Here is a 72,089-nt window from a genome sequence, read left to right as displayed (position 1 = left end):
GAGGCACCTTCTTCTGCACTATAGACAAGACATTCATTGTGGAGGTTATTGTATGACTACTAGTGAGGCAGTGCTTCACTAGTAATAGACAGACACACAAAAAATAAAAAAATCTTATTTTCTTTTTTCTTTTTCTTTTTTCTTTAATTTTATTAGAAATGTTTCCTCTGTGGAAAAGAAATGCCAGTGAATTTTTTTTTCTCCAAAATGTCCAAGTGACAGACAGCTCTCTGACCTGAGCCCATTGTCATGGACTATTGTCCATCTGTCAATCATCGATGAGTTTCAGCTTCACTGGGCGAGGACCAGGATTATAATAATCCAATCAAAATAGCTATTTGAGCTTCAAATACGTCATCTAAGCGCACGCCACTCATGAACGGGGGTTGAATGATTGACAGCCCTCTGACACTCAATCAGAGAAGACCTGCGTGACTGTGATCAGGCGGCAATAGCTAATGTTCTAGATTGTTCTCAATGTGATGTGATGTCATCATCACCACTCGCACTGACTGACGTGAAACTTGACTTGAAAGAGAGAGAGACATCGAGAAAAGAAGAGATTAATTTGCCTAATATAATAATTCATATTTTAAGATCTTTATTCAATTGTTCAACTTATTGTGCATCGTTTGATGATATATATATTTTTTTATATCAGTTGAAGTAGTGTAGTTGACGTGAACATAACCTTGTGTTGCCGTCTTGGACTGTGTAAGCTAATGTTGTTGTAGCTAGCTAATAGCTATTCTAGCTACTAGCTTAGCAAGCTCCTGTCCTGCCATTTTTGTTCCCAAAGTCATTGAAACGTTCACCCAGAGGAAGATGGGATAGGTGAGCCCACAGCTTTGGTGAGTGTTTCACTGCTTTGGCAATGTTGTTGTTCAATCTCTTGGGTGACTGTTTGAGTGACCACCTGTCGGAGTCGGACAATCCCGAAAATGGAACGTTTGTCCCGCGTCAACAGAACAATGTTTAGTGGATTTCGACAGCATCCTCACACAAATCAAGGATCGATTAGATCACAAAAGACTGCTGTTTGTTGCATTGATGGATTTGCAACTGTTTGCAACTGCAGAGGAGGTCATTGAACGTTTCATCAGAAAAGATCGAAGGATGGATTTAATTTACAAGTGATGGGAGGGACGCTATTTCCTCATAAGAAGTAACGTCAATGGTGAGTGAAATGTTTTTTCGTTTTTTTTAGTATCATGCAAGGGATAAACACGCAAGCTACGGATTAGATCTGCTGTTATCTCCGCTGCTCTGCATGAGAATACGACTTGGTCCAAATTTGAAAAGGGGAAAACAATCTGTTAGTTATGTGATGTATACGATTGCATGTAACTGTCTAACTGTTTCCACAAGAGGGCGCTATAGGCGGAGCTATTAATGCTGGCGCCAGGTAAGGGGTATAAAAGGAGATGTTAACTCCCCCTCTGTCTCTTCCCATCTACCTCTCACTGAGAGAAGGTCTCATGTACTGTTGGGTGCAATGTGATAATAAACTACGCCAATTAATGGCTAAGTGAGAAGACCTTGTCGTCATGACCAACTTATTGTCGCCCCATAAGTGACTCTGTCAACACGTTATGGGCCCAGATCACGCAGGGGCGAAATAATAAGGGTAGCAAGTTTAGCTGAAGTATAGGCTAGGTTAGCACCGGGAGCACCGCGTGGCTAAAGGCTAGGCCAACAGGAGCTAAAACTACGCCTACCATCAAAAGGAGGATGGCGACCAAAGGAAAGAGCAAATGGCCCTCGTTCAACGGAAGAGCAGAGGACTATGAGCTCTGGGAAGAGCGCATGTTGTGCTGCATGCACGGTGTGGGACTGAAGACAACGATCTTGACGGACCCCACGGGAGAAGTAAAGGCGGCCGTGCAAGCCCTGGACAACAAGCATAAAGCCAACGCATACTGTGAGTTAGCACCACTGCTAGACGACACAAGCTTGGGGCTGATATTCCGCGACACTAAGGACACTGCACATCCACTGCACATCCACAACACAAGAAACAAGCATCTTATATCTGGCAAGAGGAGAAGGCTAAATTGTGCTAGCCTAAGCATAGCATGCAGGGGTCCACAGATCTGGAACAAGCTTGATGAAAATCTAAAAATGACTAATACCTTTAAAACCGTTAAAAAATCACTGAAAGAGGAACTGCTAAAATCATATCACTAATTAAAATTATAACGTAGGAATAAAATTGTCTGTATTATGTATCTCTGTTATATGTCAGTTAGTAGGTAGGTGTGTAAACCTACCCACGTTGTATTTTTTTTGTTTTGTTTTGTTTGTTTGTTTTTGTTTATTTGTTATTGTTTTGTTTGTTCATATTCTGTTTGTATCTGTGTTCAGGCTCCCTCCAAAAGCTTTAAATAGCTTCTTGGGAGACCTGGCACATGCACACAATTTGCGACATGTTATCACATGAGGATACTCGCATGTAAAATGTATCGTGTGTGTGTGTGAATAAAAATTCATTCATTCATTCATTCATTCATTCATTCATTCATTCATTCATTCATTCATTCATTCATTCATTCATTCATAAAGGCCGAGAGAGCCTGAAAGTGTTGAGAGAACATATATCGGACAGGGAAGACCCCGAATCGTATCCCTCTACATAACACTAACAGCGCTGAAGAAAGGGCACACCGAGACTGTGACCGAATACGTCATCAGAGCTGAGCAGATCATTACGGCACTTAAGAGTGCAGGAGAAGCACCAAGCGATGGACTAATGATGGCGATCGTTATGAGAGGACTACCGGAGATGTACAAACCGTTCACGCTACTGGTAACACACGGTTCAGCGGACATGTCGCTGGGAGAGTTCAAGGCCAAGTTGCGAAATTTTGAGGCCTAAGAAGCGGAGGCGGGAGAGAGGGTGCTGAAGGCCTGGGCGACGCCGAAAGAGAAGACCAGGCCCACGACGGAGCTGGCGTGTTGGCGATGTGGAGAAAAAGGGCATCGGAAAGATAACTGCACAAAGACTGTTTGGTGTAGCTTCTGGCGGAGCTATTAATGCTGGCGCCAGGTAAGAGGTATAAAAGGAGATGTTAACTCCCCCTCTGTCTCTTCCCATCTACCTCTCACTGAGAGAAGGTCTCATGTACTGTTGGGTGCAATGTGATAATAAACCACGCCGATTAATGGCTAAGTGAGAAGACCTTGTCGTCATGACCAACTTATTGTCGCCCCATAAGTGACTCTGTCAACACAATCCCAAACGGTTTAGATTTCAAACGAATAATAACAATAAATAAGATGCAACCATCACTGCAGTGCCAGTGTGAATCCCTGGACTTGTGAGTTGCTTTGTTGAGTTACTTTAGTTAGTCTGTGTGGTGTGTGTGTGTGTGTGTGTGTGTGTGTGTGTGTGTGTGTGTGTGTGTGTGTGTGTGTGTGTGTGTGTGTGTGTGTGTGTGTGTGTGTGTGTGTGTGTGTGTGTGTGTGTGTGTGTGTGTGTGTGTGTGTGTGTGTGTGTGTGTGTGTGTGTGTGTGTGTGTGTGTGTGTGTGTGTGTGTGTGTGTGTGTGTGTGTGTGTGTGTGTGTGTGTGTGCGTGCGTGCGTGATAAAATGTTCATTCAATCAATCACCGTGCAGATTGATTGATTGAATGCCATCTCACTCGACAAAATCGAGTAAGTAAGTAAGTAAGTAAGTAGGTAAGTAAGTAAGTAAGTAAACTTTATTTGTATAGCACCTTTCACAGATAAAATCACAAAGTGCTTCACAGAAGTAAAACATAGCAACAGTTACAGAGATGAACGCACTACACATAAAACAATTCGGACACAACGTAAGCATAGGCATAACATAAGTAAATTAAATAACTAAATATGAGTGCAACATAAATGTCAGTCCTAAAAACAAAACAACAATTATAAATAAATAAACAAAGTATACAACCAGGAATGAATTCAAATGAATTAAAAGCCTGTCTGAATAAAATCGTTTTCAACTGTTCCGTAAAAGTTAAAGTCAAGTGAACGCATAGAAAGGGGGAGGGGGTTGGAAAGGGTAGGGGCCATAAATGGGAAGGACCAGTCACCTTTGGTTATTATTAACCGGGTCCGTGGGACAACCAGGAGATTTTGGTGGGAGGACCTAAGTGCACGACTGGGGGAGTAGGGGCGCAGTAAATAAAAAATTTACACAGCAGATTTACCTTGGAGGGCTAAACAAACAAGAATTTTAAAATGGACACGATAATTAATGGGGAGCCAATGTAGAGTGGATAAAATGGGGGTGATGTGGGAACGCCTACTTGTCCCAGTTAAAAGTCTTGCCGCTGCATTTTGAATGATTTGCAAGCGGTTTACCACAGATTTATCCAGACAGGTAAAAATTGAATTGCAATAGTCCAGGCGTGAGGAAATAAAAGCATGGATGATCATTTCCATTTCAGCTCTAGAAACAACAAATCTTAATTTGGCAATGTTTCTGAGCTGATAAAAACATGACCGTGTGAGCTGGTTGACATGGCTGTTAAAAGACAGAGAGTCATCAAAAAAAGATAAGATAATAAAGATAAGCTTTGCAAAAAAAGTATGCAGTCCTCAAGTTCAAGTAAAAAAAAAGATTTGCCACTTTTCTGGGTGCATGTTATGTGGTTAAATTTGGGATATTGCAACCACTACAGAAAAATGTGAGTACACAAGTTCAAGTTCAACTCAAGTTCAGACCTATATGCTACTCTATTTCATTCGCACTAAAAGTGATTTTCCTTTTTTGCATTAGTAACTTCAGAATGTTATCTTTCAAAAGAGACCAGGCTTATGCATGTGCTATATAGGGAGTCTCACTTTGGACCGCCCGCACGGTCCACCCGTTTAGGGATTTATCATTGGGAAAATGTATTATCGGCTATTGTAATAATTCTGCCTCATGAACATTGGCAAGCTTTCCATTTTTGCACAAAATGAGTTCTCTTCTATCACTAACATTATTGTTTAAGCTTTTTTGGTTGAAATAAAATTCAACGTAATTATTTTACGATTAATTGCTAATTGTTTCATGTTGAGCTATAGATTGTGGATGAATACACACAGAAAAGTACACCATGCCAACGTTCATGCTTTATTTGTTTTAAACGAGACGATTTACAAATGTGTCCATTGGAAATACATTGCAATTTCAAGCGAGGTGGACCGGCCGGAAACAACAATGACGTAACCACTACACCTCCCTTTGAGCATAAGGTATAAAGATAAGCTTTGCAAAAAAAGTATGCAGTCCTCAAGTTCAAGTAAAAAAAAATTCCACTTTTCTGGGTGCATGTTAAGAAGTTAAAACAACAAGGCATCTTTGAGTAAACGTTGAGTAGAGATTCAAGATTCAAGAGGTTTATTCATCACATACATACACAAGACATATAATGAAATTAAGGTGGCGATGCCCGCTTCGATTGTGCAAAGTATCATTAAGAATCTCGAGGCTGGGGCCAGCATGTCCTCTTTTTTGGAAATCAAAATATGGTCACCCTAGTGGCCTAGTGCAGGGGTTCCCAAACTTTTCAGGCCAGGGCCCAGAAAATAAGGCGTCAGAGAGCCGCGGCCCAATGCACATCGTCGGGCTTTTTTTTTTTTTTTTTTTGCCAGGCGACCGATTTTTTAAGCCAAATATCACTTCAATCCTATTAAGTTAGTTCAAGTTAGTTATTCATTTATATGTGCTATTTATGAGAGGGCTAACTTGTTGCAAAATAATAATGATAATAATAATAGCCTTATTAAAATACTATTGTTGCTTCGGTTGTTTTCATCATTTTATGTGCATAATCTGTTATTTAGTTTGAAATGTTCGTTGAAATAAGTAGATTTTTCGTTTTTGTTTATTTATTAAGTTAATATAAAACCATATAGTCACATTTTAGAATACAATAGAATATAATTTTAGAATACAACTAGAAACACTGTCCTGGCCTGCTTCTAAGTTCAGTGGCCTGACAAAAAAAATAAAAATAAAAAATAAAATAAAATAAAAAAAAATTAAAAATATATATTTTTTTTTTTTTTTTTTTTTTAATCATCTCGCGGCCCACCCGTGGCTGTTCGCGGCCCACCTTTGGGTCGCGACCCCGACTTTGGGAACCACTGGCCTAGTGTATAGTGTTGAAAACGCAGGCAGTTAAAATGCAGTGTGCACAAGGGCAGTAGTCTGTAGCCCACCATCTTGTGCATAGTGCAAACCTGTCTGCGTGCTCTGGTTCAGCTCGATGTGTAACATGCTTTTAGAGGAGTTTTCCATTCAGCACCTGCCTTCATAGCCCACCCTCCTTGAAATATTCCCTCCCCTTCCTGTACCATTTATTGCTGTTAGCTTTTAGGCCTACTTATGTAGTGCGTGCGTGCGTGCGTGCGTGCGTGTGTGCGTGCAATAGTGAATGTTGGTAGACTATTGGAAGGCCAATATTGACACTGGTGTCTTTTTTGCTTGCTTTGGATCAGAGGTTGGGAGAGGCTCTGGCTATACGTCAGGTTAAGGCAATAATGTAGTGATTTTTATTAGCGTGGTCTGTTTAATATGTGAATATAGGCCTTTCTGTTAAATGAGACGTTCAGCCACGGAGCAATGAGCCAGTGTCTGTCAGGTTTACAACATGGAGCATTGAGCCAGTGTCTGGCAGGTTTACAACATGGAGCATTGAGTCAGTGTCTGTCAGGTTCACATCACGGAGCAATGAGCCGGTGTCTGTCAGGTTTACAACATGGAGCATTGAGTCAGTGTCTGTCAGGTTCACATCACGGAGCAATGAGCCGGTGTCTGTCAGGTTTACAACATGGAGCATTGAGCCAGTGTCTGTCAGGTTTACATCACGGAGCATTGAGGCAGTGTCTGTCAGGTTTACAACATGGAGCATTGAGCCAGTGTCTGTCAGGTTTACAACATGGAGCATTGAACCAGTGTCTGTCAGGTTTACAACATGGAGCATTGAGCCAGTGTCTGTCAGGTTTACAACATGGAACATTGAGCCAGTGTCTGTCAGGTTTACAACATGAAACATTGAGCCAGTGTCTGTCAGGTTTACAACATGGAGCATTGAACCAGTGTCTGTCAGGTTCAAGTATCAAGTTATTTTTTTTATTTGTCAGTTTGTCACGTATAAAGTACATGTACATTACAGTAAAATACTTGGTTCTGTATGAGCCCCTGATAATTTGCTTCATACTGTAAAAAAGTAAAAGAGGAATAAAGTCCCAACACTACAGTATACAAATATACAATATACAAACTAAAGTACAACCTAAAGTACAATGAAGTAAAAATGCAGACAATGAGGTACAAGACTGCAAACTTAAAAATAAAATGCTGAATGCAAAAATGAGGTATGTATGCAGGGGCGTAGCTGTAGATTCTGGGCCCCATGAAAGAATGTATTTGTGGGCCCCCAATCCATGTTGGCCATTTATAAATTATTGATAAACGCATAATATGGTTTTTACCTATACATTCGGATCAGCAGTTCAGCACCTGCACTGTTGGTGGGTGAGCCTAGTAAAGGATGTCGCATTGCGTTCATCTTCAATGAATGGACCAATGCAATAGTCTACCAAAGAACCTTGAGTCGCACTAGGCTGGGAACAACCCTGGGTCAAGTGATAGTAAACTGGACTGGACGAACAACATTGAGGCCCTCTACAGGAAGGGACAGAGCAGACTGTTCTTCCTGAGAGGGCTCAGGTCTTTTAATGTCTGCAGCAAACAGATGTTCTACCAGCCTGTGGTTGCTTGTGCCCTCTTCTTCGCTGTGGTATGCTGGGGGGGCAACACCAACACAGACAAAATAAACAAACTGGTCAAAAAAGCAAGCTCTGTGGTGGGAGCGGACCTGGGCCCTGTTCCTCGTACCTGGCTAATGAGTTAGCCGGATAATTTTCAGCATAGCTTGACTTAAGCCAGACCTTTCCGTTCCCCGACGTCGGATTTTCTAAATCGCTATGGCAACATATCAAAAAGTTTTAACCTGGTCGAGGGCAGGGTTTAGTTCAGTTAGCTCGATAACCTGCATGGCCACACCCTCGCAAAGAAATGCAGCTCCCTTCCTGAAATAATTCTCACAGTCTAGATCCCATTCTGAATTATGTTTTTGTGCTTCTCTGATATTTGAGATTCTGATTAGTTTCAGATTCTCGGCTGTGTTTCATTCAAGCATAAATTGAAGCGTCTTTATGAAGATGTGGATTATGAATTACGAGGAATCTGAATCTGTGGATTGTGTAATTGTATCACTGTCACTCACACGTTATTGTGATATTGTAACTGGGATTAAAATGTGATGAGATGTTTGACGGATTTGAGAAATTGAATGAGCCGTTGACATGTTCAAGCACTGTTAGTATCTGATGATGAACATGAGGTGTCACTGGTATAAACCAAATGTTAATCAATTAAATGCATGTATGGATGATGTCCGAAACAGATTAAAACCTGATTAATAGTGAAACTGTATAGCCTCCCTCCAAGCCTCTCTGACACATTATTTCGGGTCGCGCCTTGACAATTTGGGAACCAAGTATTTATATATAAAGTACATGATACCTAAGCCGAGCGCATACAGTACAGTACAAATATCCTCATAAGTATCTTTTAATTCGTATCAATTAGATGCTCTTTGGGCTTGTTTTTATCTACTTATTCTGAAAGAGTTGAACAAATTATTTTAGCTAGCAATAGATCTCATTCGATTATTCATTCCATTAAGCCTACTGCCAGCAGGCACATTTAAAGAAATATAATCTGATTGATTGGGGTAATGAGGGACTTAAAATTAGCCTATAGATTATGCATTTAACTTGTCGGTGAGGCTATTGAGCCGTACTGTATTGTACCCATTCTGCAATCTGTTAATAAAGTTTCAATCAATCAATCAATGCCGTTAGAAAATCAGGATTTCTGCGATCGACATCTGCTGTCTTTTCAACTGAGGCGGCCGCGCGCAATTATCCTGAGTATCAAGTCTGGTTCGAATTAACAAAACTGAATCAGCGTTCGAGGAACAGGGAAAGCGCTGATTCAAACATCGGGTTAATTGAATCTGGATAATGGGACTTTTGATCGACTTAGTTGAACCAGGTACGAGGAATAGGGCCCTGGACAGTCTGGAGGTGGTGGGGGAGGACGAGGAGGAAGCTGTATGCTATCCTTGAGAACCCCTGCCACCCCCTCCATGATGAGCTGACCGCAATGCGGTCCACGTTTAGCCACAGACTTATCCCCCCCGACATACCACAAAGCGCTTCGGGCAGTCCTTTGTGCCGGTGGCAATCAGGCTCCACAACCAGGCAGGGCCAGGACGGGCCAACTGCCGTGGACTGGAGGAGCTGGGTTGTGGACTGTAACCAATTAATTGTATTATTTAACATCATGATTGGACTTGTTTCTTTTTCTTTTCACCACTTTTAGCTCTATTTTAGCCCTATTTTAGCTCTTTTTATCCCTATGTATTTGTCCATCTTGTTTTTAACACATACTAATAAGTGTATGTTATGTATTAACTGTTTCCACTAACTATTTTTACTGTTTTTAAATTTCTGTTATGCTGTAATGGACATCTGAATCTCCCCTTGGGGATAAATACAGGTTTTCAATTCAATTCAATAGCAGATCTTCTATCTCAGACACCACTACAGGTGGCTCAGTATCTGTGGAATCCTGTGTCGGAGCCTCACTTTGTCCCTGACATTGACTGTCCATGCTTCCTCCTCATCTGTGCTGCTTTCATGGTCCTCAACTTCTTCTTGTACTGGTACTTCTGCCTCTTCACCTCTGCTCTCCTCGTTGGCTGCCTTGCTCGAGTATCCATAGTGTACATGATTTATAAAATGTCCTATAATAGTAATAACACAGTACAGCTCGAGCTATCTCTTAATTGTTATAATAATAATAATAATAATAATAATAATAATAATAATAATAATAATAATAATAATAATAATAATAATAATAATAATAATAATAATAATAATAATAGTAATAATAATAATAATAATAATAATAATAATAATAATTTGTATAGATATTTTCCAATTGCTCAAATCTAGCTATAGCTACTGTAACAACCTCAATTTAATGTGCCAGTGGTCAATGGTATTGCAATTACTGGAAGAACTAGAGTAACTAAATGTGAATATTACCTAAAGTTGTATTCAATGCAATGTATTCAATTCAGTGCCCCGTAGATGCTGAGGGGGTTGTAGTCCCTAGCCCCAGACCTCCTAAAATCCACAATCAGTTATTTGGTTTTGCTGACGTTCAGGGAGAGGCTGTTCTCCTGGCACCACACGTAATCAGGTTCACATCATGGATCATTGAGCCAGTGTCTGTCAGGTTCACATCATGGAGATATGCACATTAATGTTATCATAATATTTAGGAGATTCTATGAGTTTGCACATGTAACCTAAATCCCATATCTCGTTTACAAATGCTGGGTATAATATATTGACTATGGGAAACCTGAATATGATGGCTGGAATATAACCATGTCTAGACACTGATGTGTCTGTGTGAGTTCCACAGGTAATGCTCACAAGTTGCCTCATGCTATATGGACATATTGGTCATATGAAGATGCATGTGAACATCTTATCCATTGAAAGTCCACACAGTTGTGAACCCCCAAAAGTGCAAACTGCGCCTACATGTCAACATTATGGGAAATGCGCTTACTGTCTTAGCTAGATACCAATGTCCTCCCTGTGCGTTTAGTAGAAAGCTATCCAGCTGCAAGATGGCCATTAGCATAAATTAATGAATATGGATACGGACCACTATAGCCTAGCTTAAAACTCTGGGAGAGGTGTTTTTGGCCAACAGCTAGGCTAGCTGGTCCGTATCCGCTTCCATTAATAATGTGCTAAGCTAGGCTAGCTTGCAACCAGATAGCTAAACTAGGCTAGCTTGACCCCCTGACACTTAGCCTTCCAGTTAGCATTGGAATAGAAGTTTGATAGAAGTTGTTAGAACATTTGAAAAATCTATTTTTGACTGCAATGTATTGTTGAAATAATACAATGTTTCTTAAAGATGCCCACTTCACACCTATGTGAAGTGGGCTATGAAGATAACTTAGAACTGTAAAAAGATTAAATTGTGCAAGTCTATTGAATGGGAATATAACCATAAACACTAGCAAAATATTCCAGTCTGTATGCTAGAGAAACTACAGCTAGGCATCGTTACAGTAATACTGTGGTTATCGCGTTTCAAGGTCATTAAACTTAGGTCAATAAAGGATCATATAAAGCTTCAACCCAGGGAACATCACTCACAGAGGAATGCCACCCATTTTAAGGATCCACATGCTATTCTTGTGTCCCAAGACAGTTATGTCAATAATTGTGAACATCCACACAAACGTTGTTGTCCATGTTCACAAAGGCTGAACTGTCCCGAGGCACAGGAATAATTGTGGAATCTTAAAATGGATGGCATTCCCCTTTAAAAACTGGAGATAGACAGGGTTTCATCTGACAATGTATTCATAAATAAAGAGGGATAATGATAGAAGCTCATGGGACCTCCAGATGTGAGTCCCACAGTGGAGACGTCCATGGCTGTTCCTGTGTTTATTTTAGAGCCTGCTAACCGTACGGCGCTCCAGCCCCAGCTGGCCTGACTGCCTGTCTTTGTTCGCTCGCACGACTCCCAGTACCCCCGTCCGACTCCCTTGCACCTCCTCCCCTCTCTGTCTCCTTCTCCTCCTCCTCCTCCTCCTCCTCCTCCTCCTCCTCCTCCTCATCTCCCTCGACCCTCCTCTCCCAAACAGCCGGCCTGTGCTTTTATTTTTCCTGGCAGCAGTCACCTCCTGTATCCCCGTCAGCCTGTCAGAAAAAACACACAATACTGTGGGAGAGAGAGAAAGAGAGAGAGAGGGGGGAGAGAGAGAAAGAGAGAGGAGGGAGAGAGATAGAGAGAAAGAGAGAGGAGGGAGAGAGAGAAAGACAAAAGATGCAGAGAGAAAGAGAGAGGAGAAAGAGAAAGAGAGGAGAGAGAGGAGGGAGACACCTCTTCATGCAAATCACAACCAGATGCCCTCTCCCTCATCTCTACATCCCTCTCCTCCTCCGCCTCTCTTCTTCTGTTCAACCCCTTCTCTCATTTCCTCCCATCCACCCCCGGCCTCTCTCCTCCTCTCTTTTCCTCCCCTCTCCCCTCCTCATCTCTCATCCTCTCTCCTCTCCCCTTCAAGTTGAAGCTGTCAGAAGCACTGACCACCACATTTCTCATACAGTAGGCCTATTATGAGAGACTGCAAAATTATTTCCTTCAAGTTCCAATTTATTTCCATTTTAACGTCTCGTTTTTCCCACGTGATCGTTGATTTTGGAAGCGACGACCAGCTGGGACATAAAAGGGGGGAATTTGGCTCCATTTTCCGGTATTCAAAATACAATTTCCAGAGCTGAGAGATCAAACAGGAGTTCAGAAGTGATGTAAAATATAATGATGGACAGAAAATAGACCTAAAAATGACTTGACACAGACCGCAACAACCTGGACACTGATCAGACTCAGCTTGTTTCAACTCACACATATTGTACAGCTTTCTCAGAGCGTGTCTGCTTCTGTCTTTCTCCCTCCGCTCTTCCACACACTCCTCCAAAATATCCATTCCTCAATCCCCCCCCTCTCTCCCTTTTTTCTCTTTCTCTCAAACCTTAAAGGCCTTACTATTTGCCAAAGGAAGTAAAGCGAATAGGAAAAGTATTTCTTGGCTCAGCGCGGCCAGGGCAGCTAGGCTTCCTCTGCGGCCAAATCATATCCAGATGGAGTATAAAAAGGGAAGGAGTGGTGGATTAGCTGGAGGTAGAGCTGCCATGTAAATGGATGTTTCCTGTTTGTGTTACTCAGTTAAAGACAGGTCTGTTCAGACCAGCAGAAGAAGAAACATTTCTTTTTTTTTTAACCAATGACTGACATTAGATGATATTAGATTCAAATGTATTGTCATTATACAGCACAAGTACAGTACAACAAAAATAAGTTTGGCATCCAACCAGAGTGCAAATGTAACAGTAAAGTGCAATAGTAATATACAATGTACATGTGATTAAAATGGGTATAAAATATAGGAATTTGTACTACTGAGTAATAATGCTAATAAGATGTATGTACAGAGTTGTAGTATTAATATGTACAGTGATACAGGTACAAAGACACTATGGTAGTTACTTACTAAGCGTAACTAGTAAGAGTTGGTAAGGGATATGTACAGATATAGATATACCGGTAGTATAATATATAATATAATGTAATTACATACATACCCCAGATAACAACCCTGGGTCTAGTAGGGTCTGGAATGTTACTTTCAAAATGTAATCTGTTACAGGTTATCCATAACATCTTTATAATTCGATAGATTAGATTATAGATTCCTTCATGTTTCAATCCTTGTGTATTGCTTATATACCATAGTGATCAAGGCAAATATCGGACTGTAATCTTACAAGTTGAAGGTCTTCTGAACATTGTGATACCTTTTTCTTACCTGTAGATCCAGCGCAAAACAAGTTTGTTTGAGACTTGTCCTGCAACCTCACAGTGTTAATAATTAGGAGACAGGGACAGAAACTGGTCCATTTTCATCCCATTGCTGCAGTGTTATCATGCATCTCCCATCAGAGGTAACAGAGGCACAGGACGGGAGAGCCGTTGGCACCCTTTTATTTTGTGACAAATTACACAAAAATAGGGTATTTCTGAAGAAGTGAAATACATTAGTACCATTCTGACAATACAGTTGCAGTGGTTAACACTGTTGCCTCACAGTAAGAACATCATGGGTTCGATTCCTGCTTGTGGACCAGGTTGCCGGGTACCCAGGTGGGGTATCTTCCGGGCCTTTCTGTGTGGAGTTTGCATGTTCTCTCCCCCCCCCCCCCCCCCCCCAGAAAAAGAGATAAACCCAATGGAAAAACATGCAGAACAGATCGCTAACGCTGTCACATCCCTGACGAAGACAGACAGGAGCACTTGGATTGGTACCCGGGGCGCGGCCCCAGACCGCAGCCCATGTCTCCTCCCGGCTGCCCTTGGGGGGAAGGATGACGGGATGGGTCAAGTGCAGAGAGGAATTTCATCAGCGACCCAACCCAATGCATGTGTGTGTTTGTTCCTGTGTGTCGCCCATCTTGTGTGTGTTGCTGCATGAAAAATAAAGACTTCTTCTACTTCTTCTTTTATGTTATACTGGAGGTTGTTGGCATTACTGTGATAATGGACTGGAGGTGATAGTTTACCACTGCATCGTTGATTGTGTCATATCATATTGTATGGCGTCATGATATGTCATGTCATATCGTATCATGACAAGCCAAATTACCTCTCTTAAAATGTTCTCTCTTACCCAGAGTGCTATCTATCCATTGAGTGTGATTTGCCAACTTTTGGAAAAATCAGCTGTCTGTCGTCACTCCAATAAAATGGAGCTACATGTCAGTGGGTTTGTGGTACTCAAGGCAATAATTAAATACATTTCCAGAAATCCTGACACGGTTACTCATGGTAATGAAACCTTGTTGTAAACCGTTTCATGTAGAAAATAGCTCTCAATGAAATTGTTCACAATGAGGTCTGTGGAGTAACTGTGTCGTGATTTCTGGAAAAAGACATTGCTGTTGAGTAATTTTTTTGTGTGTGTTTTTATGTGTATGCTAATCTTTTTGTGCTTTGATTGCCACAAACCCAATGCTATTCAGTTCCATTGCATTGGAGTGATGATGGATATACAGTATCTTGGGCAGTGTCGTGGATATCAAATGTCCCCCCTCCCATCACCATTGTCCCCTATCTTGTGTGTCCCCCCCCCCCCCCACTCGTTTGACCTATCATATTTTTTTTTATTTCATTTTGGGTAAACTGCTCCATGTGTTGCTATTAGTGGAACGTTTCCTCTTTTAATAGAATGTTAAGAGAAAGGTCTGAAAGTTGCCTTAACAAAGTTTATACAATGGCATGCAAATTTCTCGATTCTGATTGGCTGAAACAGTCAAGTTACACGTGGTTATTTGTCATAACCCCACGCTCTTGGTCCCAGGACCTGCCCACAACCGAATTACTATCACTCCGCCGTGCGAGTTTTTAGAAATGCAAGCAAGATGGCGGACAGTAAACGTTACGAATGGATATGTTGATAGGGTCATAAAGACTAAATCAAAAACGATTCTGTCACGGCAAATGTGTTAGTTTCTTACACAATGTTGGTTTATGTAATTAGTGGGTCATGAGTCATTGTGGAACAAAATAAAAATTGCGTGAATTGATTGATTGATTGATTAATTGCAATATATTTTTTTTACCTACTTTCTATAGAAGCAGCTGGGAGGTGCGCTGTTTTAAGTGAGCATGGATTATTGAATTGATTGATTGATTGATTGCAAATTGTATTACTGTCCGCCTTGTTTCCAACTGGTTAAGCTTGGCGACTCTTTCGAAGTCGCTCTCTTTCGAAGTTGGTTAAGGTTAGAGTTTGTCTTTAGAGCAGGGCGATAGACCACCAGCCCTGATTCCAAACTCTAACCTTAACCAACTTCGAAAGAGAGCGACTTTGAAAGAGTCGCCAAGCTTAACCAGTTGGAAACCAGGCGGACAGCAGAGCATGTGAGCGGCGCGGCGTGGGAGCGGAGCGGGGAGTGGAGCGGGTGGTTTTGAAGTGAGCGACGGAGTGGGTTTTAAAATGGGTCGGCGCGACTTCCGGAGCGAGAGCTCTCCTCCGCTCCAAGCCGGTCCGGGCCGCTCAGTGCACACGATCACACAGAAACTGATGTAATATACATGTAGTACAATGCCAAAGCAACAGGTGGCGATGTACAAACATGAAGGCCATTTTCAACCAATGAGAAGGGTGAACCGTCACTCACATCCTGCTAAGGCCAAAGTAGAATCCGCGGGATCATCCCTATGTTCCCCGGGTCCTATGTTCCCCGGGTTCTATGTTCCCCGGGTTCTATGTTCCCCGCTTTGATTGATTAATAGATTGAACATTTTATTAATTTGTATTATTTTATTAATTATTAATGTCTGCCTTGTTTCGAACGGTTAAGCTTAGGCCCTCTTTCGAACTGGTTAAGGTTAGAGTTTGGAATCAGGGCTGGTGGTCAAAAATGTTCAATCAATCAATCAATCAATCAAAGCGGGGAACATAGAACCCGGGGAACATAGGACCCAGGGAACATAGACATGCTCCCGAATCCGCCATCTTTAAATCACCTCGGGTGACTGAACGCAACATTTGTTTTCAGTGAGAAACAAACAAAGTCCAATAAAAAAAAAGGATACATTCACTGTGTTCTGCCTCATTTATTGATGAAACAAAACCAACATCAACACAATGTACCACCAAGAGCGGAGAGTTTATGTCTCTCAAAAAGCGAGAGACTGTTGTTGTTGTTAGCTTACATGCTAACGTGAATGGGATTGGCCATAGAATTGCGGCTAGGCTAGCCCATAGCTTAGTACTGTACAGCTAGTTGAATGGATAAACGTTATTTAACATTGCAGAATGGGTACAATACAATACGGCTCAATACAAACAGTTGTTAAGGGGGGGTGCAGAGTCATCAACACAATGTACCACCAAGAGCGGAGTTTAGTCTCACAAAAAGCGAGAGACTAAAGCTACCGCTGTTGTTAGCTTACATGCTAACGTGAATGGGATCGACCATAGCATTGCGGCTAGGCTAGCTACCATATCTTAGTTGAATGGATAAACGTTATTTAACATTGCAGAATGGGTACAATACAATACAAACAATTGTTAAGGGGCCCAGGGGGTGCAGACTGTTTTAGTTTGGTCAAATCAAGCTAATTTACATCATGCTCCAAAAAAAATTCTGCTGAGCGAGCTGTGGAGCGGGGAGCGCTTGATTCGTAAATGAAGGTGAGTGGTGAGCGAGCGGTGAGTGACTTGGGGGGGCGGGCCAACATGAGCGAATGAGAGCGGAACCAGACATCTAGAGCGAAGAGCGGATTTCTCTGGCACTCCGCTCTGCTCACATGCTCTGGCGGACAGTAATAAAATTAGCAATCAATCAATTCGGTAATCCACGCTCACTTAAAACAGCGCACCTCCCAGCTGCTTCTATAGAAATTAGGTTTAATTTTTTTTAAATAAATATCCCTCCTATAGGACAAAGAAAACGTATTTTTTTCCCCTATAGGGCAAAGAAAACTTTTTTTTTAGTTGTACTTACTTTCTATAGAAGCATCTAAGAATGAAGTTATATAGCGTATAGTTTACGCTCTGCGCTCAAGTGGAACATATCCTATATCAGTCTTATACTGAATACATTTCTTCCCATGTACACACCCATCCGCCTGGCCACACCCCCATCCGCTCCTCTACATAAGCGGGGATGTGGCCATACTAACAGCTCCTTCCTTATTTTCACCACCGACAAGTGTCTGTATACACCACTTGAGTTTAGTGCCGAAATAGTTGGAAAGGAGCTACGTTGAAGAGAAGGAGCTACGTTGACATTATATCTTTGTTTTCTCTCTCACTATTTTCGAGGAAATACAGCGATAATGTCTTCGCCACCGGAGTGTCTAGAAGATGATGATCATTCTGACTTCCACCGGCGCTTCGTATTAGGGGCTCGCGTCGCTGAGCAATCCCCGCCGGCATTACCTCCGGCTCTGCAGTTGGTCACTTTGCTTGGGAGGCGCTCGGCCGTGTGAGGGCTGACGGCCTCTCTGGGGCGGGTGATGTTTTTGCAACGCGGGCGCCAGGTGTGTTGGTTGTGGGGGGAACAACTACACAGCTTACGAAAGCCGGCTCCAGGCTGGTATCCTTTTTCGCTGCCACTTAGCGGCGTGGAGGGGGTTCTGGTTTGATGCCCACGTTAACATTAGCTCCTCTTCGAGTAAGAGCTTTGTTTTCCTGGGACCGTGATTCCGAATCTGCCGTTCAATTCCCCGGGTCTCTGGACAAACGGATACCCACTGTAGCCGTGCTGGCCGCGTTTTATCAAAAGATGAAAAGCACCCGGTGCGAGGGAGGTGAGCTTGGTGTTTCATTATGAGAATATCTCCATGCTCAAGTCGGCTATAGTCCGCGAGGGACTTGTTGCCGGCACCGCTGTGTCTGGTAAACACCGTTCTGAAGAGGGACATGTGTTGCCTTCTTTTCCCTTCTTTCTTCGGATGAGAAGAGGAAAAGACAGCAGCTGTCTGAAGTGTTGGCCTGTATTGCTTTTCTCATGTTGTACAGTTTTCAGTGGCAGTGGTAGCCGCTTAGCTTGCTTCTGCGTTAGCTAGTGGTTAGCGATAGCCGGGTTGAGCTAACTGTTAGCCAGTTAGCTGTTTAGCTACGACGTTAGCTACCCGTTTTCGCTCGGCTGGGAACGTTAGCTTGATGCTATCAGTTAGCCTAGAGTTAGCTGTTAGCCGTGAGAATAGCAAGCCCTTGCACTCTGACTACAACATCATCTTTGACAGAAGATGTAGTCGGGCCTGCACCATGACCGGCTGCAGGAGGGGGTCGTCTCGCCGGAGCAAGGCCCCGGCCATAGCTTCTTTTTGCCCCGCCAGCGAGAGGCCTTCGTCAACGTGGAGACCAACCTGTGTTGCGGCCTTTCGCACTGCGTTCCTTGGTGCAGGTAAGATGTCCATTGGACATTACCCCACTCTTCCTTCCTTCCCATCCCGAATGTTTTGTTAATAACGATGTCTTTGTCTGCAAAACATATGTTACTTCACTACATTTGGAGATACGACATGTGCTGTGTGTGAATTGTCTTGGTCGCTTTGTATAGCTTGGGTAGCGTTGGCCAAGGCTTGTGCCTTTCTCTCAACCTAGGAACAGCGTTGTTTTTTACGTGAGTAAAAATGAACTGGGTTTTTGTTGTATGATGAGAAGTTGTGTGTGTTCATGTAACGTTAGACAACGTGGCTGAGCCCACAACTGGCTGGGTTACCCTACAATACTGTGCATAGTGGCATGTGATCGAGGGGTGAGTCCCTCTCTCAGCTTGTTATTTTTACTTAAGGGTAATGATGACAATAACAAGTGGCAAGTTTTTTTCACACATAAGCAGGGCTGTGCCTGTTCAAACAAGGTCTTCGGCTGTGCTGGCGTGCATGATGTTCAAGTTCAAGTTCAAGTTCTTTAATAGTTGTCATACAGAAGTACAGAATACTTTTATACAAAATGCTTCTTACTGTTACGCTCCAGAGACTGTGCTAGACAAGATAGTATCAAATAACATAATATAGCATGTAATTTAGAAGAAGAAAAATGAGGTCACAGTGTTCGGTATAGACATATGTACAATGTTCTGAGTTACCATATAATATACAATACTATGCAGTGTACTAATGTACAGTACTATCTAGTGCAAAGCAGAAATGGGATGAGGTACAATTTTAGGTACAATTTACAGTAAGGTGTACGAGTTGTAGTGCAATCCTTCATCAATAAATATAAAGTGTGGGGAGTGGGTGCTACAGTGTGTTTGTTTAAAGTGGGTGTGTGCTATAAAGTGTGTGGAGTGGGTGCTACAGTGTGTTTGTTTAAAGTGAGTGTGTGCGTGTGGATGTGTGTGCTATGTGCGTTTGGTGGTTGTTGTTGTGTAGTGTTCATTCATTGTTCGTTTAGCAGCCTGATGGCCTGGGGATAGAAGCTTCTTCTGAGTCTTTCTGTGCTCGCCTTGAGACTCCGGTATCGCTTGCCTGACCGCAGCAGTTCAAAGAGGCAGTTGTTCGGGTGACTGGAGTCTTTAATGATTCTCTTAGCCTTGCCCTTGCAACGCTTGTTGTAAATGTTCTGGAGGGTGGGGAGCCCCCCTCCAATTGTGCGTTTGGCTGAACGTGTCACTCTTTGTAGTCTGCTTCGGTCTTGTGCAGTGCTATTCCCAAACCAGGAGGTGATGTTGCCAGTCAAGATGCTCTCTATTGTACATGAGTAGAAGTTCTTAAGGATCTTCTGACTGACTTGGAACTTCCTTAGGCGCCTGAGGAAGTAGAGGCGTTGTCGTGCCTTCTTCACAACACTGTCAATGTGTGTGGTCCATGTCAGGTCCTCGGATATGTAGGCTCCGAGGTACTTAAAGCTGTTGACTCTCTCAACCGGTGCCCCGTCGATGCTGAGGGGGCTGTAGTCCTTGACCCCCGACCTCCTGAAGTCCACAATCATCTCCTTTGTTTTGCTGACGTTCAGGGAGAGGCTGTTTTCCTGGCACCATCCCGCCAGGACCTTGACCTCTTCCAGGTAGGCCCTCTCGTCGTTGGCAGAGATCTGCTGATGTAAAGCTTACTCTACACATTTGGCGTCGTATCAGGGGTAAGGTGGTGAGGGGTGGGTTTTTCCCCGGTTTTCCCCTGGGCCCCCTCCCCTCAAATATGATTTTGTTTACGAAATGTGTGTTGATTCACTATGTTTTGGGGATACGGTGTAATCCCTCAGCTTCTGCTGGGGTTGTGCTCTTGCTTAGAGAGAGGCAATTTTTTCTGAAAATTGTTTGGTCGCTGTCATGTGGACTTAGCAAGGCCTGTGACCTGTACTTAACACTTTCAGAGCGCAAGCTTAATAAAAAAATAAAACGTGTTAATCAAGGACTCATCATGAAAAACGGCTTTCCTCTTACAGTAGTGAGAGTGTACTTTTGCCCTTTTTTGTTGTGATGGAGGGTTGTGTGTATCGTTTTCACGTTTAAGATCCACAACTGGGTTAGGTGTTGGCCTACAGAAGTTACATGTGTAAGCTCTTGTACCAGGGCCCTTGGCCCCTCTCTTGGTCTGTGATTTTTCTTCCTTTAGGGTAAAGGTGTAAAAATTCAGGCAGGTTCGCACATGAGCCTATGTGAAGCTGTTACCTTAAACAGGTATACATGCGCTTCATGTAGCACGCTATGACTGGTGTCATGGCTCTGCTTTGTCATTGCATCGTATCAGGGGTGAGGGGTCATGAGGGGGTGAACTAATAAACCCTCCCTTCCCTTTTTTTCTGATTGGTCAGGGGGTGGACCTCCTGTCCTTCAGGCTTCCTGTCACGCAGTTGGGTCAGCGCGTCACAGGGTAGGGAGAGGGGGGGGGGGGGGGGGGGGAGTTCCCTGGTCCCACGCCATATTTGGGCAAGTGGGTCACGGAATTCCCCCCGCCATAGAGTACGTCACTGGGTGCGTTTCTATTGGTTGTGAGACTTCCGTGAGTTCTTTTCAGGCTCCATGTTGTGGACCTCTGTTATTGTCAAGATGAGTTATGCGGTGCGTGAGAACTTAAAAAGAAGTTCTGCTCTGCGCTCTGTTGCATATGTCTTGAGCTAGGTCACGTAGCTCAATGTTACATATATCTTTTCAATTATTACTCACGTGGGAAGTCTCTCTGGGGGTTCCCTGTCTCCTCTCTTTTATACAGGGCAGGGTTGACAGGGGTGTTTTCCCTCGGATGCGTCATATGGGACCCATATCTGTGTCTTGGCCAGCTTCCTGCCGCTCTCCCAGGTGGCTTGGAGGGAACGTTATCTGGGTTCTTGTTAGGATTACCATTGATATGTTTTGGGTCTCGACGTGTACATAGTGCTGGCCCTGGGTGCTTCTGTGTGGAACCACGCATGGGCTTGCGCGCCTTGGTTGCTCATCATTGAAATGGCGGTTTTATGGGGCAGCTAGGATGGAGTTTGTCTCTTCCGAGTGCCAGTGTACTGGGTTAGTCTTGATGAATTCTCGTTCATCTCTGGGGGGAGATAACGGAATATATCAAAGCATTGGCGGAGGGGTCTCACGCTTTTGGGGTGGGCCACCGGGCGCGGTGCTTTATGTTCTGACCGTCTTGGTGGCACCCTCTGTGATGTTTTGGATCGACACGCGTACCTACCCCCCTCTTAGGACTGGGGATGGTGGCGTGATGGTCGCGCCGGACCAGGTCAGTTAACCCGTTGTCCGCCGGGGCGCAGATCTGCTGTTCTGGTACCCTGAAGGACTTGTGCTTTTTCGGGGGGAAAATGCCGGGTTGGCCCGGGCGTTGCAGGGGTTGATGTTATGGAGGTGTTTGTGGTTATGTCACTGCGTATTATCCATCACTATTGATTGGTCCATATTGTGTTCTACCTTGCACTGTGCTAAAGGAGCCTGGTCCTTCTCCATTCTTTTTTCACCCCTCTCTTCTCCTGCTTGGCGGGGCTGGGAGGGGGCTGTCGAGGTGGTTCTTGTACCCCTCTGGCATCCCTGTGTACGTCCTGGTCCGCCAGGCCCAGGTCCGGACTTGTTCTCGTTGACCTGTTGGCCTGGGTTAACCCCTTCTTGAGAACTGAAACACTTGTACTGCTGTATAGCCGGTGTATACCCGCAGTTGTGTTTTGGATTTTTTTTGGGGGGGGTTATAGGAACAACCGCCTCCTGTTAGGTGGTGGTTGGTTTCCAGGTGTGTTGGTAGCGGAGTCGACTCTCTGGTTAGGCCGGGCTTGACCCCGTCTGCCTGCGAGTGTGCCCCTGCACCCTTCATGATGTCTGCCAATCGTGTCAGCCTTCTCTGCCTCGGCCCCTCTAGAGGGTCAGGTTTTTTTTGTGTTTGTGTATGGTGCACAGCATACCGAACGCCCCTTCCGCCGGGGTGCTGTCTAGTCCGCAGTGCTCCGGGCACAGGTCGAGTCCTTTTGACCTGTTGCCTGGATTGAGGGATCAACCGCTTTGGGGGTTGTCTCCCCGGTGTGCTGCCTGGTCCCGCTGTGGGGGTGTAGCCTCTTTGAGTGCTTCAGGGCGGCGTGCTGTAGGGGGGAAGGGCCTGCTCTTGGATGGGCCCTGTCCGATACACTGGCGATGTGGGGGGTGGTGTCACTAGTGACCGCCTGGTGGGGTCTCGATGCTGCAGCGTCGTTGGCCTCCCCAGGCCCCCTTTTTCCGGGGGGTCCTGACCCTTCTTGGGGCTGGGTCCTCCTTCGCGCTTCGCTGCTACGGCCTTGCCACGGGGTTGGGTTCTTGACCTTGACCCCATGATATTAGGGATTGTAACAGGGTTTTTTTTCTTCCCGTTCGTTCCCTAGTGGCATGTGGGTTGCGCGCCTGTGTAGTTGTGGGTTCTTCTGTGGGAATGTAAGTCCCATGATCTGCTCGCCCTGTGTGTTTGAGTTGCTAAACCCTCTTCGCACAGTCGGATCCGATTCCATCCCGTCCTCCACTAGGGGGGTCCGGGGGCTCGGGCCCTCCCCGGTTCTGATGGTTGTGGGGTGCCTCAGCGGGTACATTTGTCGAGCTTCTGCTCTGCTCAGCTCCTGTATTCCACTTGAGCGCAGAACGTAAGCTATACGCTATATAACATATGGTTATCCTATAACCATAGTTATATGAGTATAGCGAGCGCTCTGCGCTGGACTCACTGAGGACCCCGTGGTCTTCGCCTTCGGTGGTGAAAGACTTGGGAAGGAGCTGTTAGTATGGCCACATCCCCGCTTATGTAGAGGAGTGGTTGGGGGTGTGGCCAGGCGGATGGGTGTGTACATGTGAAGAAATGTATTCAGTATAAGACTGATATAGGAGTATAGCTCGCTATACTCATATAACTATGGTTATAGGATAACCATGTTCTATAGAAAGTATGTTAACCTGTTAAGCCTTAAGGTCTTTGCTTTTCTTCATCATAAATCGATCAATAGAGACTGTATTAGATCCCCAATTATCATATAATGGGGTATCATTGGAAAGCCACACTCATTGGCTACAACCCTGTGCAAATATTTTCGAGATCGCCAAATGATTGACGGAGCTAGAGCCCTGGGAGTCGGGGGTGGTAATGTGTACTTTTGCATACTTTGGGGCACGCCTCACATATCGGCATGTAACTCGAGAACCGCTGAACGGATTTTGTCACCTGAAAGGGCAATCGACAGGCAACAAATAGGGCTTTAATTCTATCTATATATTGTATTAAAAGAAATGCACACCCGAGCCACTAGAGGTCGGCAAAGAATCGTCCACAGGTGGGCCCTTGGATGTTAAGAGGTCAATGTTTTTAAATATTTTTTTTGTAGCCAAGAGTAAAGACCATAACCCTATCAAAAACAGTAGTCAAAGTGTATATTTTCATTTTTACCGATGTTTTATACGATTTATCGGAAATACAAATTTATCGGAAAAAGGTAATTATCGTAAAAACCGCAAGAAATGACTAAATCCAGATTCAACCCTGCCATTGGAAATAATAATAAGGTCAAGTTCAAGGTCAAATATGAATTTATAATTAAGTCGATTATCATTAATTACTGTATCTACAAATCCTTCTGTTTAATCATCTTCCCACGGTTCATTTGCTTAGATTTTTTTGTACACATGATCTCAATAAGGTGGTGAATGAGCTCAGTGAGCATTTCTCCTACCCGTATCATTTTTTGATCATCATCATCAAAATCATAATTAATCATAATGAATTTATTCATTACAATTGAATAATTACTAGTAACAGACACAATATTTCTGACACTGGAAATACATACCCCCAGGTCCCTAGATGTTCCTAGATACCAAGAACATGCAAATTGACCTTGCAGAAGTGGAGCAATCTTCCATTTACTTAGGCATGTACCTTTAGGCGAAAACGGTCTACAGATTAACAGGTTAAAAAGAAAAGTTGGATGTGTTAGTTTGTTGGATGTCTTAGTTGAAAGACAGTTGGATGTGTTAGTTTGTTGGATGTCTTAGTTGAGAGACAGTTGGATGTGTTTGTTTGTTGGATGTCTTACTGAGAACCGTTGGATGCACTTCCGAGCTGCTTCCACATGGAGGCAACTTCTCTATATTTTTTTGGGGAACTACTTTTTCTGCGTTTTTTTCAATAAATCTTCAATTAATGTGTGTTTATTGTATAGCAATAAGGTTGGATGACACCGGCCATTATATAAAAGCCATTACACCACGTGCAGTGGTGGGTTATGAGAATTAGACCATGCCTAGGGGGGTCTAACGACCTAGGCATTGTATAAAAGCCATTACACCACGTGCAGTCGTGGGTTATGAGAATTAGACCACCACTAGGCATTGTCTAATTCTCATAACCCACTCCTGCGCGTGATGTAATGCTTTAGTGCCTCATTCTGAGTAAGGTAAATGAGGTAAATAAGGTTGTTGTGGTAATTGGGAGCTACTGGAACAAGCTCATTATTTTAAATGAACCTATTTCATAGTTGTTTTGATATCTGCCTGTCTGTGCTCTACTTTGAATGGGCAACATTTCTGATTAATGCAAAGTGATGACTAGAAGTTACAGAAAGTGTGTATGACCTTTCGCTGTGTCCCGCGTTCCAACACAGACTGTCCAATACTAGTTTAGCAACGGACCCACATGCAATGTTGGGCTCATTACTGCAAAAAGGTTATATATTTCTTGTTGCTCATTTAAAAAGTAATATTACTTATTACTCTAGATTCAACAAGAAGGAGGGCTGCAGCGTCTTTGTGGTGTGAATCCTGTGTCTTTTTGAAGGTGCTCTTGGATGAGGGAAGTCAGTTGAATAAAAATAAGGAAGTTCCAGGCACTCTTCTTGTATATAAAAAAGGCTTTAATAAATAGCTTAGTTCATATTAGAACCATTAAAAAACACCAACATGTTTTGGCCTCTCTATCTGCCTTCTTCAGGGCATACAGGATACTGTATGCCCTGAAGAAGGCCGATAGAGAGGCCGAAACATGTTGGTGTTTTTTAATCATTGTTTTCAGCACAGTGCACAATGCCTCTGATTAAAGGTGGTATTTTCTTTGTTAGAATATGTGTTAAATAGCTCATTCCGACAGCCATCACTGATATTGTGAGAACTGGAGTCTGGAGCACAGCCCAATTGCTGAATACACGAGAAGAGAAAGGAGCTGTTTCAAGGGTGTTTAATGGAAATTGAGCAACACAGGAATTGGGGGGAAATAGAACGGGGTTAATGTTCTGTCCTGTGGCTGCCACGGCGGCAGTGAGCGAGCAAGCGGTCCTGGTGCTTGTCGGGGGAGCTGCTGGGTGGCAGCGGGTGAATAGGTGTTCCTCTTCGGGAACAGGTGACGTCCAGACAGGGACGCTGGAGCTGCTGGGTGGCAGCGGGAGATTAGGTGTTCCTCTTCGGGAACAGGTGACGTCCAGACAGGGACGCTGGAGCTGCTGGGTGGCAGCGGGAGATTAGGTGTTCCTCTTTGGGAACAGGTGACGTCCAGACAGGGACGGCGGTCCTTTGGGGCACAGGAGAGAAACGGGTTAGAGTAAGCCAATACACGGAGGGTGTCTAGCAGTAGAGCTTTCGGCAGAGACGTCGTACCTGGACAGTGGTAATTAATACCACGACAGCTTCTGGTCAGCGTCGAGGTGTAGATATAGTCCCCTCATCAGGGGAGGATAGGGTGCAGCTGGGGAGAGTGGGGTGCTTGCCCGTGTGTGAATTAGGGGGATGGAATACAGCTGGGTGAATGAGGGTGAAGGAAGGGGTGACTGAAGAAAGAGAGGATGATGAGGAGTGCGCAGTGGATAGAGAGGGGGATGAAGAGGAGTGTGTGGAGGACGTGAGGGGAAAAGGAGGGGGAGTGAAGTAGGCCTGTGCTGTGATTATGACAGGACCCCCCCCCTCGACGGGCGCCTCCCGGCGGCCCAGGCTTGTCAGGGTGACCCCGATGAAAGTCCTGGATGAGAGTTGGGTCCAGGATCATTGGCCGGGAGATCCAGCTCCGCTCCTCCGGGCCGTAGCCCTCCCAGTCGACCAGGTACTGGAAGCCGCGGCCGCATCGCTGCACGTCCAGCAACTCCCGGACCACGTAGGCCGGGTGGTCGTCTATCACCAGCGGAGGAGGGGGCTCTGGAGCAGGGGGAGACAGGGGGCTGGAGACCACCGGTTTGAGCTGGGAGACATGGAAGGAAGGGTGAATGCGCATATGGGGGGGGAGCTGGAGCTTGACAACAGAGGGATTAATGAGGGACAGGATCTTGTAGGGCCCCACGAAACGGGGGGTTAGCTTTCGTGAGACGGATTTGAGTGGCAGGTCCCGAGACGAGAGCCATACCATCTGACCTGGTACATAGGCGGGAGCCGGGGTCCGGTGGCGGTCGGCGAAGCGCCGGTTCTGGTCCGCAGTCCGGAGCAGCGCAGCCCTCGTCTCCTCCCAGATCGTCCTGCAGCGACGGAGATGGTCCTGCACCGACGGCACGGCGATCTCCTCTTCCTGGGCAGGGAACAGCGGGGGTTGGTAGCCCAAAGATGACTCAAAGGGGGACTGACCTGTGGCCACCGAAGAGAGGGAATTGTTGGCGTATTCCACCCACGGCAGGAAGGCGCTCCAGCCGGAGGGGTCCCGGGCTGTCACGCAGCGGAGTGCGGATCCCAGGTCCTGGTTGGCCCGCTCCGACTGGCCGTTGGTCTGAGGGTGGAACCCGGAGGAGAGGCTGACCGTGGCCCCCAGAGCCCGACAGAAAGCCCTCCAGACCTGGGATATGAACTGAGGGCCTCTGTCGGAGACAATGTCAGCTGGGATCCCATGGAGCCGGAAGACGTGGAGTACCATCAGGTCAGCAGTCTCTGCAGCAGAGGGGAGTTTGGGGAGAGCAACGAAGTGCACAGCCTTTGAGAAACGGTCAACAATGGTGAGGATGGCAGTGTTACCGTGTGAGAGGGGAAGGCCGGTGACGAAGTCCAGGGCGACGTGCGACCAGGGCCGACCGGGGACTGGGAGTGGACGAAGGAGTCCGGCGGGTGGTCGGTGGGAGGCCTTCGCACGAGCACACACGGTGCACGCCAGGACGAAAGCGCGGGTGTCCTCTCTCATGGTGACCCACCAGAAGTGCCTCTTCAGCAGAGATAGTGTCCGGTCGATCCCCGGGTGGCACGCGAACCGGGAAGCGTGAACCCACTCGAGCACCTGGGAGCGGACGAGGTCAGGGACAAAAAGCCGGTTAGGTGGACCGTTACCTGGGTCCGGCTGGGCACGCTGTGCCTCCCTGACGACGGACTGGATCTCCCAGGTGGCGGTGGCCACCAGACATGAGGTAGAGAGGATGGTGTCAGGGTGTGTGGACCCCTCCTCAGGGACGAACTGCCGGGAGAGGGCGTCTGGCTTGGTGTTCTTGGAACCAGGCCGGTAGGTCAGGGTGAAGTTAAACCTAGCAAAGAACAGCGCCCAGCGAGCCTGGCGGGAGTTCAGGCGCTTGGCCGTTGAGACGTAGGCGAGGTTCTTGTGGTCCGTCCAAACCAGGAAGGGAACCTCCGATCCCTCCAGCCAGTGCCTCCATTCCTCCAGGGCTAGCTTGACCGCCAGGAGCTCCAGGTTCCCGATGTCGTAGTTGACCTCGGCTGGGGTTAGGCGGCGTGAGAAAAAGGCGCAGGGGTGCAGCTTCTGGTCGGTGGCAGAGCGCTGGGAAAGAACCGCCCCTACACCGGTGCAGGAGGCGTCCACCTCCACCACGAACTGGCGGGACGTGTCCAGCTGGACGAGGATGGGAGCGGTGGTGAAGCGCCGGCGCAGCTCGGCGAAGGCGGAGTCCACTGCGTCGGACCAGACGAAGGGCACCGAAGGCAAGGTGAGTTGGGTGAGAGGCGCCGCGACCAGGCTGTAGTCCGTGATGAAGCGCCGATAAAAGTTGGCGAATCCCAGGAAGCGTTGGAGCTGTTTAACGTTGGTGGGACGGGGCCAGTCGGACACCGCTCTGATCTTCTCGGGGTCCGCCCGGATCTTGCCGCCCTCTATGATGTAGCCAAGGAAGCCGATGGAGGAGACGTCGAACTCACACTTCTCCGCCTTGACAAACAGCTTGTTCTCTAGAAGACGCTGGAGGACCCGGCGGACGTGCTGGACATGCTCCTCCATGGAGCGGGAGAAGATCAGGATGTCATCTAGGTAGATGAATACGGAGCGGTGGAGTACGTCACGGAGAACGTCATTGACGAGGGCCTGGAAGACAGCATGGGCGTTGGTCAGACCGAAAGGCATTACCTTGTACTCGAAGTGGCCGAGTGGTGTCTTGAAGGCCGTCTTCCACTTGTCTCCTTCCCGCATGCGGACAAGGTGGTAGGCGTTCCTGAGGTCCAGTTTTGTGAAGATGGTGGCACCTTGCAGGGGCTCAAAAGCATAGTCAATTAAAGGTAGGGGGTATTTTTTTTTCCCGTGATGTTGTTGAGACCCCGGTAATCGATACAGGGGCGAAGGGAACGATCCTTCTTGGAAACGAAGAAGAATCCTGCGCCGACAGGAGAGGAAGAGGGGGTGATTATGCCCGAGGCCAGGGATTCGTGAACGTACTTCTCCATTGATTCTCTCTCTGGGTGCGAGAGGTTGAACAGGCGACTAGCGGGGAGTGGCGCCCCGGGGAGTAAATCAATGGCGCAGTCGTATTGGCGATGGGGAGGCAGGGAGAGAGCCTGTTGTTTGCTGAAAACTGCCTTCAAATCGTGGTAGGCCGGCGGAATAGCAGACAGATCTATGTTCTCTTTGGGGGGTACGAACCGGCGCCCTCTAGTGGCGGCCGAGCCGACTGTAGACAAGCGACGTGACAGTGGGCGCTCCAGCTAGTCACCAGGCCGGTAGGCCAATTGATAACGGGATTGTGTAACTTGAGCCAAGGCATGCCAAGGACAATGGGATTGTGGGGAGAGTTGGTAACGTGAAACCGAATACTCTCGCTGTGATTCCCGGATAGCAGAAGGCGAAGGGGTACGGTGTGGCGAGTAATCCGTGTAAGTAGTTTCCCGTTTAACCCCCGGGCGCCGCGGGGTATCGGCAGGGCGTCAGTACCGATGTTGTAACGGGAGACTACTCCGGCGTCGATGAGGTTCTCGTCGGCCCCTGAGTCAACCAGGGCAGATAACGGGAGTGTTTGGTTATTCAGACACAGTGTGGCGCGGAATAACATGTTTGGGCCAGAGCTGGGAGCAACATCTAGACTCGAACAGACGCCCAGAGCTACTGTCGAGCCCCGTCGTTTGGGGCGAAGCGGGCATGAGACAATAGAGTGTCCTGTTTGGCCGCAGTACAGGCATGCACCTGTGGCGAGCCTGTGTCGGCGCTCGCTGGGGGGAAGATGTGAGCGGTCGAGATCCATGGGCTCGGAGGAACTATTTTCTTCAGCGCGGGCGGCGCGACGAGGCGGATCGGGTATAGGCGAACGAGCGGTGCTAGCCTTCTCTCGACGACGTTCCCGAAGACGCAGGTCCAGTTCCCTGGCCAAATGGATTAGCTCGCTCAGGGAGGTGGGTCTTTCTTCGGACGCAAGCTCGTCTTTAATAGCGTCGTTCAAGCCCTGGCGGAATGCGCCTCGCAACGGTGTGTCCCCCCAGTCGGAGCCGGCGGCGAGGATGTGGAAATCGATAGCGTATTCGCTTACGCTGCGGCTTCCCTGGCGGATCGAAAACAGGCCGGAGGCCCCCTCTGAGCCATCTGGAGGGTGGTCAAACACTTTACGCATGTCGTCGACGTACTCGGAGTACGAAGTACAGAGGAAGGAATTATTAAAGTGGAGAGCGGTGGCCCATCTCAACGCCGCGCCTGTGAGCAGCGCCGACAGGTAAGCTACTTTAGACCTATCGCTGTGAAACGTGTGGGGTTGTTGTTCGAACACTAACGAGCACTGGAATAAAAACGCACGGCATTTGGAGACGCTTCCATCGTAACGCTCTGGTGCTGGGACAGGGGGTTCTCTATGCGGGGGGCTTGGTGCAGCGGGGGAAGCGGCTGGTAGGGCCTGCTGTGCCAGGTGTGCCTCAATACGGCGATATTGTGTTTCTCGCTCCGCAGAGCCGTGTGCAAGAGCGGTAAGCTGAGCAATGATGTCATCCAACGAGTGAGCGAGTTGGTCTACCCGAGCATTCTTGTCGTCGGTAATACTCACGGGCTCCCCTTGAAACTTCCTCTTACGTGATGGAGGTGTATCCTCCTCCTCGGTCTCGAGTACAGCTGGTGCTGACATCTTGGTCGTGGTATACTGTGAGAACTGGAGTCTGGAGCACAGCCCAATTGATGAATACACGAGAAGAGAAAGGAGCGGTTTCAAGGGTGTTTAATGGAAATTGAGCAACACAGGAATTGGGGGGAAATAGAACAGGGTTAATGTTCTGTCCTGTGGCTGCCACGGCGGCAGTGAGCGAGCAAGCGGTCCTGGTGCTTGTCGGGGGAGCTGCTGGGTGGCAGCGGGTGAATAGGTGTTCCTCTTCGGGAACAGGTGACGTCCAGACAGGGACGCTGGAGCTGCTGGGTGGCAGCGGGAGATTAGGTGTTCCTCTTCGGGAACAGGTGACGTCCAGACAGGGACGCTGGAGCTGCTGGGTGGCAGCGGGAGATTAGGTGTTCCTCTTCGGGAACAGGTGACGTCCAGACAGGGACGGCGGTCCTTTGGGGCACAGGAGAGAAACGGGTTAGAGTAAGCCAATACACGGAGGGTGTCTAGCAGTAGAGCTTTCGGCAGAGACGTCGTACCTGGACAGTGGTAATTAATACCACGACAGCTTCTGGTCAGCGTTGAGGTGTAGATATAGTCCCCTCATCAGGGGAGGATAGGGTGCAGCTGGGGAGAGTGGGGTGCTTGCCCGTGTGTGAATTAGGGGGATGGAATACAGCTGGGTGAATGAGGGTGAAGGAAGGGGTGACTGAAGAAAGAGAGGATGATGAGGAGTGCGCAGTGGATAGAGAGGGGGATGAAGAGGAGCGTGTGGAGGACATTAGGGGAAAAGGAGGGGGAGTGAAGTAGGCCCGTGCTGTGATTATGACAGATATAGAGTGTTTGGTCATTAACATGGGTCTCCCAGTCCCTCCACTCTGCAGTAAACGGGGAAAAAAATTCTGGTATTCCTTCCCACTTTATATTATTTCAAGTCAAATTTGCTTACTGCACTGGTAGATTATTTGACTTGTTTCAAGGACACATTTGCTTAAAACTAGTTTTTATTTCTTGTGTTGTCACATGGGACTGATTACGGACAATATTGTACAGTCAATGAGAGTGCTGCTGTGGCATATATCAACCTGTCTGTGTATAAAAAGATGTGCACTGTCAAAATAAATCCCTTCCCCCTTTTTCTGTTCCAGCTGAGCTGATACAATTCTACTCTGTCAACAGGTTAAAAGTTACCCAGAGGTAGTTATCCAGTGATTTACCACCAAGAGAAAAGTCGCAAATGTATGTGTCGGTGAGTTTTTGGGGCCATCTTCAGGTGCAAGGGCTGAAGGACACCATTTTGGGTGAGCCTGCCAGTGAAGAAGACGAGAGGGCAAATGAAGAAAAAAAATGCAGATGCAAAATGCAGAGGAGGACACTGGAACGATGCGTGCAACGGGGTTCCGACGACACCGGCATGAAGGTGTGAGTGCAGCAGAGCACGGGATTGTGCAGACGTAGTGCGAGTGAGACGTAGTGAGAGTCAGACATAGTGAGAGATGTAGTGAGAGTGAGACATAGTGAGAGTGCAGACATAGTGAGAGTGAGACATAGTGAGAGTGAGACATACATAGTGAGAGTGAGACATAGTGAGAGTGAGACGTAGTGAGAGTACAGATATAGTGAGAGTGCAGACATAATGAGAGTGAGACATAGTGAGAGTGCATACAAAGTGAGAGTGAGGCATGGTGAGATGGATACATAGTGAGAGTGAGACATAGTGAGAGTGAGACATAGTGAGAGTGCAGACGAAGTGAGAGTGATATGTAGTGAGATTGATACATAGTGAGAGTGAGACATAGTGAGACATAGTGAGAGTGCCTATGAAGTGAGAGTGATACATAGTGAGAGTGAGACATAGTGAGAGTGAGACGTAGTGAGAGTACAGATATAGTGAGAGTGCAGACATAGTGAGATTGAGACATAGTGAGAGTGAGACATAGTGAGAGTGCAGACGAAGTGAGAGAGCAGACGAAGTGAGAGAGCAGACGTAGTGAGAGTGCAGACGTAGTGAGAGTGCAGACGTAGTGAGAGTGCAGACATAGTGAGAGAGCAGACATAGTGAGAGTGCAGACATAGTGAGAGAGCAGACATAGTGAGAGAGCAGACGAAGTGAGAGAGCAGACGTAGTGAGAGTGAAACGTAGTGTGCAGACGTAGTAAGTGAGACGTAGTGAGAGTGAGACATAGTGAGAGTGAGACATAGTGAGAGTGCATATGAAGTGAGAGTGATACATAGTGAGAGTGAGACATAGTGAGAGTGAGACGTAGTGAGAGTACATATATAGTGAGAGTGCAGACATAGTGAGAGTGAGACATAGTGAGAGTGCATACAAAGTGAGAGTGAGGCATGGTGAGATGGATATATAGTGAGAGTGAGACATAGTGAGAGTGAGACATAGTGAGAGTGCAGACGAAGTGAGAGTGATATGTAGTGAGAGTGAGACATAGTGAGAGTGCAGACGAAGTGAGAGTGATACATAGTGAGAGTGAGACGTAGTGAGAGTGCAGACGAAGTGAGAGTGATATGTAGTGAGAGTGAGACATAGTGAGAGTGCAGACGAAGTGAGAGTGATACATAGTGAGAGTGAGACAAAGTGAGAGTGCAGACGAAGTGAGAGTGAGACGTAGTGAGAGTGAGACATGGTGAGAGTGAGACGTAGTGAGAGTGCAGACGAAGTGAGAGTGATATGTAGTGAGAGTGAGACATATTGAGAGTGCAGACGAAGTGAGAGTGATACATAGTGAGAGTGAGACGTAGTGAGAGTGAGACGTAGTGATAGTGCAGACGAAGTGAGAGTGAGACATGGTGAGAGTGATACGTAGTGAGAGTGAGACATAGTGAGTGCATACAAAGTGAGAGTGAGGCATGGTGAGATGGATACATAGTGAGAGTGAGACATAGTGAGAGTGAGACATAGTGAGCGTGCCTATGAAGTGAGAGTGATACATAGTGAGAGTGAGACATAGTGAGAGTGAGACATAGTGAGAGTACAGATATAGTGAGAGTGCAGACATAGTGAGAGTGAGACATAGTGAGAGTGCAGACATAGTGAGAGAGCAGACATAGTGAGAGTGCAGACATAGTGAGAGAGCAGACATAGTGAGAGTGCAGACATAGTGAGAGAGCAGATATAGTGAGAGTGCAGACATAGTGAGAGTGAGACATAGTGAGAGTGCAGACATAGTGAGAGAGCAGACATAGTGAGAGTGCAGACATAGTGAGAGAGCAGACATAGTGAGAGAGCAGACGAAGTGAGAGAGCAGACGTAGTGAGAGTGAAACGTAGTGTGCAGACGTAGTAAGTGAGACGTAGTGAGAGTGAGACATAGTGAGAGTGAGACATAGTGAGAGTGCATACGTAGTGAGAGTGAAACGTAGTGAGTGTGCAGATATAGGGGCGAATTCACAAAGGGATTGCACAGCTTTTTCTGACGCTAAGCCGGCACAAATTGCTCTGTGTGGAAATCCAGCCAGGGTGCAGTTTCATGAAAGGTCTGATGGTGGATACAGGGGCAACTTTGCATGTGATCACGGATATAGCAAAGTTCAAGAAGATCAACGACGGGTTCGAGGCTGAGATACACACCGCGCTGAGTTGGCTGGTGGCACGAGGAGCGACGGAATCTCAGAGCGCAGAGGAGACACGGAGGTTTGCTTGATCGACAGCAGAGGATGATGTCCCAACACAACATTTACATTTAGTCATTTAACTGACGCTTTTATCCAAAGCGACTTACAAGTTCTGTACGACAAGTCATCAGGAAGGGCACAACTCTATCAGCTGAGTAACAATGTTCATCAAAGTGTTGAGTGCTACAGTGTAGGTTAGTAAGGTTAGTTAGGGTTTGATTTTTTTATAAAAACTCTTTTTCAGATAATGGTTGAAGAAGTGCGTCTTTAGTCGACAGCGAAAGATTGGACGGGTTTCAGCTGTCTGGGGTGGGGTGGGTAGTCAGTGATGTACCTGAACGCGTTCAATGAACGATCGTTCGTGAACGCGTTCGTATTTTGCGCGAATGTGAACTGAACGGATGTTTTCGTAGTGAGACGTAGTGAGAGTACATATATAGTGAGAGTGCAGACATAGTGAGAGTGAGACATAGTGAGAGTGCATACAAAGTGAGAGTGAGGCATGGTGAGATGGATATATAGTGAGAGTGAGACATAGTGAGAGTGAGACATAGTGAGAGTGCAGACGAAGTGAGAGTGATATGTAGTGAGAGTGAGACATAGTGAGAGTGCAGACGAAGTGAGAGTGATACGTAGTGAGAGTGAGACGTAGTGAGAGTGCAGACGAAGTGAGAGTGATATGTAGTGAGAGTGAGACATAGTGAGAGTGCAGACGAAGTGAGAGTGATACATAGTGAGAGTGAGACAAAGTGAGAGTGCAGACGAAGTGAGAGTGAGACGTAGTGAGAGTGAGACATGGTGAGAGTGAGACGTAGTGAGAGTGCAGACGAAGTGAGAGTGATATGTAGTGAGAGTGAGACATATTGAGAGTGCAGACGAAGTGAGAGTGATACATAGTGAGAGTGAGACGTAGTGAGAGTGAGACGTAGTGATAGTGCAGACGAAGTGAGAGTGAGACATGGTGAGAGTGATACGTAGTGAGAGTGAGACATAGTGAGTGCATACAAAGTGAGAGTGAGGCATGGTGAGATGGATACATAGTGAGAGTGAGACATAGTGAGAGTGAGACATAGTGAGCGTGCCTATGAAGTGAGAGTGATACATAGTGAGAGTGAGACATAGTGAGAGTGAGACATAGTGAGAGTACAGATATAGTGAGAGTGCAGACATAGTGAGAGTGAGACATAGTGAGAGTGCAGACATAGTGAGAGAGCAGACATAGTGAGAGTGCAGACATAGTGAGAGAGCAGACATAGTGAGAGTGCAGACATAGTGAGAGAGCAGATATAGTGAGAGTGCAGACATAGTGAGAGTGAGACATAGTGAGAGTGCAGACATAGTGAGAGAGCAGACATAGTGAGAGTGCAGACATAGTGAGAGAGCAGACATAGTGAGAGAGCAGACGAAGTGAGAGAGCAGACGTAGTGAGAGTGAAACATAGTGTGCAGACGTAGTAAGTGAGACGTAGTGAGAGTGAGACATAGTGAGAGTGAGACATAGTGAGAGTGCATACGTAGTGAGAGTGAAACGTAGTGAGTGTGCAGATATAGGGGCGAATTCACAAAGGGATTGCACAGCTTTTTCTGACGCTAAGCCGGCACAAATTGCTCTGTGTGGAAATCCAGCCAGGGTGCAGTTTCATGAAAGGTCTGATGGTGGATACAGGGGCAACTTTGCATGTGATCACGGATATAGCAAAGTTCAAGAAGATCAACGACGGGTTCGAGGCTGAGATACACACCGCGCTGAGTTGGCTGGTGGCACGAGGAGCGACGGAATCTCAGAGCGCAGAGGAGACACGGAGGTTTGCTTGATCGACAGCAGAGGATGATGTCCCAACACAACATTTACATTTAGTCATTTAACTGACGCTTTTATCCAAAGCGACTTACAAGTTCTGTACGACAAGTCATCAGGAAGGGCACAACTCTATCAGCTGAGTAACAATGTTCATCAAAGTGTTGAGTGCTACAGTGTAGGTTAGTAAGGTTAGTTAGGGTTTGATTTTTTTATAAAAACTCTTTTTCAGATAATGGTTGAAGAAGTGCGTCTTTAGTCGACAGCGAAAGATTGGACGGGTTTCAGCTGTCCTAACTGGGGTGGGTAGTCAGTGATGTACCTGAACGCGTTCAATGAACGATCGTTCGTGAACGCGTTCGTATTTTGCGCGAATGTGAACTGAACGGATGTTTTCGTAGTGAGACGTAGTGAGAGTACATATATAGTGAGAGTGCAGACATAGTGAGAGTGAGACATAGTGAGAGTGCATACAAAGTGAGAGTGAGGCATGGTGAGATGGATATATAGTGAGAGTGAGACATAGTGAGAGTGAGACATAGTGAGAGTGCAGACGAAGTGAGAGTGATATGTAGTGAGAGTGAGACATAGTGAGAGTGCAGACGAAGTGAGAGTGATACGTAGTGAGAGTGAGACGTAGTGAGAGTGCAGACGAAGTGAGAGTGATATGTAGTGAGAGTGAGACATAGTGAGAGTGCAGACGAAGTGAGAGTGATACATAGTGAGAGTGAGACAAAGTGAGAGTGCAGACGAAGTGAGAGTGAGACGTAGTGAGAGTGAGACATGGTGAGAGTGAGACGTAGTGAGAGTGCAGACGAAGTGAGAGTGATATGTAGTGAGAGTGAGACATATTGAGAGTGCAGACGAAGTGAGAGTGATACATAGTGAGAGTGAGACGTAGTGAGAGTGAGACGTAGTGATAGTGCAGACGAAGTGAGAGTGAGACATGGTGAGAGTGATACGTAGTGAGAGTGAGACATAGTGAGTGCATACAAAGTGAGAGTGAGGCATGGTGAGATGGATACATAGTGAGAGTGAGACATAGTGAGAGTGAGACATAGTGAGCGTGCCTATGAAGTGAGAGTGATACATAGTGAGAGTGAGACATAGTGAGAGTGAGACATAGTGAGAGTACAGATATAGTGAGAGTGCAGACATAGTGAGAGTGAGACATAGTGAGAGTGCAGACATAGTGAGAGAGCAGACATAGTGAGAGTGCAGACATAGTGAGAGAGCAGACATAGTGAGAGTGCAGACATAGTGAGAGAGCAGATATAGTGAGAGTGCAGACATAGTGAGAGTGAGACATAGTGAGAGTGCAGACATAGTGAGAGAGCAGACATAGTGAGAGTGCAGACATAGTGAGAGAGCAGACATAGTGAGAGAGCAGACGAAGTGAGAGAGCAGACGTACAGTAGTGAGAGTGAAACGTAGTGTGCAGACGTAGTAAGTGAGACGTAGTGAGAGTGAGACATAGTGAGAGTGAGACATAGTGAGAGTGCATACGTAGTGAGAGTGAAACGTAGTGAGTGTGCAGATATAGGGGCGAATTCACAAAGGGATTGCACAGCTTTTTCTGACGCTAAGCCGGCACAAATTGCTCTGTGTGGAAATCCAGCCAGGGTGCAGTTTCATGAAAGGTCTGATGGTGGATACAGGGGCAACTTTGCATGTGATCACGGATATAGCAAAGTTCAAGAAGATCAACGACGGGTTCGAGGCTGAGATACACACCGCGCTGAGTTGGCTGGTGGCACGAGGAGCGACGGAATCTCAGAGCGCAGAGGAGACACGGAGGTTTGCTTGATCGACAGCAGAGGATGATGTCCCAACACAACATTTACATTTAGTCATTTAACTGACGCTTTTATCCAAAGCGACTTACAAGTTCTGTACGACAAGTCATCAGGAAGGGCACAACTCTATCAGCTGAGTAACAATGTTCATCAAAGTGTTGAGTGCTACAGTGTAGGTTAGTAAGGTTAGTTAGGGTTTGATTTTTTTATAAAAACTCTTTTTCAGATAATGGTTGAAGAAGTGCGTCTTTAGTCGACAGCGAAAGATTGGACGGGTTTCAGCTGTCCTAACTGGGGTGGGTAGTCAGTGATGTACCTGAACGCGTTCAATGAACGATCGTTCGTGAACGCGTTCGTATTTTGCGCGAATGTGAACTGAACGGATGTTTTCCCCCCTAAATGAACATAATTGAGAACGCGTTCATACTCAGCGCTGTATAACGGCGTTCAAAAGTGCGTTCATTCTCAGCACTATATTATAACGGCGTTCAAAAGTGTGCCAGATTTCATATGCCTTTCAGCCGAAAACCCAGTTAAAACACACCGTAAACAAGCTTTAAAATAATGCTGAAAACCACACAATCTGGCAACCGCTCTGGGCGGAGCTTCGGGGAGTCTGGTAGTAGAGCAGCAGCACTCGCACTTTTAGAAGGCTCTACGGCTTCGGTGTATGAGCATTTAAAAGACTTTTAGTTAAAGTCAGTAAATGTTTTGCACTTTGAATATTGAACTTTGAGGTACAACCTTAGTTTCATACCTCAGCCTGGTTCCTACCTTGTGTTGTGTTAGTAGAGTTATGTCTGCACATGTTTATATGTTATATGTTTGCACAATGACTACTTTCACTTTTGGTACTTTAAGTATATTTAGATTATTATACTTAATAAAGACCATTCAAGCAGCAGGTTTTTCCTCATGTTTTTGAAAATATACTGTAGAGATGGAAGCTGCAGCTGCTACTAGTATGTGGACTGAATGTGCGGCAGCAAGGCGTTATGGAATTGCCAGTATTCTGTGGTTCTATTATGGGTTGTGGCCAGTGTTAATTTTGTTGACTAAATTGATGACGAAAGATGTTCGTCAATGAAGGTTTTTTTCATGACGACAACGAGACGTGACGTCACGTTATTGAAGACCATGTGACGCCAACGCGACTAAATAGTTAATTACATATCGTTGACCACAACTGAGTACACAAAAATGTAGTTTACAAAAACCATGACGAATTCTCTCTTAATTTATGTTGACTAAAACAAGATGAGACAAAATAATTATAACTTTTAGAATAAGTCACGTTATTATTTCAGCATTTCCCATTTCCGTTTCCGGGTTAAGCTCAGCAGCGTTTATGGCTAAAAGCCAAGCTACATAACATATGTGAGGCTAAAAACGTGTCCCAGGTCTCTCGTGACTACAGCTTATACAGATAACCATGAACGGAATCTGCTACTCTCTCAACACTCCTGCGGCAGCCGAACAGTTCTACCAAAATAACATAGCATTTAAGACGACGGAGGCTGAGAGGATGGCTAGGCTGCCAGAAGAGCTAATAGCTAATAGCCTGGGAGTCGGGACCTATATCCCAGCTCTCTTTCATCTGTGTACACCCACTACTATCAACATTACACATGGATACAACAAGGACAAGACCACGTTCACTTAAAAAGGTAATGTTAGTATGAAAAGAAAAGAAACAGACGAGTACTAACACTGAGATTGACCCTGCTATAAATTATGAATCCCTTTAGCGTTTGAAGTGCACTAAAACGTAATGACTTTTTATTTTTCATACAATGTTGGGTACATGCTCAGTAGAGTTAGAACGCTCCCAGTCTTAGGGGCTGTGATATTTTGTTACCACACTTTATGCACATAGAAGTGCGGTGGCAGGGTCGCTAAGCTAATGTTATTAGCCGAATGCTATGATGGGGGCCGCCATTTTAAGTGACGTCAGCGATCTACGGTACGACTCGAGGGACAAAAGGTAATGTGTGTGTGACGTGTGAAATTTATACAGTAGGTCCCAGTAAGAATTGCAATCAGTGTGTACTGTGTATTTACACTATCCTAATGTTGCTTTGTTGGTTAAAAAAAAAAAGCTATTTAAATCAGAATATGTTCCATTCCATGTCTGACTATTTCTGAATCTATTGACCATTTCAAGGAATGTTTGGTTACTATTGTATTGGGCTTCTAGCCTTCTACTGAACTTATTGTGAATCAGCTGATAGGGTTTGGGCTAGACTATACTTAATAAATAGAATTGCATTTACAATATAAAAATATAAAATTACTTTTTTTCATTAGCGAAAACTAGACAAAAATCATCAGCTTTCTGCGACTAAATCTAGACAAAAACAAAAAAGACAAAAGCGAGACTAACACTGACTAAGACTAAAATGCTCAGACATTTAGTTGACTAAAACTGACTAAATGAAAAATAAATGCAGATGACTAAATATGATGAAAACGAAAAAGGAGCACTTGACACATGACTAAGACTAAAACTAAAATGAAAATAGCTGCCAAAATTAACACTGGTTGTGGCAATACATTTGAAAAATAATAGCTTGCAGCAACGTATTGAAAATAGAACTATGAACTATAAATTAGTTCATTTTTGAAACCATGAACTTTAGTTCAAAATTTAGAATTTTGAACTATGAACTGAACTAGTTCATTAAAAAATTTGTGAACTGTGAACTGAACTAGTTCATGTAGAAAGTGAACTTTCCCAACACTGTGGGTAGTTCATTCCACCATTGTGGGGCAAGGACTGAGAATAGGCGGCTTCTCCTTGATGACCCTCCCGGAGCTCGGATAGGAGTGGGTCTGAGACGGCCAGAAGATGCAGAGCGTAGGGGTCTTGAGGGTGTGTAGTTAGAGACCATTGACCGGAGGTAGGCAGGAGCAGTTCCCTTTGCCGCACGGTATGCTAGGTCGAGGGCCTTGAAGTGGATTCGTGCAGCAATGGGGAGCCAGTGCAGGTCCCTAAGAAGTGGGGTGACATGGGCTGACTTCGGTAGGTTTGAGATCAGGCAGGCCGCTGCATTCTGAATGAGTTGAATAGGCTTGGTGGCAGTGGCCGGGAGGCCAGCAAGCAGTGTGTTGCAGTAGTCGAGGCGGGAGATGACTGTTGATTGGACGAGGAGTTTGGTGGCTTCTTTTGTCTGGAAGGGGCGGATCCTTCTGACGTTGCTCAGGAGGAATCTACAGGTTCTGGTTGTCACTACGATGTGAGCAGAGAAGTTCAACTGGTCGTCGAGGACAACACCAAGGTTCTTGGCGGTCGGGGACGCGGTCACAGCTGCATTCTCGACTGTGATGGAAAGGTCGGTCAGGGGGTCGGATTTGGCCGGCAGGTGGAGCAATTCTGTTTTGCTTAGGTTCAGTTTGAGGTGGTTGGTCGTCATCCAGGCGGAGATGTCGGACAGACAGGCCAAGATCCGCTCAGAGACGTGGATATCTGAGGGAGGGAAGGAGAGGAAAAGATGAGTATCATCGGCATAACAATGACACGAGAAGGCATGAGACGTGATAATGTTACCCAGTGATTTAGTGTAGAGTAGATAAAAGAAGAGGTCCTAGGACTGAGCCCTGGGGGACACCCGTCCGCAGGTGGCGGGTGGCCGACAGGGTCCCTCTCCATGACACTTGGTAGGAGCGGTCATTGAGGTATGATGTCAGCCATGTCAGTGCAGAGCCAGCCACTCCCTGTGAGGGCCGCGAGGAGGATCTGATGGTTGACTGTGTCGAAGGCTGCAGATAGATCTAGGAGAATCAGGACAGAGGAGAGGCCTTTCGCTTTTGCGAAGTGCCTCTGTGACCACAATGATGGCCGTTTCTGTGGAGTGGCCAGTCCGGAAGCCTGACTGGTTAGGGTCTAGGAGGTAATTCTGTAAGAGATAAGCAGTAAGTTGGTTGGATACAGCACGTTCAAGTGTTTTAGAAAGGAAGGAGAGAAGAGAGACAGGATGATAGTTGCCTATGACGGTGGGGTTCAGGGTTGGTTTTTTTGTGAGCGGTGTGACTCTGGCTTGTTTTAGGGAGGTGGGGACCACCCCCGAGTTGAGGGAGGAGTTGATGGTTGCCGTTAGGAATGGGAGGATGTCTGGTGCTATGGTCTGGAGAAGTGGGGAGGGTAGCTGATCCAGCTGGCATGTAGTCAGACGGTTCGACGTTACCAGTGTCAGGGTCTCAGCTTCTGTAATGGGAGAGAAAGATGACAGAGTGAAGAATGAAGTTCTCGATTCAGTATTTGGAATGGGTGGGGGTTGGGAGAAGGAGCTGCGGATGCTCTCCACTTTTTCCTCGAAGAAGATCGCAAAGTCTTCGGCAGAGAAAGATGAGGGAGGAGGGGGTGGGGGGGGGAGTGAGGAGGGAGGACATGGTAGCATGCAGTTTGCGAAGGTTCTTGGCAGAGGCCTCGATCCTATGGTGAAAGAAAGAAGCTTTGGCATTAGTAATAGTTTTGGAGAATGTTAACAAGAGGTTGTGATATGTGTTGATGTCAGCAGTGAGGCGTGACTTTCTATACTTTCTCTCAGCTGCTCTCAGGACCTGTCTTTGTTCTCTCACTGCATCCGTCAGCCATGGACTGAGTGGGGAACGGTGGGCAGGTTTCTCAACGAGGGGACAGAGCTTGTCGAAGGAGGTTGCGAGGGCTGAGAGGAGGGTGGAGGTTGCTATCTCTGTGGGGAGAGCAGAGAAGGTGTCACTCAAAGATAGAGCGGATAGTATATCAGAGGAGAGGGTGGAGGGGGATAGGGAGGGCAGGTTGCGTCTGAGTGAGACGGTTTGAGTTGGGGTGAAGACCTTTCGGTTAAGCATGAGTGTTAGTGAGAAGGATATGAAGGAATGGTCAGATACATGCAGGCGAGTTACCGTGGTGTTAATGATACTGGAGTTATGGGAAAATAAGAGATCCAAGGAGTTGCCTGCTTTGTGGGTGGGAGGCATGGCAGTGGGAGACAGGTCAAAGGATTGTAGGAGGGAGACCACTGTGTCCGACAGAGATGAGTCAGGCAGGTTGAAGTTGCCTAGTAGAAGGAGGGGGGTACCATCTTCCGGTAAGGAGCTTAGAAGCATGTCCAGCTCATCTGGGAAGTGGTCGAGCGGACCTGGAGGGTGATAGAGTGTAACAATGGTGAAATTGAAAGGATTAGAGACAGATACAGCATGATATTCGAGAGAGGAGAGTGACAGTTCTGGGAGTGGTGTTAAGTTTGTAGCCCATGAAGGGGATGTCATGAGGCCAGTGCCTCCACCCCGTGTGAGTGAAGTTATAGTTTGTAGATAATTCTGCAGGTGTTGAAGAGTTATTGGGGGTTATCCAGGTCTCAGTTAGAGCCAGGAGCTGCAGATTTGACTATGGGCGTAGGCAGTAATGAAGTCAGCTTTTCTTTTTTTTATCCACTTTTTCTCCTATTTTTCTCCCATCCCAATTTCGTGATTCCAATTCTTCCCTCCCCTGTCTTGAACGTTGCTAGACTATGCCTCCCACTGGTCGGCTGTAGTGAGGATAGAAGCCTTGCATCATGTGTCCCCTCCGGTACACAAGGAGGCAGCCTGTCGCATCTTTTCACCAGACAGCTCGAACTCTCAGTGGCGAGGAGTAACGCGTGGGAGGCTCACGCTGCCCCTGATACTTCCTGTTTCCGCTGTACAGGCGTCACCCAACCAACCTGTAGGAGTCGCTGTCCACAACGTCCAATCCCCACCCACCGGCTTTCCCACCCTCTAACACTGCCAATTGTGTTAGTATGACGGCCGGCCAAGCCGGTAGCAAGGCCGAGAGCTGGGCTTGATACCAGCATCTCCTGCGTTAGTGGCGAGCGCCTTGCCCACTGCGCCACTCAGCCGCCCTTGAAGTCAGCTTTTTTTTTACTGCTGATTGACAATTCCATAAGCCTGTGACAGGTGTATTAGTGGCTGTAAGGGGGTAGGAGAGATTAGCCATGTTGCAACCAAACTGTCGTGGGTGGGTTGAATCTGTTCTGGAGGAGCAGATCGTGCATATAGCTATGAGACACATTGTGGTCAGAGTGAAGTGAAAGATAGGATTATGATATACTTAGGACAACTCCTCTTTGTCCCTCTTCGTTTCTCGACGCTTCGCTGACGCTAAGCCAGCAAGCCTTTAAATCTCTAACACTAATCACTGCTGTCTAACACCTGGCCCTTAATGGGTCACTTAAGAAAACAAAATGGCTGCTTTAAACACACCCCTTAATCAAGTCAGCTGGTTGCTGAAGTCTCAGTTTAAAGATTTCACTAAATACCTTAAAATGGCTTACCCTGGTTTAGTATAAAGTAATGTCTCTCAGTGAAATGTCCTGTCCTTCAACAACAGATTGTCAATGCTGCAACGCGTGCACGAGTGTGTGGCGGCCTACCGTCGGGCCGTCCGATGCTTAAGAGGTTTTAAATGTCTTGCTCGAGGACACTCAGACACATGGCCGAAAGCAGAATAGATGACCTGCGTTTAAGAGGGAATGTATAACACCTGTCTCGCACTCTGCACTTGCTCCTGGCTCCGTTTCCGCCGATCAACCAGCTCATAGTAGCATGGGGGAGGGGGAGAGGAGGTACAGGTAGTAAAAACAAGCAGTGTAAACAATCTTATCTTAGTTATATATCTACAGTGTTTATCTTTGTTGTATATTATCTACAGCATTTATCTTTGTTGTATAGTGTTTATCTGTGTTGTATATCTACAGCATTTAGCTTTGTGGTATATCTACAGTATCCCTAATGTGGAACTCCCTGGCTCCCTCTCCTATAGGCTGTATCCCTAGTGTGGATGGAACTCCCTGGCTCCCTCTCCTATAGGCTGTATCCTTAGTGTGGAACTCCCCTGGTCCATAGACCCCTATGCAATATGGAACTGTAGTATTTTTAAGGAAGTGCTCTTTGTACAGTAGTTTATTCTGCCCCTGGACAGGTCTGTACACATGTAAATGTATCTGAATGCATGCACTTTGATCTAAAAAATCCAATCAAATAATATTTTCCCCCCATTCCTCAAAAGCAGAGTCTGTGGAGATGCATGACTTGCATCTGCGAGCAACATCACACTGTAAATGACCTGACAGAATGAGAGAGAAACCCCTGGAGAGAAAAACATGCTTTCAGGAAATTCCCTTTATGCTAACGCACTGCAATGCTGCTGCCAGTAATTAATTATCTTCCTCTGAAGAGAGAGAGAGAAAAATTCTCTTTAGCCAATTATCATTCAAATGAGAAACGAGGAAACCTCCGGTTCAACTACGTCGTTGAGTCACATGGCATTGTAAAATGACTTTCAGCATGACTTGTTTTGTTTCTCATTCATAAAATTGGACCGCCCTCATTTATCAATGCTGCGTACGCACAGATATCTGCGTAAACCGTGCGTACGATCATTTCTAAGCAAAGTGTGGGATTTATCAAAATTAACGTGTGCTTGAGATTGTGCGTATATCTACGCACAGCTCAGACCGTGCGTACATGTCACCAAGCGGTAGAATATGAAGACTGCAATGAACAGACGGAAATAAACTTGCATGCATTAGTTTCAACACAGACGTGTTCTGACCCGTAATGCAATTTGCCTGCTGAAGGGTCGATGGCTCTGACTGTCTGGCACAGGGGGCACGCTCAGGGGCGTATCTAGACCCAGCACTATACTGGGGCACAGGGGGGCACAGAAGTATATGACATTTTTTTTGCCGGTTTTGGCCGGTTTTTGGGCGAAAATGGGTGGATTTTGTAATTTTTTTTTTTTTTTTTTTTACTTTATTTCGGTTTTAGGATTAGGTTAGGGTTATGTTATTTAATTATTTTGGGGAGCCAGCCCCCCAAACTCCTGAAATGCATAGAAATCTATGAAATAAATAAAACAATCTGACATTTATATTAAAAAGAGCTAGCCCCCCAAACCCCTAAAATACGTAGAAATCTATGCATTTTGGAACAGTTACTATATATATAGTCAAGACAGCATTTAGTCATACTTAAAGTTTAAAGTGCTTTACTTGCATTGAACATTGAACATTGAGGAGACATCATTAGAAAGCACAATGTATGTTTCCATAGTTACGCAGATGACACACAATTGTACATCTCCGCTGAACCAAATGATCACACAGCTATAAACTCCATTTCCGCCTGTCTCTTAGCAATAAACAAATGGATGACGAACAACTTCCTAAAATTAAATGAGGGCAAAACTGAAATCCTACTAGTCGGTCCTATAACAAAAAGAGAAATGTTACAGAGAAATATGGGGCAACTTACTCCTTGGATCAAACCCGAAGTTACAAGTAAGTAACCTACACTGGCTTCCGGTAACATTTAGAATTGATTTCAAGGTCCTCCTCCTTATATACAAAGTATAAACATTGCGATCATCTACTACTGGTCTATTGAAGGTTCCAAGCCACAGTCTAAAGAAAATCGGGGATGCAGCCTTTGCTAACTATGCACCAATCACACTATCTATGGACATTAGGGAAGCTAGATCTTTTAATATTTTCATAAATAAGCTAAAAACGTACCTCTTCACCATAGCCTTCTATACACCCCGCTGTTGATTGTACTGTAGCACTATTTTACTCTGGCCATTCTATTGCATAATTTTACTATCTATTCTACTATTCTATTATTGCACTGTATTATTGGTGTGCAAACCAGTCAACTTACAAAAAAGAGCCTGTTGGAGGATTTCAACAAGATAAATGCGACAACAGTGCAAAATATTTCACTATAATATTTCAAAGCGAAGTAAAAAATATTATAATAATTATTTGATCATGTTAAATGATCATTTGATCATGTTAAATTACATGCTATACTATGTTATTTGATACTATCTTGTCTAGCACAGTCTCTGGAGCGTAACAGTAAGAAGCATTTTGTATGAAAGTATTCTGTACTTCTGTATGACAACTATTAAAGAAACTTGAAACTTGAACTTGAACTAAAAAAGGGGAAATAAAAAACGTGCCCTACTGATAGTGGTCTAAATACGCCGATGGGCATGCTGCAGTACCGGCCTGAAAAGGTTTGCCACATCGTCATGGCTTGCAGTGTGCTCCATAATCTGGCAATCAGAAATGGCATCCCGCTACTGGAACCCCCAAGACCTGATGGCCCCATGGCCTGTATCAGTTCCGCAACCGTTCCTATTTCCGGGGTAGGCCTGATTGGCCGCGACAGGCACGTGACCCGCCGCGGCCACGCCCCGCGGCAGCCCCAGGACGCGGCAACGAGGCTGCTGTGGTTCACAGCCGCTTTCCGCCTTCAACGCCGCCCGCAGCAGCAAATTTGCGCGAGCGCAGGATTATTTCAGTGTGTATCATGCAATCATTTATCATTTAACATTTGAAAGGCATACATTGTTGTATGAAATAAAATAGTATAGAGACATATGTACAGCGTTCGATGCAGAATAGAAGTAACTGAGTTACCATACAATATACAATACGCTATAGTGCAAAGCAGAAATGGGATGAGGTACAATTTACAGTAAGGTGATACTATGCAATGTACTAATATACAATACGGCTCACTTTTCCCACTTCAATGACAGAGCCGCTGTTTAATAGTATTGTCGCGGCGGAGCTCCGTCGCGGCAGCATTATGTAGCAGTAATCCCCCCTTTTTTACTATCGACAACTAGCTCAACTGGCAGCGCTGCCTTGCTGTGGATCCTCCGGTCCGTTGGTCACAAGTTCGATTCCCTTAAACTTTTTTTTTTTTTCTTTTTTTTAACGTGCCTTCTTTTGCCGGTTAAGTTTAGGCATGTTAACTTTAAGCATTGTTTCGGAGTTGCAGTGCAAATGCTTCTTACTGTTGCGCTCCAGAGACTGTTACTGTACCATACAATATACAATGCAATGTACCAATATACAATACGCTATAGTGCAAAGCAGAAATGGGATGAGGTACAATTTACAGTAAGGTGTATGCGTTGCAGTGCAAATGCTTCTTACTGTTGCGCTCCAGAGACTGTTACTGTACCATACAATATACTATGCTTAAAGTTAACATGCCTAAACTTAACCGGTGAAAGAATGCAAAAAAAATTTAAGGGAATTGAACTTGTGCCCAACGGACCAGAGGATCCACAGCAAGGCAGCGCTGCCAGTTGAGCTAGTTGTCGATAGTAAAAAAGGGGGGATTACTGCTACATAATGCTGCCGCGACGGAGCTCCACCGCGACAATATTATTAAACAGCGGCTCTGTCATTGAAGTGGGAAAAGTGAGCCGTATTGTATATTAGTACATTGCATAGTATCACCTTACTGTAAATTGTACCTCATCCCATTTCTGCTTTGCACTATAGCGTATTGTATATTGTATGGTAACTCAGTTACTTCTATTCTGCATCGAACGCTGTACATATGTCTCTATACTATTTTATTTCATACAACAATGTATGCCTTTCAAATGTTAAATGATAAATGATTGCATGATACACACTGAAATAATCCTGCGCTCGCGCGAATTTGCTGCTGCGGGCGGCGTTGAAGGCGGAAAGCGGCGGTGAAACACAGCAGCCTCGTTGCCGCGTCCTGGGGCTGCCGCGGGCCGTGGCCGCGGCGGGTCACGTGCCTGTCGCGGCCAATCAGGCCTACCCCGGAAATAGGAACGGTTGCGGAACTGATACAGGCGGCCCCATGCATGTCAGACATGGAACAGCCACCTCCAAACGCTGCAGCAATGCAGACAAGAGCTAGGATCAAGTCTACCCATGCAAGGTATTAATCGAACTTTAAAAGAACGAAATGAAAAAAGGCATTCATATTCCAGCATGGTTATTAATGACACCAACGCCAAACAGTGGTTAACGGTCTTTATTAGTATTTTGCGCTACCCAGGCAGCAATGGTCTTTAGGGAGTCGTTGATATCCGACCTCACCATGCACAAGTCAGTAACAGGCATCCCCTTTAAATTCAATAAATACAAATTTAAAGATTTGTATTTGAAACAATATTTAACCGTATGGTTTCAAACCTTTCTAGCAAATGAATAAAACTAAATGAAATGGCCTATTCCACAGACAACTCGGCTGAGTTACAGAAAACAAAATCTCACACCATTTCCAAAATAAATTTGAGGAATCTTAATGATCGAAGGTTTTTGAATGGATTTGTTTCACAGTGACATCCACTACTATCCCTGGTGTTGAATTTTCACAAAGACCTTTCTCTCAGTTATCAATAAATTGAATTGAATTGAAAACCTTTATTTATCCCCGAGGGGAGATTCAGGTGTCCATCACAGCATCAACAGTCATTGAAAACAGTTAATACATAACATACAATTAGTTAGTATGTGTTAAAAACAAAGACGGACATAATACGTAGGGCTAAGAAAGAGCAAAAAAAGGAGCTCCCCTCTGCCACCACCTCCAGACTGTACATCATCATTTGGTCGTCCTCAGACGAGCTTGACAACGAAGTCTCCAGTCTTCTCGGTCGTCCATACATGCAGCAAGCTCCACAGGATTCTCCACTCTGGGTTCCGGTTCCAGGTCAAGAATGGGGTAGACGTCTCTGCGCCACGCTGTGACTCCCGAACTTTTATTTTTACTTTAACAAGACTATTTTTTTTATTTCAAGATAATTGAACCATTACCATACGTCACCCATATTTCGACCTGTCTTATTCTGCCAAAAAAAGAAGAAGAAAAAAGCCTAATGGCTACGCGAGTCTTAAGAAACGAGACCAAGAAGGACGACGGCCCTGTGGATGGGACTACCATGGCTAAGCTAATGGAAGAACTCAAGCTAGCTTTCACCACAGAGTTCAGAACGTTCGCCGCCTCGCTCTAATCTAGACTTGACGGTTTCCAACTGCCGGTCACAGACCATACTCAACGCCTGGCCTCCGTAGAAGACGGCCTGAACACATGGTCCGGTAGGATGGATGAGCTGGAGGCCAGATGCACAGCTCAAGATGAAACCATCGGCAAGCTAAAAACGAAGCTAACCGACGTCGAGTCGCGTAGCCAGCGTTCCAACATACGCATTCTGGGCCTAGATGAGTCCCTGCACAGCGACCATCCCAGTGTGCCCGAGCCCTTCCCATTTCGGTGGTCGCCCTCCGACTTCGTTTATTTGGGAGTGTTTGTGACACCCACCTACGATATGTTGTTTAAGGCCAACTTTCCCCCTCTTTTAGACACCATAAGGGCAGACTTAGTTAGATGGGCCCCTTTACCAATCTCCTGGCTAGGTAGGATAGCCCTCGTCAAAATGAACGTACTCCCCAGACTATTATACCCTCTCCAAATGATTCCAGTGCTGCTGACAAACAAGGTTATCAAGGTGCTAGAAGGCTGGCTAAGCTCATTCATTTGGAATGGGAAGAAACCGCGTCTGAGAATGGCCAAATTACAGATGGATGGTGATGATGGGGGTCTAGACCTACCTAATATAAGACATTACCAACTAGCAGCACACCTTAGGGTACTTGTCGGTTGGTTTAAATTAGACCCACTATCAATCTGGCTAGACATTGAATCCTCGCAATCTAAGTCCCCCCTGTGGAACCTACTATTTATCAAAGACTTTAAGTCTGTTAGGAAACTATCATAGGCAGCGCATGCGCTTTAGGGCAGGGTAGGCTCTAAAAGGAACGCCCCCTTTTATTTTTGGTTGCAAACTGTCCAGGGGTTCTGATTTCATATACACACACACACTACTAGGCTATACTACAGCGAGCCCCACTCATTTATATATAGTGCAAATTAAGTGTTCAAATGAAGGCATCCAATAATATATTAACCATTGTCTTACCTTAATGCAGATAAATGCGACATCCAATATGATTAACGGTTCACTGATCATGAAATATGAACTAACTATACAATTGCAATAGTATTAGAAAGGATATATAATAACAACACAACAAGGTTTGTTTCAAATTCAAGGACATTTATTAGAGAATCAAGAGGTTTATTCAGGGAAATGTCATGTGAAATGCGGGTGGTCATCGATTGTGCAAAATACAATAATAAAATTAAAACGGTATTAAGAAGACATAATGTGCATGATAAAAATAGACATGCTAAATTCCTGAGACGGCACTGGTTCCTATATACACTATTATACAATATATAATTTTAACTCCATCATTATACTTATCTAAATAAACTTTCCAAGATGAACCACATCTGTTCCTTGCTTAAAGTGACATTTACTTTCCTCCTTCCTTTAAGACCAGACATGTAGGTTATTATGAAATACTAATAATATCAGTAGTTGCAGTTGCAGTCAATATTGCACATTTTATTTGCAAATTAAGGGGAGACACTACAGGTGAATAGGGTAAAAAAATTAACTAATAGATATCACAATGAAACTTACCCAGTTGATTACTTATATAAAGACAAGACTTTTTTGTATTACAAGTTTTCTGAAATTGTATGTTTAAATATGCAAATGAGGCATTATCTACTTAAATATGCACTAATTTACATATAATTCCAGGACAGAAATCTGAACATTGGATAAAGCCATTTTCAAAATTATAGTTTCATTTTGTTGACATATTAGAGCCAAAGGTTATTACAGAGGGGATTTTGGATATCTCTTTTTATCACTCCATAAATCAGAAAATTCTCCATTCAGTCCATTTTTATGGTAAAATTCCATATTTTGCCATGTTTTTTTGAATAAAATGTGATATAAATCAGGGTATGAATGCGATATCAACAAACCCTTCTGTAAATACCTTCAGAACATAGATATGAATAGAACTGGAAGGTTTGGTGTATGTGAGTGCTACTGAAGTGGAGATTTCTGGCTCAGAGTATGAGGAAAAACTCTTAAAACTCATTTTTGGGAAAACGCCTTCAAAGTTCTGTATTGTAAAATGCCATACTCTTTTTTTTTAAACAGATATTTACAAACACAATACCTAATCAAACCATTAGTAATAGACAACCTAAACACATGCCTGATAACTGAATAATAATAATAATGATGTTATTGAACTGAACAGAACTACACAGGCTACAAACAGTGTAGTACAGTGTAGTACCCCCTAATAGGCAAAAAATATTTGAATAGATATCACTATGAAACTTTCCCAGTTTGTTATGTACATATAAACTAAGAAAAAATATATTGCAAGTTTTCAGAATTTTATGTTTATATATGCAAATGAGGCACTTCCCCATTAAATATGTGCACATTTATGGATGCAATAAAATAAACAACTAAATGTGTGTTATTGATGTTTTATTGTCACTAGTTTCATAGAAGACATGTTTAGGAAGCAAAATATAACAAAATCTCAAAATCAACAAAAAAAGTATATTTGCCTATTCACCTGCAGTGTCTCGCCTTAAATCAGTAACGGGCTGCGCGTTCTCTTCGCCAGTCTGATGTCTCTCTTCTCGTCTTTCGTCTGTGTTGCTGTAATGGGGCGAGAATGGGGGGCGGGGGGAGCGGTGACACAAATTAATTACTGTCCATGGTCCTGAATTTATACACACACACACACTAGACTACAGCGAGCCTATCCCCTTTCGTTAGATATACTGTAGTGCAAATTATGTGTTCAAATTAAGGCATTCAATATGATTTCAATCAATCAGTCTTACCTTAATGCAGCAATATGCGACGTTTTGTCTTGGCATCGTAGGCAGCAATGATCTCTTCTACTCCAAGTGTGCGTGTCAGATCACTTTCAATGTGAAGCAGACTCAGAGTTGACAGTCTCTCCTGGCGGATGGAACCAACTGGCGAGTGCATACGAATTCAGATGTTTATACAAACGGGTGCGTGTGATGTGATTGGTACAGACAGTACTGGATGCGGTCTGGAATGTCAACTGTGTCACCACACCTACCCATTGACACCTCCGTCGGGGCGACCCCCCCCCCCCACACACACACAGACAGGCTGCCTAATTCTGCAGTATGCCCACATATATTATTTATATATAAATGCTAAATATTTACATCAGACATGTACAGACAATGTACAAACAAACAATAATTCTACATATTAGGTACAGGCAAGCATATGGTGTTAGAGTTCTGCAGGGATGTTGTTGACAAGTTATTTTTTAACCATGTTTTGAAGTGGGGGTGGGTGGGGGTGGGTGGGGGCTCCTGCCTGCAGGGCCGTCTGGAATGTTAAGTGTCCACCTATTGACGGTCGGCCGACCCCAGAGCTAGTCTTCCTGGGGTCCACACAGAAAGACAACACAAAACACAAAACATAACAACATGAGATACATATGACAATCACAATTAACAATGATAATCTAAAAACAGTAAAACATTGTAGACATCATTAGAATCAGAATATTTTGCTCACATATTTAAGTAGTGCATTCTCAGGTGGTATTTGAAAGACACTTTACTATTCAATTTACCTTTGTTCATTGGGCAGTTATTCCAATGATTGATGGCACGATAAACAACAGTCCTCTTTAAAGCATTTGATTTTGGACGTGGTAACATAATCTGTCCATTATCAGCTGACCTAGTAAAATAAGAATGAACCTGACTGCATCTGACAATTTGTTTGTATAAGAAAACAGGTTGAGATGAAAAGACAGTGTTCCTGAAAAATTTAACTGTGTTGAAAACCAGCCTATTCTCCTTAGTGTGCCTTTGAGGTGCTTTGGTACCATGAGGTGCAAGCATAGTCATAGTACCCTTGAATGAGTGCTCCTGCCAGTCTTCAGTGTATTCAGGCCATCTGGAATGTTAAGTGTCACCACACCTATCCATTGACGGACCCCAGCCCCCCCCACACACACACAGGTACACAGGGAAAAAAAATAAAGGCACATTTTTTTTTTTAAATAAATAAAAATAATGTGTCGACTGGTCTGGGAAGGCACAGCCTGCCCCAGCCTTATACACCCGCCGCCCATGGAAACTATGCTCTAACCCTATCACGCTATGCTCCGTCAAGGCCTGAAAGACCGTCCGTAAGGTGGAGGGCCAAGCTAATCTGACCTCTCCTCTTACCCCGGTCGTAGGCAATCCTGACTTTAAGCCGGACCAAATCGGCAGCGGCTTCAAGATCTGGCATACACAGGGCATAACCAATCTTGGTGACCTGTTTGATGGCCAGACCCTAATGTCCTTTTTACAGTTGCAGCAGCGTTATGGCCTATTGAAGACGGAATTTTTTTAATATTTACAAATTAGGCAGTTTATTACCAAGGACACCTCACTGTTAATCAACAGCTCCACAACGCAGGTGGAGAAAGCCCTCTCCTTGCAGATTTCTAAAAGACAAATATCTATTTTCTATAGTACTCTAAACCTTAATTCATCTTTATCTTCCCTTGTCAATAAAAACAGTCCTGGGAAAAAGATTTAGACACAGAGATTACGGACGAGGACTGGCAGGATGCATGGACCTACGCAAAAGAAAATCTCGGTTTGCAACCGCACCAAGTCTATTCAAGTTAGAATCTTACACTGCATTCATATAACCCCTGCCCTCAAAAGTAAAATGGATCCCAACGCGTCCCCACTCTGCTTTAAATGCAAGATAGAGATAGGAAACCACGTCCACTGCTTTTGGTCCTGTGTAAATCTCCAGAGCTACTGGTTCGACATTATAGAGGAACTGTCCAGATCCCCATAGAACTAGACTCCCTGTGCCTCTTACTAGGCTTCCCATTGTGCTGGTATCGTTGCTGAGGGAACCATAATTACTGTAAAGGTACTTACATATACACGCTAGGGCTGTCCCCGACTAAGGATTTGGATAGTCGACTATGATTGGCCGAAATGAGCCGATAATCGACTATTAGTCGGCTATGAAAAAATATATATATTAAAAAAAAAGAAAAAAATTAATACATTTCTTTTTTCTTTTTTTTTGTATCATTCCATTTGGGCTGTGGGGGGTGCTTAATGTCTGAAGGAGGCGACGGAAGGCTTCTTGTCCTCTGCAAAAGCATGCAATGGTCCACTGATGGATACATCTTGATATTTGTCTAGTCTGTGATTAGATGGGTGAAATCTTCTTTCAGTGCCTCTGTGCCTGTTTTCTTAGGCAGTTAGCCTCGCTGGTATGCGTGCCATTAGCGTTAGCCATGCTTCTAGGCCTCTTTTCTTTTGGAAAGAATGATAATTTTTTTGTATTTGACTAAGAGGTTGGCAGTCGACTACGGCTCCTTTCGATCGATTAGTCGACTATTCGACTAATAGGGGTCAGCCCTAATACACGCACACATACACACGCTCACACCACACGTATACGCATGCACACACATAGAACACACATCACTCACACACATGAAACATGCACACGTAAAATACACAGGCATATTAAACATTCACACATAAAACACACACATAGGTAATGCACACACACATGGGTAGGACACACATATATAAAGCACACATAGGTAATACACACACACATAGGTAAAACACGCATCTACAAAGTACACACACTCATACACTCCATCCATACACACACAGTCTAACTTTGTCTAATGGTCCTAACACTGGCTGGGAGCCGACTCCTTAAAGACCACTCCCATTATACTTGTTTTTGACCGCTTGTACCTGAGCCATGTTTATTTCTATTTTATTTTTTATTTTGTCTGTCTTGTCAAGTTTGTATTAAGATTTATGTATGGTCCATGTCCCCTTTTCTATTATGTTCATTGTCATTGTTACTCCTGTTACGGTCAGTGTTGGTATCGTCTATATTATTAATGTCATTGTCATTATTATTGTTATTGTACTGTGCTGTTCTATGTCTGAAAAGAAAACAAAATAAAAACATTTATAAAAAAAAAAGAATTCTCCACTCTGCAACTCTCCTAAGCACGTCCACGTATGTCGGCGTGGGACGTCCTCGTGATCGACGGCCGTGTGATGGATCCCACAGCACCATCCTGCTAGCTGGAAGCTCTCTATGCCTATGGCAATGGCCGGACAGTTTCATCCTCCTGGCCGCCACTTTCTCACTCAGCCTTGGTAGCCCCCCATACAGGTGCTTGTTGGTAACATGCTGGGTCTGGCCGATGTTTAGCACTGCACGCAGCATTTCACAGCCATATAGGAGGCTCGACTCCACAGTCGCATGGAAAAAGTTTAACTTGATGTGACGGGGAGATTGGAGTTCCACACACTAGTCATGCCATTCAAGCCAGCGCTTTCCTCACCTTGAGGTCCTGTTCTGATGTATAGGTCCATGCTCCTTTAAAAAATTAATGTTGAGCGAAAGATAGATTAACCCTTTGGTTCTCACCTGAACTATCGGATTTATTTAGAGAAAAGAACAGAGCCTGGTCTCTTGCCGGACACTCAAACTTGGAAATAAATGTACATCTGAGGTAAGGAATGTCAAATCAAACTACTATTTGAATTGAATCACTCATATTCAGATCATATTTGAATTGAATCGCTCATATTTAAATCCTTCAAAATGTTATATGGCAGTAAATTCAAACAAGAGCAAGATTACGATTTATTTACGTACGCATGTAGAATTGAATGATTTAATATCTGAGCAGAAAGAGATATATTGCCGGTCATGAGCTGGTGCACGATGTGAGGCATGCCTCAGTTTTCCTTGTAGCCTCTCTCTCCCAGTGTTGTTTTTGAAGCATTACAGACTATTGGTACCAGGAAATCAACTGGAGAGGTTAAGATGGATTTTTATTCTCAGGTTAGCTACTCCATTCATTAATGAACAAATAAGATTGGGAGGGCCTCATTCTGCTTTCTCGACAGCTGGGAAAGTCTTATCAGCTCTGGTTCATGTCCTTGGTGAGTCGTCTCTTCGGAATTTGTTATGGCTGGGAGGCACTCTCAGAAAGGAGAAAAAATCGAATTAAATTCGGTTTTGAGTAGAGTGAATTTGAACAACTCCATCCAGAATGACTGAGTGCAGTCGCTGGTCATCTGCGTGGAACGCAGCAAGTGTCTTATTCAGTTAAAAGTGGCAGGCCTCAATCTTGGCCAATCTTAGAGCCAAAATCTGCGGTTGCTGCTGTTGATGATGGTGGAGTAGTGGGCGGATTTGGCAGCTTGAAGTGCGTCACGGTAGGAGGAGACATGCTGTTTGTAGAGGTCGGCGTGGATGGTGAGGTGGTTTTTTTTATAGAGGCGTTCAAGTTGGCAGCCGGTCTGCTTCATGGAGCGGAGTTCCAGAATGTACCAGGGGGAGGAGGTGGTGAATGAGACAGTGATGGTTTTCAGGGGTGCCAGTGAGTCGAGGGAGTCAGAGAGAGTGGAATTGAGGAGGAGGGCATAGTCGTTGGGGTTAGAGGGGGCGGAGTCAGGGGGAAAGGCAGAGGATATGGACTGGGACAGTGTGAGAGGGTCAATGGATTTTATGTTTCGGAAAGAGATGGTGCGTTTGTTGGAGTGGTGGGGTGGGGGAAGGGGAGCAGAGATGCAGTAGTGGTCAGAGAGTGGGAATGGGATGGGGTGAGGATTTGATATGGGTAGGGAGGCAGAGCAAACAAGGTCGAGTGTGTGGCCTTTGTTGTGGGTGGGGAAGTTGATGTGCTGGGTGAGGCTAAAACAGTCAAGGAGGGAGAGGAAGTCAGGTGTGAGGTTTGAGTTAGGTTGGTCAACATGGATGTTGAAGTCACCGGTGACTCTCACTGAGCCAATCAGAGCTTCAGGGTTGAACTAATATCACAGTCCAGACACAGCATGACGTGTTGGACAGTTCAGTCAATACATGTAGACAACTAGCGGCTGGGTGGCGCAGCGGACATTGCGCTTGTCACCAACGCAAGAGACACCGGGTTCGACTCCGGCCGTCGGCGTTGCCTCCGGCTTGGGCCGGCCGTCATACTGACTCAATTGGTAATCTGGACGTTGTGGACAGCGACTCCTACAGGTCGGTTGGGGACGCCTGCACAGCAGAGACAGGAAATGGCGGGGGTAGTGTGAGCCTCCCACACGTTACACCTCGCCACTGAGAGTCCGCGCTGACACGTGAAAAGATGTGACAGGCTGCCTCCTCGTGTACCGGAGGGGACACGTGATGCAAGGCTTCTATCCTCCCTACAACTGGCCAGTGGTGGGCATATGCGAGCAACGTTCAAGACAGGGGAGGGATGAATTGGCACATTGGAATTGGGATGGGAGAAAGAATTTAAAAAGAGGAGAAAGTGGATAAAAAAAATACATGTAGACAACTGTCTTCGAATGCTGGAAACTAGCCCCTTTCGTGACTGCGGTGTGCAAGCCTGGGGCTCTACTGACTGCAGTCACTCTCAGGTGTACCGCGACCAGTTTAAAAAAGAACTACCAAGCATGATCGGGGGGCTGGGGGTGGGTCAAAAATATATCATTTATGAATTTCAATGATACCCACCGTACAATATGGATTTAACACAGCTTTACAGTGGGGTCTGGAAGCTCGGAGTTGCTAATAAACAGTTTAAATCATTGTTACAAAACGAGTGGTACTTACAGAGCGAGCCGTCTATTTCCGCCATTGGTGTCACCGCGCATGCGCACCAGGCATTTGGCTGCCTGGTGCGCATGTACCACTCATTTTGTAACAATGATTTAAACTGTTTCTTAGCAACTCCGAGCTTCCAGACCCCACTGTAAAGCTGTGTTAAACCCATATTGTACGCTGGGTATCTTTGAAATTCATATAAGATATATTTTTGACCCACCCCCAGCCCCCCGATCACGCTTGGTAGTTCTTTTTTAAACTGGTCGCGGTACACCTGAGAGTGACTGCGGTCAGTAGAGCCCCAGGCTTGCACACCGCAGTCACGAAAGGGGCTAGCTGGAAACCAGAGAATCACTTTTTGTGACACTTTTTTATTTAGAGTTGGTCGTGGCAATTAATTAGAAACCAACTTTGTGGACTCATAGAATGTTACGTACCCCAGTGGGGAGACGCAACCCAAGGCCACAGACAGGGTAGGTGAGGGTGCAGTGACACAAAACGCAAGAGACAAATTGCAAAATAATAATATTTATTTTACAAACACAAAACTCGGCAACACAGAGAGCAAAGAGGACTTACCAGTGAGCACCAAATGAAATATCAAAAAGAAATAAAAGCCCACCCCCCCTTACAGGCGCGGACGCCCCAAAGTACAGGTGGTGGTGCCCACTTCTAAGGCTGGTGTCTTTAACAGTAGGTCACCTACATGATGCAAAATGTAGACCCAGGGTATCTTCCTGTCCTCAATGTCCCTGTGTGCAAAACAAAAGATTAATACAAAGCAAAGCAATCACCATAGGCTGGGTGACGAGGAATAAATACACACGTTAGAAACAAAACAGAAATGTACAAATACTAAACTAATGCCAAACAGGCCACAGCTCTACAGAACACAAACAGCACAAAACTATACTAAAGACCTAAACTAACTGACAGCACAAAGTGCCAGAGCTTTCACCAGCTCTATACTGAAGACATAACAAAATGAGCTCCCACACAGACCAAGTATAATTACCACCACACACAGACCAAGTATAGTTACCACCACACACAGACCAAACGAACCAGGGAGCTCACTAACACTGAAACAAAAAGGGTATATGAAGGGAGAGTGGATGTTGATTGCAGAATCAGTTTCACCTGCCGTTGCACTGGGGTGAGTTGCTGATTGACCAGCTGCTGCTGCTGCAACTGGGAGACACCTGAGAATGGGATATGTAGACACAAGAGGGAGAAAAGACAACAACAAACAAAACATGCCTATATATACAACAGATAACATACATTACTCCCTCTATATACATACATAAGGACACCGTCCGTAACATAGAATTTCTGCTATTACATTAAAATCTAAATTATCTAAATGTGGAGCTTACAGCTCTGAATCAGAAAATGTACCCTTAGCAATGTACCTTCTACTATCAGTCATCTGCCAATAGATGCATCTGCATATTATTATCATATTTTTTGTAATATGATTTATGTTTTATTATGTGGATATTAAGGGTACAAATTTGGTAAAATCGTTTTCAGCACCATGCAGAGTGCGGTGCACCATATAGACCTTTTGAGGAATGAATATTTCTTGCTGTACCTTCCTCCTTAGAGTCTTCTGACAAAGAGGATGTTTATAAAAACGTTTTGCATGTCAGAGAAAAATTCACTTTGACTTGAATCTCGCTCACAAGATCCACGCTGCATTAAATCTTCTGGTACATTCACACAACTGTCAGAGTGCATCTTCAGCTACAGAGGCCAGTGAAACTGAAAGTGCTTGGCTGTAGTTACTCAAACTGTGGCTAACAACAACACAGCTTGCAGTAGCCTGTCCCAGTGAGAGGAGGCACTAGCATGCAGGGAGACGCTGGTGTGTACGCTACTGATGATTTAGAGAAATTAATTAATTTAATTCAATGCAAGAATTATTCAATATTTATTTCATCTCGAAAGATCATTGAGCGCAAGCTCTCATTTACAATGATGTCGAGAGGTACAATACATAATACAACGACAATATAGAAACAGAAAAGTCAATTAATTAACTATTTAAACTAATTAAAACAACTACAGACTGAGGTGAAATGGTTGGCCATTATAGATTTAAATTGACAAATGGATATTAAAGTATTGAGTTTTAACCTGTTAAGATGCTTTTCTTTATCCTAAATCAATCAATAGAGACCGTATTAGATCCCCAATTATCATAGCATGCGGTATCATTGGAAAGCCACACTCATTGGCTACAACCTTGTCCAAAAGTTCTCGAGATCGCCAAATGATTGACGGAGCTACAGCCCTGGGAGTCGGGGGTGGTAATGTGGCGTCTATACTTTCCGTAGCCGCATTTCTCGCAGACGCTCTCTGATTGGCCACTGTTGCCCAATCGCGTGACGAGCTGTGTCTTTGCCCATTTCCGTGTCGAACAGCCTGCAAACTACCTGGCGTTCTATCGCCATGCTCTAAGACAAACTCTAACCATAACCAACTTCGAAAGAGTGCCTAAGCTTAACCGTCGAAAGAACTTGCCGTCACGCTCTAAGACAAACTCTAACCTTAACCTACTTCGAAAGAGTGCCTAAGCTTAACCAGTGTAGAAACAGGCATCGGCCAATCAGAGAGCGTCTTGCCAGAAATGCGGCTACGGAAAGTATAGACGCGGTAATGTGTACTGTGGTGCATGCCTCACACATCGGCATGTAACTCGAGAACCGCTGAACGGATTTTATCACCTGAAAGGGCAATCGACAGGCAAGAAATAGGGCTTTAATTTTATGTGGCGCGTCGCGAATCGTCCTCATGAGGGCCCACATGTGGCGCAGCAGACTAAGCGCTCGCCACCACTGCAGAGACTCTGGGATCGAATACAGCTGTCAGCGGTACCTCCGGCTTGGTCAGTTGTCCCTACTAACACAATTGGCAGTGTTAGCGGGTGCGGGAAGCCGGTTGAGTATGTATCCTGGTCGTTGTAAACAGCGACTCCTACTGGTCGGCCGGGGTGCCTGTACAGCAGGGAAGGGATCTGGGTGAGATAGTGTGATCCTCCCACGCGTTACACTCCCCCGGTGAGAGTCCTCGCTGTCAGGTAAAAAGAAGCAGCTGGCTGACTCCACATGTATCGGAGGAAGACATGTGGTAGTCTTCTCCCTCCCCAGGCCGACAGTAGGGGGCAGAAGCACGCAACAAACATGAAGGGAATTGGCATAACGACTAAATTGGGATGGGTGAAAAAAACGGAAAAAAGGGGGAGAAAAAGTAGAAAAAAAGACATCACAGGAAACAGAGAGATTACTGGCTGACAACCCGATTATCCAACAGCGGTCATTTGGTAATATGAAGGTTCCCGGTTCAATCCCAGCTTCTACCGGCAGTCGAAGTGTCCTTGAGCAAGACACTGAACCTCTGACTGCTCCCGATGAGCAGGTTGCCACCTCCATCGGTATGTGTGTGTGTGTGTGTGTGTGTGTGTGTGTGTGTGTGTGTGTGTGTGTGTGTGTGTGTGTGTGTGTGTGTGTGTGTGTGTGCGTGTGCGTGCATGTGTGAATGAGTGAATGCATGGTTTGCGTGGGTTGATATTAACTACTATGCTGGCACAATTAATAATTGTTTGGGGATTGCTTGTGGTTTAAGGCATGGAGCTGCCAAAGGGCCCCCGTGAATGCACATTATAATAGAGGATTCTGACTATAAACTAGTTTAATAAATTAATAAAAAAAGTATTCATAAATTGTTCAACATGTTATTAAAAAATATATATATTTAAATGTAAGTGACAGCTCTAATGTAGCCCATGGTCTTTTCACAAACATAAGACATCGTGGACAAAGCCACGCTGTTTGAGAACCAACTGCAGATGAGAAAAAGGAGGAACAGGAGAGCAGCTGTTTTCATCACTGCTGTGTTTAAAGCATAGTATTCTATAGAAATAGAATAGAAGGCGCCCCTTCCATGTGGCCCAGGACGCATCCGCGGAACGGAATGTGATCCGAGTGATCGGATCTCAATGCGTTCTCCATGCGTCCTGGATGCGTTCACAGCCGTAGTTAGAGCTGGCCACTTGTGATCACCTGAGACACATTTTAGATTAGATTAGATTCAAATATATTGTCATTGCACAGCATAAGTATAGTACGACGGAAATAAGTTGGTATCTAACCAGAGTGCAAATGTAACAGTAAAGTGCAATAGTAATATACAATGTACAAGTGATTAAATGTGACATATATATATACAGGCTATTGAGTAATATATGCTAAACTGAAGTATGTACAGTATAATTATGTACAGTGATACAGGTATAAATATACTATGGTAGTAAGCCATACTGGCCAGTGATATAACTATTACATTTAGTAATTTAGCTGACGCTTTTATTTTATCCCAAGTGACTTACAAGTTGTGTACGACAAGCCAGTAGGAAGGGTACAACTCTATCAGCTGATGAGGTCTCATTCCTGAACAAATTTAGGACCAAAAATGTCCCCTTAGGCAGATTTCTGCTCATTTAAGACATATTAGGGCTGGTAGCGCGAGTCCCCACATTTTCCTGAGATCAGATTTGAGCGTGGCTGAGAGCAGATTTAAGAGGGCTGAGGAGCACACTTATTATTGATTGACTAATTGAACATTTTATTAACTTTACAGACTGTGTTCTCATAGTGATTCCTTCATGTCAACGCTACAGGCCTCCTTGGAATTAATTACTTAATCATAATTAAAATAAATATGACAATATTTGTACGATAAGAAATTACGCATTTGACTGCTTAACCATATCTGAACCAGCTATTTTGGACAAATGTATGATTACTTTAATTATGCAATTATTGTAAAATGATTGAAAATAATAATTATTTAATGCCTTCTGTGGAATTTGTATTTCTTATTTGTTACACATCTGTTTTAATGATTAATTATTTGAAAGAATGCAGGTCAACATGCAATATATCCCATTGATTGGTATACAATGGGACAGACCTTTGTTTGATTGATTGATTGATTGATTGATTGAAAACTTTATTAACAGATTGCAGAATGGGTACTGTAACTGAGGGGTTACAAAACCCTGACTGTATTAAAGATTGTGATAGATTAAACCACTGCTAGGTATGTACTTTAATTACTGGCCAGACAGTACATCTAATATATGGTAGACACCCATAATAACACGGCACTGACAAAGAAATATCATTTGAGGGTATTTATTATTATGCAGTAATTGGTTACAGATATGAGAATTAGGGTCGCGCTTGTATGGCGAAGAATAGGCATAAAGTCAGTCAGTAGCATAAGTCAATGGGAATAGAATAATTCCTACGATGGGGTACTAGGCTAACGCCGCCTGGCGTAGAATGGCAATTATAGAGGGGCAACGCTGGTACCGCTTGGAGACAATGGGTTCCTCCCAGAGTTGTAAGTTCTGGAGGAGAGAGGAATGTTCGGATACTCAGTCTGATCAATTGAAGAAGAAGGGGATTCACGTACAGAAGCCAGTCCTTGTAATCCAAAGCTCAGCATCAAAAGCAATAACTGTAATCCAATTGCACGATAGCAACGATGATAGCCAGCTAGCCTCGGTCCATGAGGCCAGCCCGAATGTAGATCCTCACGGTGTTAAATCCAAACGACAGTGGAGATTAACGATGCTCTTCTCCGGGTAGTACGTTCCACAATCAGTATAATTAAACCAATACTGGTTCTGCAATCGCCGCCGTCGGTTCTCCTGTGCACATGTCCAGTAGGTTCTCCGACTAGGCCTCCTCGTGTGCTGGTACCAATGTATTTAGTCCACGCGCACTGGCTAAGGTCCACTAGCTAAACGAACGAACTGCTGGGTAATGCTACACACGAACGAACTGTTGTTGGCACGATACACAATAAATTAACGACTATTTACTTCACATTAAGCTAAGTCGAACTTGACGTTACTGCATTAAATCTGACACTTTTACTTATTCACTGCGCACGTGGTTCTCAACGCTCTGTTAGACGCACTGCTTCTCACTACATTAGAATCACACTGAACTTGTCACACTGCTGCTATTCGCACCTGCGCCGATATATATACTTAAGTGGCTTTCTAGTGCCAAAACTAACCACTTGCCCGGAATCAATGCGCTGCCAAGGGCATGTCCTGACTTGCCCCAAACTCGCCCTTGAACCTGTCTGAGTGCGAGACTGCCTGGCGCCACCGTCAGGGGGCATTATCCATAAGGAAAGTGAATATTACTAGGATTTACACGCAGGCTTAAAGGGATATAACGTGTATAGATAAATAATATACAAGGTATATAAAACAATAAATGTAGATTCTCAGCTTTAATCTGGCCCTTCACAACAGCCGCCTCCTAATTAGTCCGCACCTAATTAGTTAAGGGAGACAGATTAATAGTCCAGTCAACGGCTCAATATTTGTTGTGGGGAGTAGGGCAATCTACAAAGTCAGTGGGTCATGGTCGTCATCAGGCGAGTCAGGGATCTCCGGCAACTCTATCAGCTTCGCCACGGGTCGGGTGTAGGTCCGCCCTTGGACTATGACTTCTGCCGCTCTGACCTTCCCATCGGCACCAGTGATCACTTTGCTTATGCGGCCGGCCGGCCACATAGCTCGGGGTAGTGACTGGTCTATGATCATAACGACTGTGTCCACCTTCAGGTTGTCCCTGTCCTTTACCCATTTCTGACGGGCTGGACGGGATGGTAGGTAGCTTGGGAGGAAGCGGGCCCAAGACTGGTCGATCGGTGCTTGGTTGTGTCTCCACCTCCTCCGTCCGTTCCTCTTGTTCTTTCGGTACCCCGTCTGAGGAGGGGCCGGGTCCGGCCGCCCCCTCAAGAGGTAGTGTGGGGTGCTGGGTTTGAGGTCAGCTATGTCCCTTGGAGCGCAGCTGAGGGGGGTGGAGTTCGGAACTCCCTCTTCTTGAGCCCACGGTTCTCTCACAGGCATCTCGTCTAATGTCAATAGCCTCTCAACGGGCTGTACGAGAGAGTGGCCTGTGTCGCTCACCTTTGTGTACAGGCAGCGTGTAGACGTGGGTTGGCTGGCAAGTCCGTAGAGGGGGCCCTGGAGCGTCCACCCCAGTCGGGTCTGAACCGTGACTGGGCATCCTTTAGGTCCGATGTGGGCCGCCTCAATTGGGACAATGAGGTTCGCGTGGTCGGAGCCTATGAGCAGGGTCGGTGTGGCGCCGTCGATGAGCGGTATAGGCAGTCTGCGTAGGTGCGCGTACTTCGCCATCAGCTGTGGGATGGAGTAGTTGTAGCTTGACAGACCTATGTCATGGCTTGTAAATGCCTTAGTGATGCTGTACCGCTTCTCGGGCTGCCCGACCGCTGCTATTGTGAATGAGACGTTCTTGCCCTCTATGGTTTTTAGGTCTCGCTGAATAGTACGGATTGTCATTGTTTCTTTGGTACCCCGCAGGCCCAACTGGGCTGCGGCGGAAGCGAGGAGGAGAGTCTTTTCAGACCCATCGTCGAGGACGGCGTAAGTGTCCAGGACCTTGTCCTCGTAGCTCAGGAGCACTCTGACCACTTTGATGAGCACTCGGGGGCTCCCACTATACTTGGGGTCTATGTGGAGCACTCCTGTTGGTCGGTTGCCTTGTCGGGCTAATCTTCGCTTGTGGGCCCCGCACAGTGATGCGCGGTGAGCGGCGCCCGCCATGTACGCCTCACGCCACTGATCAATTTCAGCGGGGTTCAGTGTCTTGTATTCGTCGCACTGTGCCAGCCAGTGTTCGCCGTCGCAGTAAGTACAGGCGATCTGCCATTCCTCTTTAGCGAAGGACCAATTGTGACTCGTCGGTGGTGACGCCGACTCGTGGTAGTACGGGTGGCACCGTGGGTCCCCGTGTCTGCTGCGACAGTCAGGACACCAGGGGGTGGTTTCAGGCCTGGTTTGTGGTGACACCGCCTCGGCCTGGTACATCACCGTGACGGGCCTACTTTGGTTTCCTGGCGGACGCTTGTTGCTCTCATGCAGGACTTCTAGATGGGCGCCGTCACACTTGCCGCATCTTTTCTTCAGGCGGCACTCGGCTGCCATGTGGCCGTGCGCGCAGCGGAAGCAGCTGCGTTTGTCCTTAAGCCACTGACCTATTTCAGCGGTAGTTAGGTCTTTGAAGGCGTCGCACTGTGACAGCTGGTGTTCACTGTCACAGTACTGACAGACAGCCTTCCACTTCTCCTTTCGGGGGTTGTGGCTCGTCTGCCATGACACAGTCTCGGCTTGGTGCATCACGGTCACGGACCGGCGGTTGTCGTTGAACCTTCTCGGTCCATCTCTAGGGTCAGAGCCACCCCACACGAACGTGTCTAATCGTAGACTGCTGACCTCCCTGGCGAGGAAATCAGCCAGGTCTAGGAGGGATGGTTCTGGGCCGTGGGGGTCACCGTGGTCTCTCTGCCGCAGAAAACGCTCTTGACGGGCTGGAGGGAGCTTCTCCAGTATCCGCTCCACGTTAGAATTTGCATATAGTTCATATCTCCCCTTCTCCTTTTGTGACCCCAGCATCCCCACAAGGGATTGTACCTTGATAGAGAGGTCATCTAGTGCTCTATTGTCTTTGGCTGGGGGGAGGCGGTCGATATCTCGTATTTCTTGGATCACGTAATCCCATATGCGTCCATAGTGCGCGTCGAGGGCCACCAGAGCATCTGAGTAGGGGGTTCTTGAGTTCGAATATGCCAGCGCTATGTTATGCACTCTGGGCACTTTAAGATGCTTGAGGAGGATGGCATATTTATAAGACTCGTCATGTACATCGGACATTATAGTCTCTAAACACATGCGTAGTTCTGTGTACTGTGCTCTGTCCTCACGCGTAAAGTCTGGGAACGTCGGTGTTCCAAGGTAAGATGCCATGGATGGCTGGGACACCGATGCGGGTAGGGGGAGAGGCCTCCTTGGCTAGTCTCCCCGTACGTGGGGTCGTGGGTTAGTGCTGGGTGGGTACCAGAGGCCGGGCCCCCAGGTGCTGCTCCTTGGTGCTGACTGTGTATTAAACTCACCCATGGGTTGGATCGGGGGTTTGTAACGCAGTGGCTCGGGGCTGAGGTCGGGGCTGTACTGGGCCTCCTGGTCCAAGATAGGTTCGTGCCGGTGGGCTTGATGTCCTCCCCCGTCCTCCGCTAGGTCCTGGAGTCTCTTAGTTAGTTTCTCGGCGACGTAGGCGGGATCTTCCCGTTGGCTGGGTCCCGTATAGACCGGTCGAGGAGGGTGCTCGGCGACATAGACAGGTTCTTCCTGTTGGCTGGGTCCCGTATAGACCGGTCGAGGAGGGGGCTCGGCGACGTAGACAGGTTCTTCCTGTTGGCTGGGTCCCGTATAGACTGGTCGGGGAGGGGAAGGTGCCCTCGACCCGTGTCGTGATGATCTCCGGGAGCTCCGGGTGGAGGAGTGGGGGGTCGCCCTCTGGATCAATTGCTCTATCATCAGCGCCTGCAGGCGGTCTCGCTCCGCTTCGCGCTGTGCATTGGCGCGTTCTCGCTGAATGTTTTCTTCAACCTGGAGGCGCCTCTCTTCCAGTCTGATGGTCATCGCCGCGTCAGCCTGGAGGCGACTCTCTTCCAGTCGGATGCGTTCTCTTTCGTTCTGTTGTTGCGCTTGGAGGCGCTCTCGTTCCGCTGCAGAGTGTTCGCGCTCACTAAGTGCCTGTGCTTGGAGACGTTCGCGCTCCACTGCAGACTGTTCGCGCGCACTCTGTTGTTGCGCTTGGAGGCGCTCTCGTTCCGCTGCAGAGTGTTCGCGCTCACTAAGTGTCTGTGCTTGGAGACGGTCGCGCTCACCCTGGATACGGTCTCTTTCGGTTGAAGCTGTCAGCGTGGCGATTAAGGCTTGCGCTAGTCTCTGGTCAGCCTCGCTGGGGGATGACACTGATGGAGGTGATCGGGCGCTGACAGGGCTTGGTGGAGACCTGTTCTCTTGGCGCGCTCCGAGGTCCATCTCTTGAGCGCTGCTTCTTGATTTCTCCCGCGCCCCGAGGTCCATCTCTTGAGCGCGGTACTCTTCTCTTGGTTGCGTGCCGAGGTCTGTCTCGGGTGGGGGCTCTTGGGTCTCTTGCGTTCCGGGGTCTATCCCGGTGCCGCTTTCTTTATCCTGGGGCGCTCCGGGGTCTATCCCGGTGGCGCTGTCTTGGGGTATAGTCACGTCATGTCCCGCTTGTTCCCCCCCGTGAGCTAAGTCAGTTTCGTTTGAACCCACTGGGGTCTCTACTGGTGGGGCCGACAAGTCGATAGGATTGGGCATGCTTAAACTATCAGTTTTATCCGTGCTTAACGTCTTTTTAGGTAAGCTAGGAGGTAAAACGAAAGCGTAGTCCTCCAGGTATGGAGGTGGCTGACGTTTGCGCCGAGGGCGCTCTAGTTTGGGAGAGCCGTCTGGAGAGTGTCCACCGCTGGCCATATCAATATTAATATGATATTAAAGATTACTGATACCCTCCGGCTCGAAGGACCAATTGTAACTGAGGGGTTACAAAACCCTGACTGTATTAAAGATTGTGATAGATTAAACCACTGCTAGGTATGTACTTTAATTACTGGCCAGACAGTACATCTAATATATGGTAGACACTCATAATAACACGGCACTGACAAAGAAATATCATTTGAGGGTATTTATTATTATGCAGTAATTGGTTACAGATATGAGAATTAGGGTCGCGCTTGTATGGCGAAGAATAGGCATAAAGTCAGTCAGTAGCATAAGTCAATGGGAATAGAATAATTCCTACGATGGGGTACTAGGCTAACGCCGCCTGGCGTAGAATGGCAATTATAGAGGGGCAACGCTGGTACCGCTTGGAGACAATGGGTTCCTCCCAGAGTTGTAAGTTCTGGAGGAGAGAGGAATGTTCGGATACTCAGTCTGATCAATTGAAGAAGGGGATTCACGTACAGAAGCCAGTCCTTGTAATCCAAAGCTCAGCATCAAAAGCAATAACTGTAATCCAATTGCACGATAGCAACGATGATAGCCAGCTAGCCTCGGTCCATGAGGCCAGCCCGAATGTAGATCCTCACGGTGTTAAATCCAAACGACAGTGGAGATTAGCGATGCTCTTCTCCGGGTAGTACGTTCCACAATCAGTATAATCCAACCAATACTGGTTCTGCAATCACCGCCGTCGGTTCTCCTGTGCACATGTCCAGTAGGTTCTCCGACTAGGCCTCCTCGTGTGCTGGTACCAATGTATTTAGTCCATGCGCACTGGCTAAGGTCCACTAGCTAAACGAACGAACTGCTGGGTAATGCTACACACGAACGAACTGTTGTTGGCACGATACACAATAAATTAACGACTATTTACTTCACATTAAGCTAAGTCGAACTTGACGTTACTGCATTAAATCTGACACTTTTACTTATTCACTGCGCACGTGGTTCTCAACGCTCTGTTAGACGCACTGCTTCTCACTACATTAGAATCACACTGAACTTGTCACACTGCTGCTATTCGCACCTGCGCCGATATATATACTTAAGTGGCTTTCTAGTGCCAAAACTAACCACTTGCCCGGAATCAATGCGCTGCCAAGGGCATGTCCTGACTTGCCCCAAACTCGCCCTTGAACCTGTCTGAGTGCGAGACTGCCTGGCGCCACCGTCAGGGGGCATTATCCATAAGGAAAGTGAATATTACTAGGATTTACACGCAGGCTTAAAGGGATATAACGTGTATATATAAATAATATACAAGGTATATAAAACAATAAATGTAGATTCTCAGCTTTAATCTGGCCCTTCACAACAGGTACAGTACAGTACAGTACAGCTCAATTACATACAATTGTTAAGGGGATGCAGACCAGAGAAATACGTTCGTCTTGTTTACATCATAGGGTCCCCCATTTTCAATTCATCATAACATATATGACACACACGACATACAGATAGACAGTACTGCTACATCTATACATTTATGACATACCAGATTTGCAAATACAGTACTGTTTGTGATACAAAAAGAGTCCAGAAAAGAGAGTATATACATTTGACGTAGAAACTGTTGGAGGAGGTTGGGTAGGTGGGGTGGGGTTGGGTGGGAGGGTAGGGGGGGGGGGGGGGGACTGTACATTGGAGGTGGTTGGGTGGGGGGGGTTGGGTAGGAGGGGTGGGTGGGGGACACTGTACAAGCAAAACTGTACATTGGAATATTGACAAAACCCTACTTGGTAATTTACTGTACATTGGAGGGGGTTGATATAGCTATAACCCTGCATTCCTTCGAATATATCATTAATCAATTAAACTTATATTGAAATACACTATATAGCCTATACACCAACACTGAAATGACAGTGGATAAATAAATAAGAACTAAAGCTAATCGCATGGCAATAGACTGCATTAATATTCCATAACAAGTCTTGTGTGCGCCAGTATGGCCTACATATCTAATGAACAGTATAGGCTTAATATATTCTAGTTACTTGTTTCATTAGGATTTAGTAGATACTATATATGCTCTGCCTCTGCCCTACGTACAGTATAAGTACAGACTGTACCTATACTGTACGTAGGGCAGAGCATATAGTATCTACTAAATCCTAATGCAACGAGTAATTAATGGAATAATAAGCCTATACTGCGTTCATTCATTACGCCGTAGTCATTAATGGAATAATAAGCCTATACTGCGTTCATTCATTACGCCGTAGGCTACAGTATACTGCGCGCTCGCGTGTGTGTGGGTGCGCGCGCTGCGGCAGGTGTACCACGAGCTGTACTATATATGATGACAATACATTCATCGAATCTCATTTCGATGGGTCGCGCAAGACTCGCAAGGCACTTCCGCCATTTCCACACAGCTGCGTCATTACTTTGCCGTATAAGGAGCTCTGGAGGCGTTGTTTTGTATGCAAATGACCTGAACGGGAACGCGCTTTTGAGTTTAGGACAGAATGCCATTCTCCAAGCAGATATCAGATCATATCATTTGTGCGACCGTTTCAGCCCCTTAAGACATATTACCAGCACGTTCGGGACTCAGAGTGAACTTGTCATTGATTCTGTCTCAGTCGGTTCCAAGATAAGTCTTTCAAGAGAACTCTTTGAACAATTTTGGAGAATGAGACCCACTGATCATCAAAGTGTTCACACTTGAGTGCTACAGTGTGTTGTAATCACGGCGAGAGCCTTCCTCACCCCTCCTCCTTCCTCACCATCACCATCACGGCGGAAGCCTTCCTCACCCCTCGTCCTCTCACACCCTTATATGGGCAGCATCCGATCCCCGGGTTCCCACGCTGCCAGCACACTAATTGACACGGCTGAGAGGGATCCCCTCATCAGCGAGATGGTACTTCAGGCCACGGATCCTGTTCTACCCTTGTCGGAGTGTTAACCTTACTTTCTAGGTACGACGACTAGCTCTAGCCTTGCTACTCAAAACCTTGTTGAATTGCCTTGTCGCTAATCCTGTTCTCTCTGTGCCCCAGGACCACCGCCCCGGTACTCCGCTCACCTGGATGCCCCGTGCGGCACATGGAACGCACCATTCCTCATCCCAAGAACATTCTTGTACCTGTCTGTCGCACATTCCTGTTGTGAAACTGTCTGCTTGGGGAACCATAATTAAAATCCACCTAAACCGCTCCATTCTCTCTCCTCCTGTGTTCTG

This window comes from Notolepis coatsorum (assembly GCF_963971535.1).
Source record: "Notolepis coatsorum genome assembly, chromosome: 2".
NCBI classification, from domain to species: Eukaryota; Metazoa; Chordata; class Actinopteri; order Aulopiformes; family Paralepididae; genus Notolepis; species Notolepis coatsorum.
The sequence above is the reverse complement of the archived record's forward strand: the minus strand, read 5'-3'. Positions refer to the sequence as shown.